The sequence below is a fragment of the Malus sylvestris genome, chromosome 2, assembly GCF_916048215.2.
Source record: "Malus sylvestris chromosome 2, drMalSylv7.2, whole genome shotgun sequence".
Classification (NCBI taxonomy): Eukaryota; Viridiplantae; Streptophyta; class Magnoliopsida; order Rosales; family Rosaceae; genus Malus; species Malus sylvestris.
Genome location: NC_062261.1, coordinates 13,820,426 through 13,892,514, shown reverse-complemented (window position 1 = coordinate 13,892,514; position 72,089 = coordinate 13,820,426). Strand labels below are relative to the sequence as shown.

General features: G+C 39.1%; 4 protein-coding genes across 6 annotated transcripts; 2 read left to right on the top strand and 2 right to left on the bottom strand.

The window, feature by feature from the left end:
* The first annotated feature begins 29,666 nt into the window (after positions 1–29,666).
* On the top strand, positions 29,667–30,965 carry LOC126613882 (uncharacterized). 2 transcript variants are annotated; one of them, XM_050281500.1, is made up of 3 exons: positions 29,667–30,320; positions 30,388–30,431; positions 30,566–30,965. In XM_050281500.1, the coding sequence occupies exons 1-3, from the start codon at positions 29,817–29,819 to the stop codon at positions 30,630–30,632; spliced, it is 615 nt and encodes a 204-aa protein (XP_050137457.1). In that variant the 5' UTR covers positions 29,667–29,816; the 3' UTR covers positions 30,633–30,965. The 2 variants fall into 2 exon arrangements, with proteins under 2 accessions (XP_050137457.1, XP_050137458.1); XM_050281501.1 differs by lacking the exon at positions 30,388–30,431 and having other exon boundaries at positions 29,695–30,320.
* A 1,630-nt stretch (positions 30,966–32,595) lies between these two features.
* LOC126613879 (B3 domain-containing protein Os01g0234100-like) lies at positions 32,596–35,598 on the bottom strand. Its single transcript, XM_050281498.1, has 7 exons — positions 35,328–35,598; positions 35,129–35,218; positions 34,646–34,680; positions 34,368–34,530; positions 34,045–34,251; positions 33,675–33,765; positions 32,596–33,537 (listed from the first exon to the last, which is right to left on the bottom strand). The coding sequence occupies exons 1-7, from the start codon at positions 35,424–35,426 to the stop codon at positions 32,801–32,803; spliced, it is 1,422 nt and encodes a 473-aa protein (XP_050137455.1). The 5' UTR covers positions 35,427–35,598; the 3' UTR covers positions 32,596–32,800.
* A 2,767-nt stretch (positions 35,599–38,365) lies between these two features.
* Positions 38,366–42,776, top strand: LOC126609970 (uncharacterized membrane protein At3g27390-like). Of its 2 annotated transcripts, none has more exons than XM_050277902.1 (9): positions 38,366–38,996; positions 39,148–39,256; positions 39,363–39,579; positions 39,663–39,796; positions 40,227–40,515; positions 40,606–40,712; positions 40,823–40,997; positions 41,504–41,955; positions 42,400–42,776. In XM_050277902.1, the coding sequence occupies exons 1-9, from the start codon at positions 38,870–38,872 to the stop codon at positions 42,566–42,568; spliced, it is 1,779 nt and encodes a 592-aa protein (XP_050133859.1). In that variant the 5' UTR covers positions 38,366–38,869; the 3' UTR covers positions 42,569–42,776. The 2 variants fall into 2 exon arrangements, with proteins under 2 accessions (XP_050133859.1, XP_050133866.1); XM_050277909.1 differs by having other exon boundaries at positions 38,371–38,996; positions 39,363–39,558; positions 42,400–42,732.
* Positions 42,777–50,331: 7,555 nt separating this feature from the next.
* Positions 50,332–52,236, bottom strand: LOC126609981 (cyclin-dependent kinase inhibitor 7-like). The gene is made up of 4 exons (XM_050277921.1): positions 51,399–52,236; positions 51,203–51,258; positions 50,791–50,958; positions 50,332–50,670 (listed from the first exon to the last, which is right to left on the bottom strand). Exons 1-4 carry the CDS (start codon positions 51,696–51,698, stop codon positions 50,601–50,603), a joined length of 594 nt encoding a protein of 197 aa, XP_050133878.1. The 5' UTR covers positions 51,699–52,236; the 3' UTR covers positions 50,332–50,600.
* Between the last annotated feature and the right edge of the window lie 19,853 nt (positions 52,237–72,089).

Below are 72,089 nucleotides of genomic sequence, written 5' to 3'. Positions count from 1 at the left end.
TTCGATGTGAATAAGGTCTTCTTGCATGGGGACTTGACATAAGAGATTTATATGGATCTTCCACCAAGATGTAATGCTCCAGTTAAATACAAAAGAAAAGTGTGTAGGTTGAAGAAATCCTTATATGGTTTGAAGCAGTCCCCTCGGGCATGGTTTGGAAGATTCACAAAAACTATGAGAGCATTTGGCTACAAACAAAGTAACTCCGATCATACTCTATTCCTGAAAAGACGAAATGGGAAACTTACTACACTTACTGTGTGTTGATGCACAAAACTGGAAGGGTCTTGGAACAATGTAAATCTAACCGTGAATCTTTAAGAAAGTAAAGAACACAAGATGTATCATGGTTCACCCCAATGTTTGGGCTATGTCCACACTGATGTTGATTGTATTTCTCTGTAACTATATGTATGGATTACAAGTGTGAGGGGGAGTCACCCAGAGAAAGAGAGAGTTTGAGAGAGCTTTAAAGCTGGATATGAGAGCCTCTGTTTGGGGATGTGAGGCTTGAGGATTGTGAGGGTGAAGAGTCCCTTTTATAGACTAAGAGCTCCTCACTTGTTACATATTTGCCCCTTTATTTATTACATAATTACATTTGAGTCCCCTGAGTATTTATACGAGGTCTAAATACGGAGGCCCTAAGTATGGTACAAACAGTAGTCCCCCAAGTCTTCAGTCAAGAAAGTCTTTTGGCTGGAGACTTGAAATTTAGTCCATGTGTGGGCCGAAGTAACCTAGAACTGATACTCTATATGAGCTGGTGCCCAATCTGAAATGATGCTCAACTAGAAGTAGCACATATTTCGAGGCTGCTCTGCTTATGGCTTATGTTACCTTGGCTGGCTCGGCTTGTGGCGTTGAAGGTAAGGGAGTTAATTTTATAGGATAAGGGCTCGCTCCTCAATACATAAATGATGGGCTAGAGTTGATACTCACGGCGAGGTAGTTGCTCAGCAGGTGGCGATGCTCTCTAATGATGGTGATGGAGTCCCTTTTATAGAATAAGAGCTCGCTCCTCAATACATAAATGATGGGCTAGAGTTGATGCTCGCGGCGAGGCGGTTGCTCAACAGATGGTGAGGGAGCCCCTTTTATAGAATAAGGGCTCACTTCTCAATACATAAATGATGGGTTAGGAGTGATGCTCGCTGCAAGGCGATTGCTCAGCTAGAGGCGATGCTTTCTGATGATGGTGAGGGAATCCCTTTTATAGAATAAAGGCTCGCTCCTCAATACATAAATGATGGGTTATGAGTCTCTCTAATGAAGGTGATGAAGTCCCTTTTATATAATAAGGGTTCGCTTCTCAATACATGAATAATGGATGCTCTCTAATGAAAGTGAGGGAGTCATTTTTTATAGAATAAGGGTTCGCTCCTCAGTACATAAATAATGAGCTAAGTCCCCCAAGTATTTTTCATGAGGCCCAGTTGCAGAAGCCCAATATATGGTACATAGTGTAGTCCCCTAAGTCTTCAGTCAATAAAGTCTATTGGTTGGAGACTTCAAATTTAATCCATGTATGGGCCGAAGTGGTGGTTGTTCGGAGGTGGTCTTTGTATACCATGTACTGAAGATTTGTAGGTGAAGCTTTGAAAGTGAAGCTTTGAAGCTGGAGCTTTTGTAAATGAAGCTTTCGAAGCTGAAGCTCTGTAAATGAAGCTTTCGAAGCTGGAGCTCTGTAAATGAAGCTTTCAAAGCTGATTAACATGAGTGATGCTCATGGATGTTAACATGAGTGATGCTCATGAATGTTGACATGAGTGATGTTCATGAATGTTTATGTATGATTGACATGAGTGATGCTCATGAATGTTTATGCATGATTGACATGAGTGATACTCATGTATAATTTTGGAGTACTGGACGTACTTTTGATCACCTGGTTGGTGATAATAGCGGCAGACTGCCGAATAATTTTGGAGTAGTGGACGTACTTTTGATCACCTGGTTGGTGATAATAGCGGCATATTGCTGAATAATTTTGGAGTATTGGACGTACTTTTGATCACCTGGTTGGTGATAATAACGGTAAGCTGCCAAATAATTTTTGGAGTACTAGACGTACTTTTGATCACCTAGTTGGTGATAATAGTGGCAGGCTGCCGAAGAATTTTGGAGTCCTAGACGTACTTTTGATCACCTGGTTAGTGATAATAGCAGCAGGCTGCTGAATAATTTTGGAGTACTGGACGTACTTTTGATCACCTAGTTGGTGATAATAACGGCAGGCTGCAGAATAATTTTTGGAAATCTGGACGTACTTTTAATCACCTGGTTGGTGATAATAGCGGCAGGCTGCCGAATAAGTTTGGAGTACAGGACGTACTTTTGATCACCTGGTTGGTGATAATAGAGGGTGAACTTTAAGTGGAGGGATGGAGTTTGGAGTTTGGAGTTTGAAGCCATAGGGCCTGGCTTTTTTGGGCATATGGGCCTTCGCCCTCCATATAACAATCTAGCCCATTATTTTGGGCTTGCCCTTTTTTTTTTTTTGGCATGTTGCCTTCTTTCTTTATTTATGATTACCCTCTGGTGGGGTTATACAGATGTCTTTGAAAGATAAGAAAAATAAATCCGACCCTCTACTCAATGGGTCACGCTCACAATTCCCTTTTCTACATGCCATCACCATCGCAATTATGTCTGTTTCTTTTTATCTTCTTTTGCTTTCTGCTTTTACTTTCTGCTTTTCTCTAGACATCATTTTTCTTTTTCTTGTGTGGGAGTGGTTGAGCTGTCTGATGGTTTGCAATGATTTCTAAAACCGATCGAGTAGTGGGTTGTATCATGAAAGTTTCATCATTCTCTGGTAGCTAGGGAAGTAATAATGATAAAGTAAAATAATAAAGAAAAAAACAAGGTCTTATCTTTTTTAGATTCTTTTGTAGAGGTTTTTTTTCATGGAGGAGGGTCAGAGGCTGGTCTGAACATCCCAGAGCTTGGTGGTCCGATCAACGCTGCCAGTGATGAGGCAGGAGAAATCCCAGGAAAAGTCACAGCACCATAGGGCCGCTTCAGACCTGGTGACCTTCATACTGATCGAGGAATATGTCTTCAATCTGAAAATGGTAGGTGCGAAAACATTGATCGCATGACTCCTTGGAGGGGAAGCGGTTCTAGAGGTTCGTGAGGAAGATCCGAGCTTGCGTTTGGCTTTTTGGATCTTCGAGACATTCCAGCACTGATCTCAAGGCGGCGTATGCAGCATCGCCCGACTGCCGACATTGCAAGTACCAGAAACCCCATCAACGAGTCCATTGATCATATCCCCAGTAACACAGCCAACCATCATAACCTCCTCAGCAACATCCACATCAATGGCCTCTAACGCCGCCAACGCATTATTTATACCAAGCAATGTCTTTGCTTTGCTTCTCAAGTCCAAATCAGATCCTCCAATTCAAATGATTTCAGCGATGGTCTTCGCGGTGGATTCGGAGAGATTGAGGTTGATGAGATCAGAGAGGAAAGGCATGGTCACGAACAAACAGGAGGATGATTCTCCAACAGAGAGAAGAATGTCAAAACAGAGGGAGAGGGAGAAAGAACGATTGTTGATCAAGCTTGTCGTGCGATCCTTCAGGTCCGGCCAAAGGTTATTGACGTAATCTTTGAACGATTCTTCATCTTCGTCAGAGGTGAAGATCGAGGTGGCGCGTGACAACAGATCTATGAAGGATTCACGGCTTATCGAGGACAATACATGGCTTGTGCTTCACTTTTCTCGGAGTATTCTAAGTGCTGGATAGGGTTTTTCGTCTTCCCTGACGGCATGATGATTTGTTTCAGCGACGGCAGCTGCTCTCTAGGGAGGAGGTTGTACAGAACCTCCCACCTCTGTTTCTGCGCGTCTCGTGCTTGACATATAGCTGCAAGAGTGGGATATCGAGGCCATGGGTTTTGGACTCCTGTTTGAGCTGGAAGAGACCCAGAAGGACGCCGACAGAGGTATCGTCGATGGAGATGAGACGGTAGCCTTTGCCTTTGATGGTGGGGTTAACGGTTTGTTTGGAAAACTGTAGCATGTGACGAAAATGGAGATGCATTTGCCTTTGCCTTTGCCAGTAGCATGGGATAGCATGTGCAACTGCACATGCTACGATTTGTTTAGAAAACTGTCGATGAAAATGGAGGTAGAATTCTGGGTTTTTGTAAACGTTTGTTTGGGTTTTTCTAGGAAGTGATTGGAAAACTATGATATATCTGAAATGAGATTTGAGTGTTTTGATTTGTTTGGTAGATGAAAATGGAGATCCGTAGGTGTTTTGGATTTTTTGCGGATCCACGGTGGACAGTGGTTGTGATGAAAAAATGGAAAAGAACCGACATAGCTTTTTGTGTTGTTTCCCACAGATGGCGCCAAATGTTGATGCACAAAACCGGAAGGGTCTTGGAACAACGTAAATCCGACCGTGAATCTGTAAGAAAGTAAAGAACACAAGATGTATCGTGGTTCACCCCAATGTTTGGGCTACGTCCATACTCATGTTGATTGTATTTCTCTGTAACTGTATGTATGGATTACAAGTGTGAGGGGGAGTCCCCCAGAGAAAGAGAGAGTTTGAGAGAGCTTTGAAGCTGGATATGAGAGCCTCTGTTTGGGGATGTAAGGCTTGAGGATTGTGAGGGTGAGGGTGATGAGTCCCTTTTATAGACTAAGGGCTTCTCACTTATTACATATTTGCCCCTTCATTTATTACATAATTAAATTTGAGTCCCCCGAGTATTTATACGAGGTCTAAATACATAGGCCCTAAGTATGGTACAAACATTATGTATGCAGATGATATGGTGGTAACAGGTAATGACGCAGAAGAACGTGCGGCCTTGCAAAGATATTTGTCTACAAAATTTGAGATGAAGGACCTTGGATCCTTGAAATATTTTTTGGGGATTGAGCTATCGAGAAGTAGTTCAGGAATTTTCTTATCACATAGGAAGTATATTATTGATTTGTTGCACGAAACCGGCATGTCAGCTTGTCAACCAATAGCTACACCATTAAAGGAAGGATTGAAACTTAGTGTTGATCCTAATCAAGTACCAGTTGACAAAGGGAGATACCAAAGGTTAGTAGGTCATTTAATCTACCTGGCACACACAAGATCGAACATTGCTTATGCCTTCAGTATAGTAAGTCAATACATACATGATCCCAGAGAACAACATATGAATTCAGTGATAAGAATTTTGAGATATTTGAAAGGAAGTCCTGGCAAAGGAATTTTGTTTAAAAGGAATAATAATCTTAGAGTTGAAGGTTATACTGATGCAGATTGGGCGGGTTCGATTGAATATAGACGCTCAACATCAGGTTACTTTACATTCGTTGGGGGTAACTTGGTTACATGGAGAAGTAAGAAACAGAATGTGGTTGCCCGTTCCAGTGCAGAAGTTGAATATAAAGGTATGGCTTTAGGGATTTGTGAAATTCTGTGGCTTAGGCTCCTGCTTCGAGATTTGGGTATACTACATGATCAGTCCATGAAATTATTTTGTGATAATAAAGCTTCTCGTGACATTGCACATAATCCGATACAACTTGATAGAACAAAGCATGTTGAAGTTGATCGGTTCTTCATCAAAGAAAAATTAGAAGAAAAAATAATTGAGCTACCGATAATAAGAACAAAGGATCAGTTGGCAAATATCCTCACGAAAGCTGTTTCAAGTAATAAGTTTTCATGTTTCTTATACAAGTTGGGCATGAGTAACATATATGCACCAACTTGAGGGGGAGTGTTGACTTTGTATTTTAGGTAGGATTTCTAATTGATATCAATTTAGTGTAATCTCCTGTAATCTCGTGTAATTAGTTTTCTTCCTATTACATTAGGGTTGTACACCTTGTATAAATACCTCTCATTGAGAAGAATAAAATCATTATTCAAAGCATTCTCTTCTCTACAATCTAGTGGTATTCTTTTTCACTTATAAATGAGAGGTCTTAAGTTCAATTATCGCCAAAGGTGAATTTGAACCACATTATTGCTAGCCCATTGTGAGGTTATAAGTCCACCATCTCTCCTTTAATGTAAAAAATATCGTTTGTTCAAAAAAAAAAAAAACTGAAGTACCAATTAGTTATTAATTTAGTGGTGTTTTTCTTCTTAATATTAAAAATCTTCGAATCATTCTATATAGGATAATTTTATTTGAACCCATTTAACCGATCTCTACCCCCAGCTTACTCTTTACACCCATATTATTTTTTATCAAACTAATAATATCTCTTAATCCCAAATTTACTACCAATACTACCTTCACAGACTCAATTTAATATGCAAATTTATCTTTACACCCATGTTTTCACATTAGAAGCTACCCGGATCGGTCTCATGAAGATCCATGTTAATTAAATCCATTAATCTAATTAAGCACAGTTGCCATGAGACTATGAGAGTCAAACCAAATTAATCGAACCTTAGTTAGTTTAACAAATGCATGCATAATTTGCAAGCCGACTTGCAGTACTAGGAATAACAGCTAGCAAGCATGCACGGAAGTTAGAAACTGAGAAACGGAAACTCTTTCAGAATATATAAAATAAAATTAATAATAAGATCACAAGACTAATTATAAACACTCAATAGTGGACAAACAAATAAAATAATAATAAGATCACAAGACTAATTATAAACACTCACCAATGCACAAACAAAATGAAACGAAGTGCAATAATTATCATGTTCCCACATGTTCGCAATGCATCTACATAGCAAGACTACTAATTAGATATGAGTAACATCTGAATGTGTTAATTAAAGAATTAAAAGAACTTTAATTACTTATTAAAAGGGATAGTTAAAAGTGAAGAAAAACACTTGATTTAGAACTAGGTGTTGATCTTGATCAGCTGATGCTTCTTGTTTTGGCAGCAGTAGTAGCAGAAGTAAAAGTAAGTTTCCGGCAGGTGATGAGTAGTGTTGGAGATGGTGATGGTGGTGATGGGTTTGGTGGATGGTGGTGGTGGTAGTGATGAAGACAATGATAAAGGTCTATGAGAGGGTCTTAGGATTTTTGCCTTACATGATGTTTAGGGTTTGATTATTAGGTGGGTTTATTGATAAATTTTATTTTTCTTGTGAATTTCTTCTTGTACTTAATGGTAATTATGCAATAGGATAGTGTTGAAGTATAATTATTGGAAGATATTGGAGTGATGGGAAGATATGCATGGGACACTATGGAGTGACTGATGGACCTTGTTGTCATGGGTATGGTCCCCGTAATGGCTCCCTCAAATTAAGGATTAGTTGACTTGTTGATATGGTTTTTAGTTGTTTGATGTAATCCCTTGATTTAAGGATGTTGATAGCTTTAGGGTTTACCTAATTGTTAGAGTTGTTTAGGGAAAGGTTGTTTGGAACCAGTTCCCTTTTCCTTCTCTTTATACTCTCCTTGTACTTTCATTCATCTATCCATGAAACATACAATTCAAACAAACTTAAAAGTCAACATGGTATCATAGCAGGTTTTGTAACCTGCTCTGGCCATTTTTCTTTCCGCTGCATCTTTCCTTCAACCTTAAGCCATGGCTGAAGAAGATTCAGTAAATATTAAGGGTGACATCTCACATACCTCTCCTTCAAATTTCTCAAACATTGGGGTTAACACAAATGAGCAATTGTGTTCAGCCTTGCTGAATGAGTACAACTACTTATCATGGTCTCATGCAGTTTCACTTGCCCTAGGAGGAAAAAGAAAACTTGGCTTTGTAAATGGAAGCATTGAAACTCCTGAAATCACCTCACCAACTAATAAGGCTTGGCTATGCAAGGATCAGCTAGTTATGTCCTTACTTCTCAATACTATAGATAAGCATGTCACATAAATTTTTAGTTACTCGGAGTCCTCACGAGATTTGTAGAACTCAGTGAAGGACATGTATGGAAACCAAAACAACTATGCAAGAGTGTTTCAACTGAAGTAAGACATTGCAAGCGTTTAACAAGAAGGAAATTCCTTTGTGCAACATCTTGGTAGCCTCAAAACTATGTGGAATGAACATGATGTCTATCTTCCACACACCACAAATGCAAGTATCCTACTAAAGAGAGGTGAGGAAGACAAGATATACCAACTTTTAGGAAGCTTAAGTTCAGAGTATGAGGATCTTAGAAGCCACATACTTATGAGCCAAGAACTGCTAACCTTCCAAAGTGTGTGTGCTACTGTCCAACGTGAAGAAGCTAGAAAGAAAGCTATGAATGGTGAGATTAGTTCAAGGCTAACTAAAGCTTGAGCCTATGCTGTAAACCAAAAAGTATACAAGGGTAAGAATACTCATCTCAAGTGTACCTATTGTGATGGTGTTGGTCATGTAGAGAAAAAATGCAGGATTCTTCATCCCAAGTTGAAGCCCAAATTCACCAAAGAAAGGAAGATGATTCCCTCAAAACACTTCAAGAGTCAACATGCATCAAACTTCACCTACAGGGTCTCTCTTGGATCCATGGACTTCACTGTAAGTCATGTGACCCTCATAAATGAATTTGCAGCGTATTTGCGAACCAAAGGTTATGGGAATGCTGCATCAACCTCTCAAAATGAAGATAGAGGACACACTGCCATGCAAGGGCAGTTTGCAGGATTCCTTGCAAATGACAAATCTGCAACGCATGAAGAGGCCTCAGATATACTCAAAGCTTTCTCCACTGCATTACAAACAAGCACTGAATATGATTGTTGGATTGTCGACTTTGGTGCCACTGACCACTTGACAAATAAACTTTCAAATTTACATGATTTTCAAGCATTCAAAAAACCCTCACTAGTGTCGGTTGCAAATGGAAAAAAGGTGTCAGTTTTGGGTAAGGGAAGAGCTAGTATATTCACAAATAGTAATGAGTCATTAGCCCTTTATGTTCCCTCGTTTCCTTTCCAATTACTTTTAGCAAGAAAGATTAAAAATTCCCTAAACTGCCATGCCATTTTCTCACCAAACAAAATTATTTTTCAGGATATCATCACCAAGAAAATGATTGGTGAATGGTTCCTTCTTAATGGTCTATACTACCTGTGCAAAAAATTTGTCATGCTTACATCCCTTCAAGCCGGACCAAAGTATTTTGAACATCAACAACTATGGCACCAAAGGCTTGCTCACCCATTTGAACTTGTTTTGTCAAAGCAATTTCCCATATTTTGTCAGTCACCACTTAAATGTGAAACATGTCATTTTTCAAAGTCAGTTAGACTACCTTTTGGCACTTTTGTTTTTAAGACATGTAAACCATTTGAGATAGTACACACTGATGTTTGGGGACCTACAATTGAATCAATGGATGGTTATAAAAATTTTGTCATATTTGTTAATGATTTCACTCGTACCACCTTTCTATACCTTATGAAATCAAAAGGTGAGGTTTTCTGCATATTCAAAGATTTCCATAACCTTGTACAAATTTAATACAACTCAATCATTAAGGTACTTAGGTCAGACAATGGCACTAAGTTTATGTCCAATAACATGGTTAAGTACTTAAGTTCACAAAGGATCATTTACCAAACCAGTTGTGTAGGGACACCTCAACAAAATGGGGTATCAGAAAGAAAGAATAGACTTGAAAAAACTCGAGAATTAATGTTGTATATGAATGTTCCCAAGAGATATTGGTTACATGTTGTTCTCATTGCTGCCTATATAATCAACAGACTTCCAAGTAAAGTATTAGGGTTCAAAACTCCATATGAAACCCTACACAATAAGGCAGTCAACTTGGCACATTTTAAAACCTTTGGTTACAACTGCTTTGTTCATGTGCAAACACCTAATAGTGACAAGTTGAAAGCTAGAGCAGTAAAGTGTATTTTGTTGGATACTCACTAACTCAGAAGGGATACAAATGTGTTGATCCTATCATGAAGAAGTGTATTGTGTCCAGGGATGTTCGTTTTGATGAAACGATACCCTACTATAAAAGAAAAGGGACTCATGATGATGAAAGTGAGACCTTGAGTGATTTGTTCCCCTACCAAGAGTCACTGATCACGATACACTAAAAGATCACCTCTCAAATTGTCAAAACATTGAAAAAGTTCAAGCTGACTTGATTCCAAGTGCGGGCAAATTACACTCTCAATCAATTAGTGAGCATACAAGTGAAGGGCAAGCAAGCTCAACCCCTTCACAGTCAACCATACCTCAAGAGGCCAGGAAATATCTCGTTCGAACAAGAAAGCCATCAGCCAAGTTAGTGGACTATGTTACTTATGCCTCAAGGCATCCCCTCACTAACACTCTGAATTACAACTGTTTCTCAAATTCTCACACTGCATTTCTCACTGAAGTTGCAAATAATGTTGAACCTAGCATATTTTAGGAAATAAATCAATCACCACAGTGGAAGAAGGCAATGACGAAGGAATTATAAGCCTTGAGTGGCAACTAAACCTGGAGTCTTGTTCATTTACCACATGGCAAGAAGGCTGTTGGCAGCAGGTGGATATTCAAAGTGAAATTCAAGGCTGATGGCTTGATCGAAAGGCACAAAGCCAGACTCGTTGCACGTGGATTCACTCAGACCTATGGAGTTGATTACAAAGAAACCTTTGCTCTAGTAGCCAAAATGAACATTGTCAGAGTTCTTTTGTCTGTGTCAATTAATCGTGGATGATCATTGTATCAAATGGATGTAAAATACATTTCTCCATAGAGAATTGCAAAAGGAAATGTACATGCAACCACCACCAGGTTATGGTCAAGCTCAAAATGGTATGGTATGCAAGCTTCACAAGGCTATTTACGATCTAAAACAATATCCAAGAGCTTGGTATGCCAAGCTTAGCTCAGTTTTGAAAAAGGCTGGTTTTCTCAGAAGTAATGAAGATTCCTCTCTATTTGTTCGAACTGGAACAAAAGGAAGGTTGATGATTCTTATCTATGTGGATGATCTTATAATCACAGGTGAAAGTGCAACTGAGATGGCAGCCTTGAAGCAATCTCTACATGAGACCTTTGCCATCAAAGACCTTGGGAGGCTAAAGTATTTTCTTGGCATAAAAATGGCTACTTCTTCCAAGGAGTTGTTCCTAAATCAAAGAAAAGTTAATGATTTTTATCTATGTGGATGATTTTATAATCACATGTGACAGTGCAACTGAAATTGCAGCCTTGAAGCAATTTTTACACGAGACCCTTGCCATCAAAGACATTGGGAGGCTAAAGTATTTTCTTGGCATAAAAATGGCTACTTCTTCCAAAGAGTTGTTCCTAAATCAAAGAAAAGTTAATGATTTTTATCTATGTGGATGATTTTATAATCACATGTGACAGTGCAACTGAAATTGCAGCCTTGAAGCAATCTCTACACGAGACCTTTGCCATCAAAGACCTTGGGAGGCTAAAGTATTTTCTTGGCATAAAAATGGCTACTTCTTCCAAAGAGTTGTTCCTAAATCAAAGGAAATATGTAGTTGATCTTCTTAAGGAGACAAATCTACTTGATTGCAAACCTGCAGCCTCTCCAATTGACAGCAAACTCAAGCTTACCATGAATGAGGAAGCTCTTCATAATGTGAGTTATTATCAAAGAATGGTTGGTAAGCTAATTTAACTCACCATTACTTGTCTAGATATCACCTACAAAGTGGGGATAGTTAGTCAATTTATGCATTCTCCCACCATTGATCATCTCAACATTGTTAAATGGATTCTTCGTTATCTTAAAGGGTCCATTGGGAAATGAATTCTAATGGAAAATAACCAATCTACAAGCATAAGTGGTTACACTGATGCTGATTGAGCAGGCAATGCCATTGATAGAAGGTCCATGACAGGTTATTGCACGTTTGTGAGAGGAAATATTGTAACTTGGAAAACCAAGAAGCAACATGTCATTGCTCGATCAAGTGCAGAAGTTGAGTATCGCGTAATGGCAGCCATTGCATGTGAGATTATTTAGCTCAAATGACTTCTATCTGATATAAGGTTTCATTGTTCCAACTTTATGTGTGACAATTAGGCAGCCATGCACATTGCTACTAATTCTGTCTTTCATGAAAGAATGAAGCATAGAGAGGTGGATTGTCATTTTGTTCAATCTCAGGTCATTCACACTGTGTTCACTCGTAGTTATGATCAATTGGCTGACCTATTCACTAAAGCACTGCCATCTGCTCAGTTTCATTGTCTTTTGGGCAAGCTTGGCTTGATAAATCCCCTCGATCCAACTTGAAGAGGGGGTGTTGAAGTATAATTATTGGAAGATATTGGAGTGATGGGAAGATATGCATGGGACACTATGAAGTGACTGATGAACCTTACTGTCATAGGTATGGTCCTGTAATGGCTCCCTCAAATTAAGGATTAGTTGACTTGTTGATATGGTTTTTAGTTGTTTGATGTAATCCCTTGATTTAAGGATGTTGATAGCTTTAGAGTTTACCTAGTTGTTAGAGTTGTTTAGGGAAAGGTTGCTTGGAACCGGTTCCCTTTTCCTTCTCTTTATTTTCTCCTTGTACTTTCATTCATCTATCCATGAAACATACAATTCAAACAAACTTAAAAGTTAACAGATAGTAAAGACATTTCATATTTAAAGCATAAATTAGATGTAGAAAGAGGTTATATGGGTTCAAATAAAATTTCCCTTCTATATAGCTAGGCAACGTTACATTTAGAAACAATAATGGTTGTATTATTAATCTAGGCAACATTCCACCTGCCGCCTCGATAAATATGATTAAGGATTTAATTTGAAATTTGCTGAACAAGTTGCTAAATATCTTATAAAATACTAGCGAGTCTCTGAGGAATATGAATGTCTTTCTTCATTGCTTGGATCATGACTATTTTTTTCTATTTTTTTAACAAGAAGCGATATTATCTACATTAAGAGAGTGGATGAGTGAGTTAAGTCTCACACTAGCTATAATAATGTAGTTCAAATTTACCTTTAGCGATAATTGAATATGACATCTCTCACTTACAAATGAAGAAAAATTTCACTAAACCGTAATATTAAATGGCAGATCATGAATATTTAAATTCCTTAAGAGACCTAATTAAGTTTGGTTTGTGTCATATAAGCCCATATGATCCAAGCGGTTGCTAGTTAAATTAGGCTCAGGTATAGACCCAGTAATGGGGCCTTGCACAACCAGTCTTTTTGGGTTTTTGGTCCACATACAAATATGTGCTTATAGGTACCGACAACGTGTCATTTCCCCATTTATTTCAGAAGAAAAGTGTGTTGTTTATTGTCATGACACCACAAGGAAAGGTTAAACCATGTGACTGACAGCCATGTCCTTTGCTTGCAAGTTGAGTTTCAAAGCTTATAATTCTCTCTATTGTTTTAGAGATGTGATATTCATACATCTTTTTTTACTTCCAACACATTTTTTTAATTTTCAACCGTCGGATCGGATGAATTGAAAAATATCAAATGACAAAAATTAACGAAGGGTTAACGAAAAATCACATTTTTACACTAAAAAATCAATCATGGTAATATTCAATTTACTCTTTATTTTATCATTATCGTTAAAACTCAAAGCTTTCAAGTCATTTTCATTAGTTTTCCTTAAAATAATTGCATAGACACAAAATTTCATTCGCATTCATTGGGAAGATTCATGAAAAATAAGACTTTTTTTTTTATCGCTAAGAGTTTAGGAAAGTAGGTTACTCTCATTATCAGCGTCTAGGAATATTTACAATCTTGAGCCGGAATGACTTATACGTGACACCTAACTTCTAGCTGCAATTGATATGGATTTATGTAGGATTTACAGATTGCGCACTAACGAGGAATGTTGGCATCAAGACTTGAATTTTGGTGAGGCGACACACAAGATAAAGGCCTTACCAACTGAGCCATCTCTCGTTGGCATAAAACTTGTGTTTTGTTATAAGAGAAAAGGACCATAATTATGGTTAGGCATCCTTGTATTTTGTTGTGTAAATTTTCTTCAAGAGTGATTTTTAAGTGAATATTTAACTTTTAAGGAAAACTAATGAAAAATATTTGAAAACTCTGAGTTTTAACGATAATGACAAAATAAATGGTAAAGTGAATAGTAATAGGATTGACTTTTTAGTGTAAAAATGTGATTTTTCGTTAAATTAAATAGTAGCGGAAGTTTTTCGTTAAAGTTCCCTAACTTTTATTGTAATAAAACCATCAATAATCCAATTTTAATGCTAATTCATCTTTCATGCATTATTTATTTATTTATCATATAATGTTTTTTTAGACGATTAATAATATTTGGAGAAACTAGGTTCTCATTTCTCTTTTTGCTTCTCCATAGATTAAAACCTTATTTCTTTTCAATTTTTTTATCAAGGTCCTTAGGTTTTAATAAACGTCATTAATTATTTCAATAACAAAATATTTTTTTTTTTATAAATATATTCATTTATTGTTAGAAATGTTACATAGGGTATATTTATAAGGAAAACTGATGAAAAGGGCTTCAAAACTTTGATGAAAAGGGCTTCAAAACTTTGAGTTTTAACCAAAAATCACCTACTAACTTTATTTAATGATAAGGACAAGAGAAAAAAAAATACATAACAAAAGTTTTGTGCAGCCCATACTTACTTTGCCAAGTACGCCCGCGAGAACTTCATCAATTACAGAGAGGTCGAGACCAACGATGCCCAAGCTCTCAATGAGCTCTTCCTCAGGGCCTACAATCAGTCCCTCTGGGTCCCTAATAAGGTAAATAATGGTGTATGATCCAGATGAATATGGAAGGAAAGGGTACAAAGAATAAACAGAGTTTGATTTTTCTTTTTGGTCTTTTGTCGTGGTGAATGCTTCCATTGGTGTAAGCTAGAAAGATCTCACTCCCAAATTCCCAACCCACTTTGGCAGTTATTGTGGAGCCAAAAATATTCACAAGGCGACACGTGAGTTTTTTGGACAAAAAGGACAAAAATACCCTCGAGGCATACCGGGTCTCCTACACGCGAGCAGTGGAGAATCATCCATCAACCAAGTCAGAAGTACCCAAAATGGGTAACAATTCAAAACCTATTTCATATATGTTTTTACCTCATTTTTTCCTTATTCAATTAGCCATTTATTTCAAACATTCCATAACATCCTCAACCAATTAATATAATCAATATATTAAAGGCTAATTACATCACCAAATCACCCCAAAATCACACCAAGGGCCGGCCATTCCCATCCAAAAAGAGCCTATCATATTCTCTACCTTTTCCACCATTTTCCCTTTTTAATTACACTAATTAGCTAGCCAATTAAACCCATAACCATCAAAACATTCCTTTATGTTTAAATTAGCCAATTAATCATAATAAATTGGCTAATTAAACCTAAAAACCCTAGCCACCTCCTAACTCTATAAATAGGCACCTATTCTCACCAAAAAATCATTTTCCAACACTTTGGCAAAAATCCCAAAATTCTCTAAACACTCTTTCTCTCTAAATTCTAACTTTGGCATCAGAGGTTCTTCGGCCAAAGCCCCCCCCATTCATCGTGGGCGCGTGAGGCTCTTGGCCTTAACCTAAGGTGTTAATTGTTTTGTAGGTGCAAAATCGTCCAAGATCGAGGAGGAAGAAATTTGCATCCACAAATTGGTGCTTTCATTGAGAGTTGAAATCCATACTCGTAGAAGACTCTCGCACAAAAAGGTTTTTTTCTTTATTTTCTAGTCCATTTGAATATTTTTCATACGTTCTTATTATTAGAATTTTTTACTTGCAAAGGTTCTTTGATAAAACGTATAAGCAAAATATAATGGCTAGAAATTTAGAAAATTCCACAAGTGAAAATTCTAATGTTCAAGAAATGGGATTGCGAAGATCCGTGAGGCTAAATGCGACAATAAAGGGAGCGGCATCATCATCACGAGCTTCCACCATGGGAACCACCGTGGTGGCTACCTCGGTAGCCACCCGCGGCGAGGTCCATGGTGCCTTCACCACGGCCACCATGGGAACCACCGCAGTGGCTACTTCGGTAGCCACTCGTGGCGAGGTCCATAGAGCCTTCACCACGGCCCGGAGATCCGTGAGGCAAAATGCGACAATAAGGGGAGCGGCATCACCACCACGAGTTTCCACCATGGGAACCACCGCGGTGGCTACCTCGGTAACCACCCACGGCGAGGTCCATGGTGCCTTCACCACGGCCACCATGGGAACCACCGCGGTGGCTACTTCGGTAGCCACTCGTGGCGAGGTCCATGGAGCCTTTACCACGGCCCGAGCCGTGCCATCCAAGGCTCACGGTACCAAGACCACGATCCAAGCCGTGCCATCCAAGTTTACGTGGACCCAAGCCCAAGCCTCGCATTCACATGCACCGCGCATTGAGCAGCCTGCTTTCGTTGAGCAGCCCACTCCCGTGGCCCAGCCTGTTCTCGTGACCCAGCCTGCTCCCGACGAGCAGCCCACTCTTGTGGTCCAGCCTGCTCCCGACGAGCAGCCCACTCTAGTGGTCCAGCCTGCTTCCGTCGAGCAGCCCAATCCCGTGGCCCAGCCTGCTCCCGCCAAGCAACTTGCTCTCACGGCCCAGCCTGCTCCCGCCAAGCAACTTGCTCTCGCAGCCCAGCCTGCTCCTGCCAAGCAGCTTGCTCTCGTGACCCAACCTGCTCCCGACGAGCAGCTCACTCCCGTGGTCCAGCCTGTTTCCATCAAGCAGCCCACTCCCGTGGCCCAGCCTGCTCCTGCCAAGCAGCCTGTTCTCGTGACCCAACCTGCTCCCGACGAGCAGCCACTCTCGTGGTCCAGCCTGCTTCCGTCAAGCAGCCGACTCCCATGGCCCAACCTGCTTCCGTCAAGCAGCCGACTCCCATGGCCCAACCTGCTTCCGTCGAGCAGCCCATTCCCGTGGCCCAGCCTGCTCTTGCCAAGCAGCCTGCTTTCATGACCCAGCCTGCTCCCGACGAGCAGCCCACTCTCACTGCCTATCCTGCTCCAGTGGCTTTCCAAGCAGCCCAAGTCGGCCCAAGACTATCTCAACCATCCGGACTTACCATCGAACCGGGGACATTCTCACCACATTTTTTCACGGGTTTGACATTTCCCAACTCAAATCTCGCGCCCGAAGTCTACCACCCTTTCACTGCCCAAGGAGGCGCATTCCTTCCAAGCTCTTCCAATCCAAATGGCGAACAACATTTGTCTCGACAAGTCATAGAGTTGATGAGCGCCCTTGCACAACAGACAACCTTGGTGAATCAACTTTTGCAACACATTGGGATCCAACGTGCCCCGGACGAGGTATCCCGAAGTAGGACAAGGGTAGACGGACATTTCCAGCAGCGTCCCGGCAAGCAGCCACGAGCCGAACGTTTGGGCAGTGTACATTCCCGTCTTAGAGCGCGAAGGAGCATGCACTTTCTACTAGGCCCACGGAGGAGCATACATTCACGGTTGGGGTTATACTCCGATAGTCAACATGAACAACCTTCCGGGCAAAGTGTCTATTCGCAGCTAAGCCCACAAGGAGCGTCCTCCACCTCACATCAGAGTAGGCACCACGACGGACGGAGAGAAGCAGTCACTCAATCCAGCTCAAGTTCAACCAGCAGCATACGAAGAACTCGCTCGTCTACTAGGAACGCATCACATGCACTGCATCCGCGGCATAGACGAGCCAAACATATGAAAGAGCAGCCTAGACCAGCAAGTCATGACTGGGGACAGCCGAGAGCTCCGCTACCCCAACAAAGGCAAATTCAAGAAGAAGTAGAGAGACTTTTGACCAAGCGATTGCATGATTTCCAACGCAACGAGGTCACCGACGAGGCACTACGACGGAACATAACCAACATAAGCAGGTTACCCTTCACGGAGGAGATTGAGCAGGCAGAGCCTCCACGCGAGTTCAGCATGCCACATTTCACATCTTTCAAAGGGGATGAAGACCCGGAGAGACACTTAAAATGTTACCAAAGTGCAATGATCCTTTATCGAAACAACGATGATCTCATGTGCAAGATATTCGCCACCACTCTACAAGGCGAGGCGCAAGATTGGTTCTACACCCTGCCGCCACAATCCATCCGGAATTTCTACGAACTTTCTTTGGTTTTCACCAAAGAATATTCATCCTATCGCTCGATCAAAAAGAAGTCTGACCATTTGTTCGACGTCAAGAAGAACCCAAAGGAGTCGCTTCGTGACTATATGAGGAGGTTCAAAGTAGAGAAGGCAAAAATAGTCGGATGCAACGACTCGATAGCTAGAGCAGCCTTCCAAAAAGGACTTCCAGCAGACCACCCGCTATTCGGAAAATTGATCATGAAAGAAGATCTAACTCTGGCAGACTCATTTGCTTTAGCAGAGAAGCATGCACTTTGGGATAAGGCTCGCCAATGCACATTCAAGGACTTGAAGAAGTACCCGACATCACCTCCCTAGAAGCAGCGGAGGACTTATTCACATGTTTGACAATATCTAAAGTAGCAATAAGCTCTACCATCATGCGAGAAGAGCTGGGGGCCCGACTACCTGTATTCTACAGTTTACCTGCAGTTATCATCATGACGCACTATTCCGCCGAATCCAAACCGGCGACGATAAAGGCGTAGACCCTGGTAGATGCAAAGTTTTCTGACGAACGCAACAACTCGGCCCAACGATGCCCCGAAGGCAGTCGAGCACACTTTAGCTGCACATATTCCCTTAATGGAGATTTCTAGCATTCGCATGTCAACGACGCATCCAACTACAAAGGCTTACGAGCATCCGTGGTTCGTGGCAACCGACTACTTCACCAAATAGGTGGAAGCAGAGCCCATGACGACCACGATTCAGACGGACATAGAGCGCTTCATATGGAGGAACATCATTTACCAATTTGGCATCCCTTAATCCATCGTCACCAACAACGGCCTGCAATTCGTGGGCAAAGATTTGGTGAAGTTCTTCAAAAAATATGGCATCAAGCAGCATATGTCCATGCCGAGATATCCTCAAGGCAATAGACAGGCCGAAACATCCAAAAAGATGGATCTCATCTGGGAAGGTCCGTACAAGCTCAGCAGAATAGGCGGTAAGAGTAATTATACCCCCGCTACCATGAAACGATAAAAAGATCGAAAAGTAGTGGAACGCCTACAATCTGAAGAAGTACCATGTGTGACCTCCGACTACATCAAAGCCCGAAGACTTAAGAAGCTCGACGGGCACCACCTCACAAGTCGATGACTATCCAGTTGTTATGCAGTTCCTACCTTACAGCTAAGTTCTCGTTCGTTTCACTCGTTTTTCAATGAGGAATTCAGAAGTAATCACAACTTGGCTCGGCTGCATGCTTACAACAAGTGATCACTCCAGCACTTCAAAAAAATATTGTGCCCTTCTTAGGGACCCATCGCAGGAATTGCGCCCCCCGAGGGACCAACCATGCTCTCCAGTGTGAGAGGGTAAACTAATTGCTCTCCAGTGCGAGAGGGTAAACCAATTCCCCGACACCCATATGGGTCAGCTCTCCAAGACGGGAGGATAAACTTTACACTCCGAATATTCAGACGTGGATGAGCCTGGCTGCCCTAGTATAACTAGTTGCACGATGGCTTGCGTCGGGATTCCTAGAAGTAGCCGCAATGGTCTTTTTCAAGGCTTAGCTAACTGAAGGATTTTGGGTCTTTTGGCCTAATCCGTGGGGAACTGGGCCCTAGAGACGGAGAGGGCACATTACGCAGTACATCCGATGGACGGCTGCCCTGGAATCCTAAAGCTGCTACCGAGTGCACTAAGGTAGCCTACAGATTCCGGAAGACTGCCTACGACTTGCCCTTCGAGCAGTAAAGCCGCGCTAGACTTATACAACCGCACATTCTTGTGAAAGGTTAAACAAGCTAGCGCGCATATACGAAGTTTTATCCACTGCCGACATGCTACGTAGTCGATAAGCTTCACCTCTGCCAAGCGCGGAACAACCTACACCAAGTCCTAAAGTGTTGTGATACTTGCTACGCAACCTACGAAATTGAAGAAAGTCAAGGTTAACAGCCTAGTGGTTACGCGGACTTGTCTTTTTCTGTAAGTAAGGCATCCGGCTGCCAACCCTATGGCTAACAACTTTGCAAAGTTCTACACCAACACCTACAGCTACATAGGCTACGCGAGCTTGTCTGCTTATAAAAAAGTAGCATGCCTGTCATTGGTCTATCAAGTCTAAAGGTTAGGGCATGAATAAAAGAAGTGAAGATGAAGAAAAACGAAGGAAAACATGTTTATAAACAACTAGCAAAGGCCGAAGGAGTTCAAGCAAAACAAGAGCTACAAGGAAAAACAAAGAAAATCCTAAAGGCTACCTAAAATACTACACTACAGCAGCTTGGACATCCCACGACTACTCGGTCGCCACACCTTCAATAGCCGTAACACTCTTAGCAACGGCATCATCCGGCGCTTCACCCCCGGCTGCCCCAGTCTGGGCACTAACTTCTCCAACTACTTCACCAATGGAAGCCTTAAAAGTAAAAGCAAGCAAGTCTTTCGGAGAAATAGAGAAGGTCTTAAAACCTCAAGCCCATCATTCTCACCCTTCAGCTGCTCATTCTTCTTAAGCAGACTAACACAGACGCGCTGCAGCTCATCCACTCCCTTCTTAGCATAAGCGGCGAAACGAAGCTCAGAAATTGCAAGCTTAAGATCTTGAATCTGAGGCGAATCAATCTCAGCAGCAAAGGGAGCAGACTTTGGCGCCACTTTAGCAGCAGAGTCCACCTTACCACTCTTCATAATAGCAAGTCTCTACAAAGGTGAACCGGACTTAGCTCCCAAAGAACGTCCTGGTACAGACTTCGGCACTGGGGGCATGATAAAACCTTTACGCTGAGCAATCTTATCCACAATTGTACTAGCCATTCTCAACATGGAAGACGCCACATGCTCAGATCTAGCAGCCTTATTTTTCTTCCCATTAGAAGAAGTCATGTCAATCACATACCTCTCGGTAGCAAGCGGACCCTCATGAGCAGCAGAAGAAGTCTTCAGTTTTTTCTTAACTAGGCATCTCATGAGCAGGCGGGGAAGATCTCTTCTTTCCATCTTCATTCATAGTAAGCTCCACGACAGCGATCAGACGAGCCAATGCATCCGCCTTGATCCTTTTTACCTCATCTTTCTGGAGCAGCCCACCTTTCTTTCAGCAAAGAAGACTAGGCAGCCAACGACATTCATGGTACTCAACAGGGGAGCTCAACCCAGCATTCCAGCAGGCAGAAGGCCTGCATGCCCAACATTCCAGCAGCCCATGAGACCCGCAATCTCCTTATTTCTCTCAATCGCCAGCCTGGCCCGAGTCAGGTCCAAGAGCCCAAAGGACATGAGCCATGCGGCTCGCCTAACACTGTGCCCTAGCGCCACAATCCTCGACCCCAGCTGCACAAGCTGCCCTTGGCTCAAGCCAAGCCAAGCCAAGCTGCCCAAGCAGTGGTCCATGCCACGACATCTCCTCAGCTCATGTCGAGCCAGCTCCTGGCCCCTGCCAGCCGACGTGCCGCACCACCCCGACGGCTACCTCGCAATAGCACTATCCAAGAATAAGGCAAGAAAAATTAAATTTTTCTTACATTGGTGCGGCACGAAGAAGACGAAGAAAGCAACGAAAGACGGTCCTTTGCACGGGCAAGATGTAGAAGATTGCTAGAGGAGGGGGAACAAATATCCTCTAAGCTATCTCTCTCTTGTAGGGTAGAATAAATCGCTCTCCAAAGTTGATTTAATAACCCACTTAAGGTGGACTTAAATAGGCTTTGAGAGAAATTTATTTCCCTTTCCTAGAAGGATCTAATTTCCTATTAAAGAGAGAATCTACATCAAAATAGGAAGCAGTCCTAAGTTTCCTAAAGCAAGAAAATCTCTACACCTGCCGCCCTTTTCTGCGAGCAACCCAACAGGTGTGGGGGCATTTGTGGAGCCAAAAATATTCACAAGGCGACACGTGAGTTTTTTGGACAAAAAGGACAAAAATACCCTCGAGGCATACCGGGTCTCCTACACTCGAGCAATGGAGAATCATCCATCAACCAAGTCAGAAGTACCCAAAATGGGTAACAATTCAAAACCTATTTCATATATGTTTTTACCTCATTTTTTCCTTATTCAATTAGCCATTTATTTCAAACATTCCATAACATCCTCAACCAATTAATATAATCAATATATTAAAGGCTAATTACATCACCAAATCACCCCAAAATCACACCAAGGGCCGGCCATTCCCATCCAAAAAGAGCCTATCATATTCTCTACCTTTTCCACCATTTTCCCTTTTTAATTACACTAATTAGCTAGCCAATTAAACCCATAACCATCAAAACATTCCTTTATGTTTAAATTAGCCAATTAATCATAATAAATTGGCTAATTAAACCTAAATTAAACCTAAAAACCCTAGCCACCTCCTAACTCTATAAATAGGCACCTATTCTCACCAAAAAATCATTTTCCAACACTTTGGCAAAAATCCCAAAATTCTCTAAACACTCTTTCTCTCTAAATTCTAACTTTGGCATCGGAGGTTCTTCGGCCAAAGCCCCCCCCATTCATCGTGGGCGCGTGAGGCTCTTGGCCTTAACCTAAGGTGTTAATTGTTTTGTAGGTGCAAAATCGTCCAAGATCGAGAAGGAAGAAATTTGCATCCACAGTTATCATTGTGGACGTAGTGACCTTGTTGTCATGTTCTACTTTCAAGTTTCTTGCTTAAACATCATTTATTTTTATTTGTATTTTTGGGTGTTTTCGACACTTTTGTGTGAGTTTCTGGTGAACCCAATTGGGGTTTCTTGCTATTACAGTACTCAGTGGACGAATCTGTGACCGATAAGTTGAAGAAAATATGCTCCGCTTAGCGTGTCTGTCAAGTGTTCAACGTAATGCCCGAAAAATCACAAAGATATCCAGGCTGCAAAATGTGACTAAAGTTATAATAATGGAAAAACTTGAATAAACTAAGTCATCATATGTGCCAATATATGTGGAATACTTTGTAAAGTTTTCAGGAAAACCTAATGCCAACATTGATGAAGGGAAGAAATAGAGATTTGTTCAGAGTTCAAATTGATTTTGTATTTAAAATGTAAGAGAGAAAGGAACGCGTATGCATAGCCTTAGTGGTTGAAAGGATATGCAACACAACAGAACATCCACCATTGAAAAGGTGAGGCCCTTGAGGGCTTCGACGGTGCCCTCTTCTCCATTAGGCATGAATTTGCCACAACCATCCGTAGCAGTCCCTCCTATGGCTATTGCATGGTTCTTAAGGCACTCCTTGTAGTAAGCTTTCATAAACAGTGTCGTCAGTTTAATAAACAGTGTCATAAGTTTTCATAAACAATGTCTTAAGTTTCATAAATAGTGTAGTAAGTTTCATAAACATTGTACCGTGAGTCCGCGCGTTAGATTTTTTGTCCTTTTTATTAAAATTATGTCTTTTTCATTAAAATTTAAGTTCTTTTGTCCTTTTTATTAAAATTTAAGGGGTTTTCATTAAAATTTAAGTCTTTTTAATTAAATAAAGTTATAGTATGATTTTTTATTGAAATAAACTTAGCCCAATCCTTTTTCATGAAAGTTCCCATATTTATATTTATGGCTAAATTTTTAATCATATATTTTCATTTTTAGTTTGTACCCTTTTTAATTTGCAATCCTTTTTTTAATTTGTACCAATTTTATTTTTAGTTTTAATATGTACCCATATATTAATTTCTTTTTGTGCTCATATTTTTTAAACTTTTATTTGTATTTGTACCCATATTTTTTAATTTATTTTTACCCATTTTTAATTTTTCTAAATGTACCCATGCTAATTATATGTATTTATTTTATGTTTTAAAATATATCAATAGTTATTTTTTAAAATATGTTAATAATTATGTGGGCACATTATTTTTTTGCTATAATTTTGTGAAGAACAATATTATTCTATTATTGATTTTTAAGTATTTAATATATTTTAAAAATATTATTTGAATTTTTTTAAATTTCATAATTTGTGGGACATTAAATGCATAAATGTATGAGTTAAATCTCTTAAAAGATGTTAAGGACCCCAATCAAAATATTTAAACAAATAAGGTTTCAATCTAACGATTAGGCTGATTAGGGACCGGAACTAAAATGACCCATAATGTTTTATTTTTACTTTAAATACAGATTGACTACAATACTTATATATATTTAACACATTTTTGACCATCAGATACATTAATATGAATATATTTATCTACAATACCATTTAACGTCAAGATAATGATTGTATTAAATACATGTAAGTATTGTAGCTTGAATATCTTCGTCGTTGTTGGCGGAGACGATGGCGGCGGCTAGGGAAATCGAAGGGGATGCTTTGCTAGTACTGGCTACGCTGCGAAAGAACAGTGTGGATGACACTTCTCCATTTGGGCATATAAATGGCCTCGATGAAAGACCTCATTTAGTAAACGAGAGATGACAGGGTAGCACACAGAATGGCACGACTGAGTTTGAGTTCGGATAATCTTGTAATATGGTTAAAGGAACCCTTTGATGTAATCCTAGACTTTCAATCGAGTTTGGTGCGGGATGTTCTTTTTTCCTTCGACCGTGTTGAAATTTTTGACAAAGTTTTTATCGAAGCGCATTGTATACATCATATCCTCAATGATGTACGTATTCTTTCCGTTAGTAATGAATATCGTACGATCCGATTTATAAATCAAGAATCTTCTTACAAATAAGTTACATATCATGCAACAAATAATTACATATTTCTTTTCTGTATATCGGAATGGATTCTACGCATGTTAGACCCACCATGGGTGACGTGTACTATATCCAAAATGACAAGATCCCTTATATTAAAAGCCAAATCTGAAGAAAAGACAAGATGATAAAAATCCCTTCCCTTCATAAACCAAAGAAAATACGGTGACCATTATTTATTTAATAAAATATTTAAGTGAGATTATCTGACTTAATCGAGTTATCTATACTTCTTATTGAATGTTTGGGTTCACTTTTCTTAGGCCTTCCACATTAAGTCGAAAAAAAAAAGTGTGATACCAATATATTAAATTTATATAAGAATCCCACATTTTTATAATAGGTTGAAAAATTTGAATGTGATACTAATTTATTAAACTCAAGAGTTTAATATGTTAGACTCATGAGTTTAATATATCAAACTCATGGCTGTGATACCAATATATTGGACTCACACTAGTATAGTGTGTTATAAAAATTAAGCTTATGATGCTTGATACTTATATATAGGTATCACATTCACCTAAACCGGTATGAAAGACCTACGTGAATAATACTATAGCAATCACATTTTGGTAATCTTTGGGTTGCCAAACAAATACAATGATTAATCGAAACAAATAAATCCATCATAAGCAGGGGTGAAAAAAAGCTGGGCTCTTTGTTTGATAACTCAATCCAAACAAATACAATGATTACACGGTTGACATGCATCTGCTAAATAAAGAGTTGAGTGAGCGGTTAAACTCCAACTGTCAAATGGCAATGTATGGAAAAATATCGCCTCTCAAGTAAGCCAAACGATTGACGTCAAAGAAAAGGACCACCTATCCAGCAAAAAGCGAGGTCTTTCAGCCAAGTACTTCACAAAAAGAGTGGAAGGCGATAAAGACACTTAGACAACATTTTCGGGTCTTTTTTTTTTTTACTGTAAAAGTGGCTCGGAAGAAGAATCACGCCTCCAGTCGATTCTGCTTCATGTCTAACTACATAAGTCACAAGGCATGTCCTTCTTCAAGCCCAAGTCATCTAGTCAAATTATAAAGCATTCGAATTGACAACATGTGAGTGGCCCATAAACTCATTCTCTTGTAGCTGAAGAAATGAGGCACCTGCTGCCTGTTACGCTATTTTATCCCTCCAACTACAACGTAGAAGTCAACCAGCTACGACGCCCTCCAGCGGACCCCCCTTTAGATATCTATATATTAAGTGGCACACCTCGCTATACTATATTAATGAAGTGGGGGAGAACATACATACTTTTTAAAAAAGGTAAAGCCAACAGACATATAAAAACAGGTGCTATTGCGGCTACACCTCCCGATTTGTCAGGTATACTACGAAGAATGGCATGGATTTGTAGGAAATACCATTCCGACACAATATGAGAAGGGGTGGGCATCGGATTAACAGGTATATAATTGTCGGGAAGCCCCAAAACATTAGGAGCATAAAAAATCCAAATGGAATGATAAAAAAAAAAATACCCATTTGGAAGATCTGCCATAATCTCTTCTTTCACCCAACTGCATTGTCCGGCTGAAGACTGAAGTGAAGACCTGGCTTTAAGCCTCTCATCTTTGATCCTTTATTAATATCGACTTCATTCTGTAAGGCTGTTAGAAGCCGAGAGAAGGTGAAAGAACGGATAGTAAAGCCCCTTACTTAAATGGAGAAAAATGCATGCCCCTATCCGACGGATCAACCGTTACGTCCCCTGGATAAAACGTATACCCCTTGAACAAGGTTTGAAGTTTGAACCAACCTGGATCTAATGATGCTTGGTTTATGGGATGAGACTTTCATATTCTCGCTGAAACTCATGAAAAGCTTGGAGGTCGGCCCCCTGATAATAATGCGATGCTGGAATTTCAGGAGATGATTCACGCCCTTTTACGTAATTGGGCATGCTTTATTTTGGATATAAAGGCAGCAAATACACGTGGTGTAATAACCAATCTGGGAATAACTGTATTTGGGCCCGTCTTGATAGAGCAGTGGTAAACATGAGCTGGATCAAGCGATTCACCAAGACTTTCGTTAAGCATTTGCTCAGAACTTGCCCCAACCTTCTATAAGGCCACTCCCCTCTACTCATCTCCATGGTGGAGTAGCCAGTTGTCACGCAGCTGGAAGAAGCAAGAGGTAATGAAATTAGTGAACACATCCGTTGTCTGATTGATTGTCTGTCTACACGTAAAGGACCTTAAGATCACCACGAGCAACTTTCTCCCGAACAAAGTGATAATCAAATTCGACATCTTTCGTTCAGGCATGGAAGACTGGGTGAACAGCCCTACTCCTGGAGTAAAGGATGACATTGATATTGTCACAGTATAGAAGTGAATGGAGAGAGAAACGAAGACCCAGATCAGTACGATAGGTTAATTCTAATGCGGATATCGGCCTTATTTCAGCGGATCTGTGCAAATAATCGATTATAGTAAGGGTTTTCTAAGATTATAATATAAAGGTCTCATCGGTCCTTATTTTTATTTAATAGTTCGATTCCCGGCCCCGGTCATCTTTCTTCTAGCTTTTTGTTCTGTCTGGCGATTCCTTTAAATAAATATGTTCTACGTAATCGAATGAATCGATGCCGCCCATGCCAATGATAGAGTACGACATATGAGCTCAGACCCTTATGTGAACTTACCTGCCCTAGCCTTCACGCACGTGCCGATGTCCGCCCCGCTTTTCTATTTTCTTTCTGGCATATTTTACTAATTCCTTATTTTAAGTAAGGTAGCATTCAGCTTTTACAGGATACGTACTACCTTGGGGTCATATGAGCTTTTGGGGAGCTACAGTAATTACAAGCTTAGCTAGCGCCATACCTGTAGTAGGGGATACCATAGTTACTTGGCTTTGGGGCGGTTTCTCCGTGGACAATGCCACCTTAAATCATTTTTTTAAAACCAAGGTGGTAACAGTTATGTTCTCTCAAAATGCGAAATTTTGAACTTCCGTTTAAAAGGGCATTTTGAATAGCCAGAATATCGACTTCTGTGATGGGAAAGTCGCTTTGTTGTTTTTGATAAAAAGCATAAATCTTATTTTTTTAATGAGATGTTGAATCGAACAAGGGTTTCCTTTATGTTTTCCCAGTAGTTCGCTTTCCCCTTTCCGAAAAGGGTTGGGGTGCTAAAAAACCCTTACTCTTCATCGAAGTAAGATTATCTTCCTTCTTATTCTCATTTTCTTTCAGCTTGTCCTCCACTCCTCTTATATATTATTTTTTGTACTATTATTTCTATAAAAATATCAATATATGATGTTGACATAATTTAACCATAACCGTTCAAGTAGGAGAAAAAGAAAAAAAAAATTAGGAGGGTTGAGAATTTTCCTCCTCATCATAAATTCAAAGAAAGAAATGGTGCCACTCTGTCAGTGGCAAACAGCAAACTAGCTCGGCCACCAATGGCACAATCTCAGGAAGCACGTGCTCATGTGATCTCTTCCAGTATATACAAGTAACAATGAATAATAACATAAATACGGCGCTAGGGTTTTGCATGAGACGTACACTTAATAGGAGCATTCACAGATTGCCGCAGTAGTAAAAAGTAATCATACATATGCATTTGGTCCGCGTTATATTCTCACTTATTCTTTTTTTTTTCTTTAACAACTAATAATTTAACTCATTAACATTATAATTAATATAAAAAAAATAGAAACACCCCAATTTTTCATGTAAACAATATAATGTTCTTTGTCCTCCTTCCTCTAATTAGTTCACCAGTCTCTGTAATTACCAAAAATAATCAAATTAATTTCTCCATCACTTGGAGGGGTGCCCGAATTAGCAAATCCTCTTATTCCCATCCATTCTGTTAATTTGAATAATATTATTTATGAATACTTTTTAAGGAAAAATAATGAAAATAGTTTGAAAATTTTGAGTTTTAAATATAAAGATAAAATAAAGAATAAAGTAAATAATATCAGGATTAACTTTTTAATGTAAAAATATAATTTTTCTTTTTGTTAAAATAAATAATATCGAGAATTTTTCGTTAAACCTCTTCATTTTTATAGAATGCAACTATGCATGCCAACCCTGATCACGTGGTCCCTTTGACCTGTCGATATCGCCAGCTCATTCACTTCGTCTGCTCTTTGCCCTGACGCTGTACTAAGTTTGGCCGCTCATTCATTGTCCTCCCTCCTTCCATTCTGATTTCTGAGGCTCATCTTTCTTGGCCCCAGTTTTCATCACCTTTTTCTGTGATTCATTTTTTTAATTTTTTTTTTCTGGTTCTGAGGGTTTAGGGTTTTCACATTTTTGCTATCTCAGCAAAACCTGCATCCATGCTTTTGCATTATCAATGCTGCATACCCTTCTTGTGAAATCCCTGATCCTGCCAGCCTTTGCTTCCAAGATCATCACATCCAAGAAAAAAAAATATATGTTATTTGATTAATTAGAAAAATTATTTAACAATGACTCATAAAATTATCCTACACCAGACTGCAGCATATCCCTAATTACCCTCTTTTTTTTTTCTTTTTTTTTTGTCGAAACTGTTTAAAATCTTCTACTCTTAAAAAATTTGATCACTTTCTGAGAACCTGTACTATTTGTACCTATACTGTTGTTCATTTGTAAATTAGATTTTCATTGTTTAACCCAAAGGACAATTGCTTAGAATCTTCATGAGATACAATATTAACATACATTATATATACACGAACAGTTTCGATTATAAATTTATAAGATTACATCGTACAAAGTGATTGGGGTCGTATTAAATTATCAACTGAGTCTTCGTAAAACTAGGGTTTGATATATGATTGGTTAGCGAGTTTTTGTTTTTTTTTTTTTAACCCAAGTCCAAAGTACTGGAATAAAAAAGAGTAAAGTGTGCTTCTTGGCAACTTCACCCACATCCAAGGAAAGCAGTGAAAACATTGGAGACTGCGTCCTCCTTCAAGATCTAATAGGTCACCGTTCAATTTATCATGTCATGACAAAACCCATCACATCAGGCATGCATGCATAAAAATATGTACAAAAAAATTAAAAAAATCACCATATCAGATATAAATACACGCATATGCATGTTGGGTTTTGACTTGTATTTACAAGGGGTTGTTTTGAAATCTGATGGCAGCCTGCTTAGAGATGTACAACTCATCAGAGCATAAGTATAAGTTTGCTCCTCCTCTTCCTCCTCCGATGAGCCCAAGAATCTCCTTCTCCAATGACTTTGCAGATGCCATCCACCACGAAATCCGGAGGGAGGTGGCGGCTGCTCCGCCTGCTGTCTCCTCAGATTTTGAGTTCTCTGTTTCCAACTACTCCATGATTAGCGCTGATGAGCTCTTCTCCAAGGGCAGGCTGCTGCCCTTCAAGGACGGCTGCAGCAGCCAGACGCGGAGGAGCACCACCACTCTCAGAGAAGAGCTGCTCCATGGGGAGGATCACGATGATGATGTCTCGTCATCCAGGCCGCCGAAGGGTGCAAGGTGGAAGGGGCTCCTCGGTAGGAAGAGTAGGTCCCACATTGTGTGCAAGAAAGCTGAGAAGAGTGACGGAGATGGCAGAAGGTCTGGACTTGCGGTGGTTCATGAGGAAGCTCAGCATCATGTTAATATTAAGACATCGCAGGTGAGAGAGAATTAAACTTTTCATTACACCCATTTTGTCCTTTTTAATTTTGAGTTTTATATAACAGGTGTGGGTTAGCTCAGTTGGCCGAAAACATAATGGTTTAGCTAGGTCAGCTAGCTACCTCTTTGCCTCTGAATTCGAATCTGCTCTCCTTTAATTCTAGTAATTTAGAATATCACTTTGTCGTAGAAAAAAAATTTAAGCTTTATATGACATGGTGGTGGTGTTATTTTTTGTTGCAGGAGGTGTTGGACGAAGGAGGGTCAAGTTGGAGAGATGTGGAGATTGGAATATAGAGGGGTATGCTGATGAATTTGTAGAGGTGTGGGGAGTACTTTTTGTCTTTTTTTTTTTTTTTACCTCTTGAAGGCTTAGAGAGAAATTAAGGAGGATGATTATTGTTACTCTTGTATTTTTACAGCTGGTTTTTGGGTTAAATTTAGAGGGGTTGTGGTTTCTGTTAGTGATTGATCGTTTTTAATTAGGTCTCTCTAATTATTTTCTGGTGTATTTTGATTTCAAAGTTTGATCTGTTTAGTTTTTCAGGATTGGAATTTGGTATTTTTGGCTCTTCATTGTACAAAAATGTTTGCGGTTGAAGAACCTTTATGCAAATCAAATGTCAAGCTCTTGTTCCTCGTATTTTTGGGGGTACTCCCACACCTTAATTTCATAGGGAAAATGATTAGTTTTTCATAAAGCACACTTTTTGTATTTCATTTTTGACATATTCAATCCGAATGCAAATTGGGAATGAGAAATTCACTTTCCTAATTATATAAATGGGGCTTAATTACACCGGTGTTATTGAATTTGTACTCATGGTTGATCAATGTGTTAGGCAACAATGTCTAGTTATATATATCAAAAGGGGATTAATTATGACATTGTCCTTAATTTTGTACTCGTGTTTTACTTTATTTCTTCAATTCAGTTTTCAAATTTTATGGTCCTTGCCTTACCTTGGGTCCCACTTTAGCTCATTTGTGTCAAATTTTTCACTAGTTTCGACCATTTTATTACGTCCGAATTAAGAAATAAGACAATTGGATTGACCATAAATTTCAAAAATTAAATTCAATAACCAAAGTAACAGGGTACAAATTCAAGAACTAATTAACCCTGAGAAGGACCTATAACCAAGTTGCATTGTTGTCAATTTCAGTTTCAAAAAAATTAAAACGAAATAGGTATCAACCCGTCTTTAAATTAGACAACAAAGATCAAAGAAAAAAATGAATAGGAGATGGTATAAATGTGACGGATGGTGCAACACAGCAACATGCAGAGTGCTATAAATGTGACAGGGAAAGAGTCTTCTCTGAATCTCTTCCATTAAGTGATTCAGATTTTTAAAATTTAATTCAACGGTTAAAAATAGAAACTCCTTTTAAAAGTTATAATAATTTTAATCGTTTGATCAAATTTTAATGATCCGAATCACTTGATCCGTAAACTTTAGTAGAAGAAATCTGAAAATGATCTCTTTCAATGTGACAGCCCAGCCATGGATATTGAACCTTTATATATAAATTCTCGTATAGAAAGATACATATACTATCGTCAGTCAGAGGAGGAGGCAGAGGCTGGATCCTGGATCTGGAGAGTGTCACGTGCAAAGCACTAAAGGAGTGGCCAACACAATAAACTGGTCAAAACCCCAACAGGGTTACAAGATTCATGGTCAAAATCTCAAAGATCCCACTGCACCACTACTACTGGACACAGACTGGAGCTATTAAAGCATGCACCTAACTCTCATCAAGAGATCGAGTCCGTATGAAACAAATTTACTCTCATCGTGACATCTCAGATTATTAATATCCAGTTTCTCGTATGTAAGATTTTAAATAAGAAAACATACAAGAAATAATAGAATTAGCTGCTAACGTGCGCATGAGCTTTTATTCTTGCGCGTTTGTGAGACCCACAAAGCAGGAGCAGTCAGAATCAACCACGCAGATGGAGACTCATCGTAGTACTCCTCTAAACCCTAATTATGCAAGGTCTATTACTAATGCGGTTGTTTTTTTATCCCAAACCAAGTTAGAAATGCTTATTGTCATCTCTTTCTCCCCTTGAGAAGAAAAACCCAGGTGCAACGGAAGGCTATATAGCTGTGTCTATCATCCTCTTCATTTGATGAATGACATGAGGAGAGAGATAGACACAGACGATATATACTCTGTTGCATCGGCTTTCTCATAATTGACGTTTTGTAATTATAGAATTCTGAGATGAGGATATGTAATTCAAGGCCTCTAATACTGAATTACTGTAATCTTAATCTGTATTAATAGCTGAAAGCTCTCTTAGCCAAAAAAACATCACATAGCTAAAGTTACTAGTTGCTAGTCGTTTCCAGAACCACACAAAGCACAAACAGCCATCTTTTGGGTCACAGATAAACTACAAGCAAGTACATTGAGACATGAAAGCAAAAAGGGAAGAGGATTTTACACTTCACGGTAGCCTATTTACCAAGGAGCAGTAACCTCTTCCTGGAACTTGAGCGTGTTGATTTCAGCTTTTGATCTCAGGCTCTCAATGGCAGCGCCGAATTCATCGCACGCCTCCCTCATTTCCTCCAGCTTCACTTCGATATTTCTTATTCCTATTCCTGCCTGCGACCGCTCAATTCTAGCTTCTTTGTACATTTTTGCCTCCAATGCAGCTCCTGAGTCGTCGGCTAGGTTTGCAAGCCGACATATCCGATCACGTAAAAATCCAACATTCATGCCCAACAACTCAAAGGCCGTTAAATACTTGTCCCAAGACACAAAATCATCTCGATGTGTAGTGACCTTGCAAGCTTTAATGGAATCGGCAATATTTACAGTTTCAGATATAGCTCCTATAATCAAATTAGGATTCATGCCCTTGATAACATTTTCATGAAGAAACGCTTTCTGGCTGCGGCAGAGCTTGTAGTACTTCTTTCGAACATCTTCGGGGAACTCAGAATCTAGAAACAACCCATCTACTAGAATGTGAAAATTCTCATAACTTCGGATGTCCTCAAATTGAAGAGCTGCGGCAGGTGACTTGAGATCTTCTGAAACTTCTGAACCAGCGTCCTCACTATCGTTTTCAGATTGTTCGGCTCGCTGCAAACCAATCTTTTTCTTCTTTGGAACTACTAACTGAGGAGAATGTGCGCGTTTCCTGATGGAGTCATTACAAGGCGTAGTGCTCGTTTCTGCATTATCTTTATCTGAGTGTAACATCCATGAGAAATGGTAGAAACTTCAATGAAAGTACATCTAAATATAGCATGATTTCATAAATATATACATGTCTTATAAATACATGATACTAGGAAGAAATAAACAGAGAGATTAATGAACTTGCCTGAATCCTTTTGTTTTGTATTATTATCCAAATTTAGAAGGCCAAGAGCCCCATCAACTTCAGCCATACCATTTGACCTTATTATGTAAACCTACAAGATGAAAGAAACTACGGTTACACATAGCAAACTTCCACACTGGCCAAAGAACAAAAGCATACAAAATCTTAACCTGTATGAACCCATTTGGGACACTTTCTTGATTATAATCCAACAGAAATGGTAAGTTGATAAAATGGACAAAATTGATGAGGGAATGTTGCACCCACTTCATCAGAATTTCAAAACACCACAAGGCAGAAATTCAAATAAAGCACTAGTGTTGGTCCTATTCAAGGGATAGGTTTGGGTATAAAAGATTCAAAACATTACCTTAAATTTTGTAAGTTCGACTAATTGGAAGACCAGAACATCTCCCTCGAGTAAATTGTGAGAAGCAGCAAACTGTCTCCAACCAGCACTGAGTCCGGTCTTGCATGCAATGTATTTCAACTGATACTGTCTACCACTTTCATCTTCCAAAGTCATTGTAATATCTTTATCTGGTAAGTGTGATTTGCAGAACAGCGAAGGAAGCCCCTATTACACAGAATACATAAACAAAATATAGAGGGGAAAAGACAAGGGCTTTAACATGTATATACAACTTCTGTTATAGATAATGTTCTCGCTTTCATCTACCGTAGCAGACCTACCATCCAAAAACAACTGGCCACGTGTGATCTGACCAGTGATTTCACGAAGCTAGGGAATTGACGTTCTAGTTTTGATCGAACTTCCTGTGCTCGAATGACAGCAGATGACTTTGCTTGACCTCGTGAGGGTGATCCATCAACTGGAAACTCATACTGTGTATTGCTTTAAAAAAAATTCAGAAGGACAGCATTGTCATGAAGCAAATATGAAGCAAGTATAAAATTACAAACAAAAAGCAGATAAAATATGCCAAAACTGTACAAGATGTTTCACTGACCTAATGGCTGGGGACTTCCCTGCATGACTCAACATCTGCGGTTCAATAATGTGTTAAAACCTTTCATAATTTCCATAATCCCCATTCATAAGGAACAATGCCATTTCATCCATACAACAATTTTGTTCACAGAACAAAGGAGCTTACAAGTCGAACCAGTCAAACACAATCACAACAAGAAGAAACATATAAACTAAATGCATTGCACCATAACAACAGTGGCTTCTCACCCACTACTCCTATCAACTTTCTGATCAATCAAAGCCACTATATGCTTGTGTGGAAACTACATTGTATCGAAAACAGGTAAAGTACGGAAGAAAAAAAACAATTTTTCAATGTTCATGTGTAATTTAAAGCCGACCAATTATACCAAATCACAAGAACTGATCCACAAATTTCGTGTACAGAGGTATCAAAATTAAGAAACCAAAGGTTTAATTTAATTTAGGTTTAAAAGAAATAAAGAGGGGGGAGTCATACCTTTGTAATTTGGGTATTGGAAAGCTCCTTCATAGGCATGGAATGCTCCACTTCCTTCTCGTTCGGCTTGCCTGGCTTCTTCACCTTAGCCTATTCCACAATGCACCATAAACCCACATCAATTTCAATGAAAAAACAGAGAGAGAGAGAGAGAGAGAGAGAGAGAGAGAGAGAGGAAAGAGGGAGGGAAATGGCAGACCGTGGGGAGAGAAGAAGGTTTAGGGTTGGCGGCGGGCTTGGGGCGGAGCCTGGGTTTGGACGGCGGCGTTTGGGGCTTCCCGTCAACCTTCCGAGCCATGGTAAAACAATGCCCGGAGGTGTTTGTGTTTATGCCTGAATCATTTTCTGGTTCCAACAAACCCAAACCAGCCAGATACCATGAGGCTGCCTTCCTGCCTCCTCCCCTCCTCCTTTCCTTTTCCTTCCCCTTTTAAAAAAAATATTTTTTTTTATTTTTCTAAATAAATCTTTTGGTATTTTCATTTTCGTTGTGAAATGTTTGTGTAATTTAACGCTTTCTTCCGTTTATTATACCAAAAACATTAACCAAAAACTGAAAAATTGGAGCGGGCCGTAACCGACACGTGTTTTCTTTGATTTTCGTTGCGCGCGGTTGCTGTTTAGATAAGTCTCCTTTCTTTCCCTCTTTTTTGTTTTGGTAGCAAACTAAAGCGGGCGAGCGCATGATATGACCATCTGTTTGTGTTGAAAAATCTTGTGGGGTTTTTTGAATTTGGGCATGTTGTAATTTGTAAATATTGTGAATATCATTCAATCTTATTTGTGCTATACAACTTTTTTAGAATTAAATTAAGAAATTAGGCGAGTAAAACTACATATCAAAATTTGATCATTCATTTGTATTCTTTTCTTTCAGGTATATTTACCTTCACATGTTCATAACTACAGAAGAGAACGAAGCTCCTATAAAAAAAAGAAAAAAGGCCCTTCGTGTAACATCCCACATCGCACCAGGTGAGTGGATCTTGTAAGCCTTATATGTATATTTTCATCCATACCTAGCACAAGGCTTTTTGAGAACTCACTGGCTTCATGTTCCATCGGAACTCCAAAGTTAAGCGAGTTCGGGCGAGAGCATTCCCAGGATGGGTGATCCACTAGGAAGTTCTCGTGTGAATTCCCATAAACAAAACCGTGAGGGCGTGGTCGAAGCTCAAAGCGGACAATATCGTGCTACGGCGTAGTCGAGCCCGAGATGTGGTGGGGGCCGGGGCCAAGATGTAACAATTTGGTATCAGAGCAAATTTCTGGCCAAAAGTGTGCCGACGAGGACGTCGGGACCCTAAGGGGGGTGGATTGTAACATCACACATCGCCCAGGGGAGTGGATCATGTAAGCCTTATATGTATATTATCATCCCTACCTAGCACGAAGTCTTTTGGGAACTCACTAGCTTCAGGTTCCATCGGAACTCCGAAGTTAAGTAAGTTCGGGTGAGAGCATTCCCAGGATGGGTAACCCACTAGGAAGTTCTCGTGTGAATTCTCATAAACAAAACTGTGAGGGCGTGGTCGGGGCTCAAAGCGGACAATATCGTGCTACGGCAGAGTCGAGCTCAAGATGTGGTGGGGCCCGAGCTAGGATGTGACACTTCGTCCCCCAGCACTCCATAACTGCTGCATCAACTGTAAATTTGAACTTAGTTAAGTTGTACAGGGCAATGCACTCTCCTTTATCCACTTAAATTTGAATCCATCCTTTTATAATTTAAATAATTTTAGTGCAAATTATCTTATTGTTTTTTTGAAAAAAAAAATATTATACGAAGTGTTTCTCGTGGACACCAAGGCCATCATTGAGATTTCGGAGGTCCTTTACAAAATTTATAAAACGGCTCCTCCTTAAGATAGTTCCAAAACAAACTTTAGGACTTACTGATTGTAAATTTACAAATATCATTAAATAACAAGTAAAAATACTTACAAGCATAACTGTCACTAAATAATCAAAAGCACTTCAATCTTAAACAATCAAATAAAAAAAAAGCTTAAAAACACTAACTTCAAAGTTTTACTTGAATATATAGCATTATTATGTAATAAATTGAAGAAAAAAAAATCGTTTTTAGGGTCTAGTTATATCGGCACTTCAAATATTTCATTATGCACTTCAAATTTTTATATTTAGAAAAAAAATTTACACTTATAAGGAGTGCACAATGAGATTTTATGCTTATGAAAGCAATTTTTATTTAATTAAGTAGCATTATTATATATAAATTTAGATGGCAACAATTTTTGGTGCCCCTTCAAATTTGAGGGTCTGTGCCATTGCACATTTCGCTCATCTTCAAAGCACCCTCTGGTGGACACCAATATCATACTCAATCACATCACATGGTTCTTGCCTTTCTTATTATAGTTTAGTTGGCAGTATGTAACTTTGTAAGGATGATCTCACAAAAAAACGATTGATTTAAGTCGTTGGACCATATTCTACGTCGTCGAACATGTCATATAACAATGTTGTTTTAATTTTCTTAGAAAAAGATGCCCTTTTTAAAAAGTCACCAAATAAATTGTAGTACAGGTGCAATGACGTAAACATCACATTGACGTTGAACTACTCATTTATCTAAATAAATATTATATCAAAAACCTAAATATTGGTAAACAACAGCAGATTGATTTTGGCTTTGTGCTTGTTCATGCATATAATATGGAATAAACTACAACATAATTACGTCAAAGGTTTGAATAAATAAATAAAAATATTATGTCGAAAGGGTATCTCTTTTTTTTTTAATAAAAGATTTTTAACACGCTATATTAAACAATAATAATAATAGTTATAATTAACCAAAAAAATAAAACTCGATTATTTATCTCTTGCGTGACATAAAGCGTGATGTATTTTGGTAATCCACTGAGAAATTGGTCAGTTGGTGCACCATATCACCATGCAACCTCAAAAAACAGCCGTTGGATTTAAAATCATAGTCTAAAGAATGCAAACAAGTTGCATGGGACTATGGTGTCAGTTGTCCATTGTCACGTCAGATGCTTGCATAACAGAAAATCGGAACGGGATCCCCTTCTCAGCATGGGGATCGGAGCTTACTGAGCAGCTCATCTGGAACTTTGAAATTTGATTCAACGACTACAAATAGAAGACCTCTTTAAAAATTATAATAATTACAGCCATTGGATCCAATTTCAAAAGTCCAGATGGGTTGCTCAGCAGGCTCCGGTTGAGGATCCGGTTCCCAGAAAATCTACATACATCAGGGGCATATTTAATTTGAATGATTGCTCTTGTGCAACATGCTGTCATGAGAAAAGAAATCGAACTCGGAATCTCAAGTGCAACATGCTATCATGATTCGTAATACATGAAAGAGTTTGCTAGTAAACCAACAAATCCAAAAATTAGTTGGCCTCTATTGAATATTCATCCTTTAATTTGAATACGTAGATCCCTTTTGGTTCTAAACATCCTGACTTGATTGGATTCGGTTGCATCTTGGGTTTCCTTGTACTCTTTGTTCTCATTCTCTGTCATCTTCTTGCAGCACAAGTCTCTTTCCCTCCCTTCCTCTTTCCTCTTTCTCTCTCTACACATAAACTGTTAATATAATAACGATATTTCTGATGAATATCTGATAATAATTGAGACTTTTTTCTTCATGGATGGCTTCAAATTCAACAGCTTTCATCCGGGGCATAAATTCGTAAACAAATTTCTATAGGGTTGTTCGAGTTTCGGTTGACAGTCTCTCCGATGCCGATGTTCCTGAATCTCTGGGCGTTTTTTGGTGCGGATTCCCCACAATCTTTCAGACGCTGCCTCAAAATTTTCTATCTGGTTTTTGCATTCGGCTCTGCTCTCTGCCTTGGTGCTCTTAAAAGTACCACCTTTTGCTTTTTAAGATATATATACCTATATGCATATATATTACAAATATACAAATATATATATGAGATGTTTTCTGCTGAATTTACTGGAAATTTTGATGGTGGGTTTTTGGGATTTTGATTTTTTGATCATATACGTTGCAGGTCTTCTGGTGGGACCCATATCTGCACTAATACTGATTTTAGGGAACGTTGGGATAATTCTAGGTTTGTTTCCTGCACATGTTGCCTGGACGATCTACACTCTCATAAAGTTAGTATCTTTCAAACTACTCCTTTTCCAATTTTTTTTTTTCAAATCTAATTTTAAAGAGATTTAAAACCTTTTTTTTGCTTCATAAATGTTTGGGAATTTGCAGGATTCACAGATTTGATGTACCACTTAAAATTGCAATTTTGTTTGCCTTGCCTGGCCTGCTGGGTATATGGCTGGGTTTGAGCATAGCTGGGAGTGTTCTGTTGGGTGTGGGATATGGCTTCTTGACTCCCTGGGTTTCCACTTTTGAGGCCTTTAGGCATGACAACCAGTACAAGAAATTCAAACATTGTATTCTTGTAAAATCCTTAATAGTTTTGGTATTTTTTTTTCTAATTTTTTTGTTTGAGTTAGAGTCGAATTTAGCTCTACTCATTCTGTTTCACTCATGCAACATTGTTAGGATGGAACTTGGGGGACTGTTAAAGGAAGCTGTACTGTAGTTAGAGACTTTGCAGACCTGTGTTACCACTCTTACCCGCTTTACTTGAAGGAGTTGAGAGAATCACCCGCTGCAGAGGAAGTTCGCACTCTAAGGTAATCATGTTGTGATTAGTGACTCGAATTGTTTTGCTTCTGTCATCAAATTATATACCAAACTCTAAATATAAACATTTCAATCAAACTCTAAGGTAACTGTGTTGTAATTAGTGACTCGAATTGTTTTGCTTCTGTCAACCAAATATGTATCCAAAGCCAAGTATAAACATTTGAATCGAACTCTAAGATAACGTGTTGTAATTAGTGACTTGGATTGTTTTGCTTCTGTTGTTAAATTATGTATCAAAAGCCAAGTATAAACATTTGAATCGAATTCTAAGATAATCGTGTTGTAATTAGTGACTCGAATTGTTTTGCTTCTGTCATCAAATTATGTAGCAGTAGCCAAATTTAAACATTTGAAATAGCATTCCCTAAAGCAGCGGTTTTAATCCGAGCTCAATTCTTTTTCGGGGACATATTGTAGGTTGATTCACATTCCAGCATGTATTATAGTTGGCGTGTTGGGGCTTATCGTGGAGATCCCTGTTTACACTGCAATTGCTGTTGTAAAGAGTCCCTATATGCTGCTTAAGGGCTGGTATCGGCTAATTCATGATCTGATTACTCGAGAAGGTCCATTTCTTGAAATAGCTTGCGTCCCCATTGCTGGTTTGACGATCATTCTGTGGCCAATTGTGGTTGTTGCAAGCATCATATTGGCAGTTTTCTCGAGCATTTTAATTGGATTGTATGCATCAGTTGTCGTATATCAGGTTTGCTTACACCAGACTATAATAATAGTAATCTCCTTGGCCTTTCATGATGAGTAAAATTATACATCTTTTAACCATTTGTGGATGCAGGAAAGATCTTTCAGGAAGGGTGTGGCATATGTGATTGCAATGGTGGCAGAATTTGATGAGTACACGAATGACTGGCTGTATCTTCGAGAGGGAACAATCTTTCCAAAGTTAATGACTTTCCTGCTTGTGAAATATTGTTCTTTGAGCTCATCATGTATTTACTGCACCTAGATTTTGTTAAATCTTTAATAGTAGCGGTCTCATTATGCGCAGCCAGGCCCAAATATCGAAAAAGAGCTGTCTCTCAATCACCGGAATTCTCTGTTCGAGGAAATCAGCTGGATGAAGGTAAACCAAGTGCTGCTCGTATGGAAGCACCTGCAATGCTTATGCCAAGTGTAGCCCATTCAAGATCAGTTAGAGCCGTTATACAAGAAGTGAAAATGGTTCAGGTATGCGTTTAGATTATCAGCTGTACTTTTTCTATGAGCCTGAACGCATCGACTCAGTATCTTTTAAAGAGTATTGATTCTAATGAGATCAGTATCTGACTAAAGGTTCTTTGCAAATGAATTTTTTTGCTTTAACGAAAATTATATCCCCAAACTAGCTATATGCAAGCTTAGGATGCATTCTTTGTGCCATGCACCAGAACCTTTTCGGAGATATGTAGTAATGTTGTAGGTAATGACAAGGCAATGAGTGCTGAGTGCTTCTGCTAGCACCGGAAACTTACTCTTTAAATAGCCCCTCCAAAAGATGTAGTAAATTTCCAAGGGGTTGGCGGGGGAAGGGGAAAGGGAGAGTGGGCGGAGGAGGTGGAGGAAGGGGTAAGGGAAGGAGGGTTTCTATCAGTTTTAGCTTCTAAAAGTATATGCATTTCGGCATTTGCCGTTGTTTAGCCCTCTCACTTGTTTTGTTCTGTGACACGAGTTTCTTGTACTTCAAAATGCAACAGATATGGGAAAACATGATGAGATCGTGCGAACTGAGGGGCAAGGCATTGTTGGATGATAATGTAATAACCACAACTGACCTCGATGAATGGTTGAAAGCAAAGAACAGCAACGAAGCATCAATTATCGGTGTTGGTTTGCCTAGTTATTCATTCTTGCAGACTCTGCTATGCTCCATCAGATCAAATTCAGATGGTTTACTGCTGCTGGATAACGTTGAAGTTAACTACTTAAATAGACCGCATGACAAATTGGTGGACTGGTTCTTCAATCCGATAATGGTCCTGAAGGAACAGATTAAGGTCTTACAATTGGCGGAGGGTGAGGTTAGATATTTGGAGAAAGTGGTTCTTTTTGGAAGCAATAATCCACAACGCTTAGAGGCTTGGGATAGCGGAAGTTTACTACCTCAAGACGCTGTAAGAGCTGCTCAAATCGAAGGCATTAGTAGAAGGTATGAAATATCTTCTATTCTATTTTCAACCAACTAAAATAACCAAACTATTCACATTCCATGGAGGAAAAAATGAACAAATTCATATGTCGCCAATCTTAACAAAGAGAGAGAGCAAAACTTATGCTCGTGTAGGGTAATACTTTATCTCCTACAGTCCAGTATGTTATGTTGTCATGTTATCAATCAAAGACCGAATCAACTTAGTCGATGATTTAAGGTGACAGGATAAAACCTGTTCTTAGTAAGTGGCATTGACAAACTCCGGAACTCTGGAATAAGCATCATTGCTTACGCTGCATCTGAATATCATAAAAAATTGAATCGATCAGTTTTGTTTTTCGGAAGCATATCATCTTTGTCTGGCCAATAGAAGCAACTGAACTTAGCATTAATATTTTCCCGTGTGTTCATGTTCTCACCTTGTTGTGGTTGTGTTTGTAGGATGATTGGAATGATGAGAAGTGTCTCAAAATTTCCCACTTACAGAAGGAAATTCCGGCACGTTGTCAAGACTCTACTCGCATATTCCTTACCCAAGGAGGCTTCAATCGAAGCCGGTTCTGTTAAATCTACCATCTCCAGTGAAGATGTTGTGCTGGATGAACCTTAAGTTATTTTCTTCCTTTTATTTACATTTCCCCCCTCCCCCCTTTTTCACGTTAGACTGTAATTATAATTTCTCAAGGGCATGTATTTTAGTTCATTTGTCAGATCATTTAGTTTATGAGTTCTTCCTTCATATTTTATTGGGGAAAAAAGGTTAAAGAGATTTTACCTTGGTTCATCTTTTTTACAGAAAAAAATGGGTAAATTCATAAGTTCAGCGCTCGCTCAAACTCATCAAGTGGGTGAAAAATTCATAGATGGAGCACGGTAAAAATTCATGAGGCCTTTTTTTTGGTAAATTGGATTCGTGGGGCTTTGGTTATGTCTGAGTTTTGAGTGCGCAATGCATATATGCAGATGGAAGAAGAGCAATCTTGATCTTCTTGAGGCAACATTTTCATAAAAATGGAAATCGTTGGCCAGAACGTTTTACTTATTGGGAAGCTCTCATTCATTCCATCGAGGGACTGGTTATATCAAATTGATTGGGTAGGGTTGATCCTTTTGTTAACAAAAGTCAGACATGCTATTTTGTAAGTGTCCCGTGACGATTTAATCCCAGTTTACGTTTTTTATTGGCGGATAAACAATCTGACTGTGGAAGAGTTTAGCTTCATAATTCTGCAATACCTAGTGAATGGGATGCCTCGACGCATTGGACAAGACAACTAGATTTGCGTGGTTGAGTTTTGACATTCTCAATTTAGCATCTTAAATATTGATGCATCTCATACAGGTGGTGTATTGTAGATAACCCCAAGCTATATGTTTCACAAAAATGTATTATGTTAAACTATTGTATGCATGCAATTTCTTGCTTAAAAGTTATAAGTTAAGCTACATCGATCCCTCCCATCTCAAAGAAAGATGTTAAAATTGTGAAAGAATATAATTAATGAAACGATCCATGCCATGCAGTGGCGAAGCCAGGAATTCTCGGGAGGAGGGGTGAACTTATATGCGTGCAAGGTTAAAGAAAAATGGCAACAACCAAATCTTTTTATATAGGAATGTCTTATATAATTAATCAATACAAATAAATTACAGTTGTTGTCGGCGAAGTTTCATGTCATGAAAACGTCGTATAATAGGATCATTATCAGTAAAAGCAAATACATCTCTCTCAATGTAAACAACCATGTTATCACTCAACCATTGATCTCCCATTTTGTTACGCAATGATGTTTTCACAATCTTCATAGCAGAAAAAACTCTCTTCACCGAAGCAGTTGCAACCGGTAACACTAAAGTTAATGTAAGAAACTTATACATTAACATGTAGCTTTCACACCTCCTGTTCATTTTGTGAGATTTAGGTTAACAAAGTTCATTTTAGAGGTAGTACGTACGAATTGCTTCGCGATAATTGGAGAATGATTTAAGCACTGTTTCTTATAGTATCCTTCCATTACGTAACTGTATAACAAAAGAAAAAAAAATATCTTAACTCTTAATCCTAGAGTAGACTATAGGGTAATATCTAATCAAATCATGAATTAATTAATCAATACTAACAATCATATGAATAATCAAGAATTCAATTTTTATTCTAAACCACAATTAAAAATTGAGTAAGTTGATTAAGGTTTATAGCGGTTACTGCAATCAATTTTTATTACTAGACCATGTGTGATTCAAGTTCCTATAATATATATAATGTATGAATCCTCTTTTATGTACTTCAAAAAAAAATCAATAATCATAGTATTTATATGAATAATCTATAATCGATAACCATAAATTTAAAAAAAAAATTAAAAATTAACCTCACTTGGAGCGGCTGGCGTGGCGTCTGGAGCTTGGTGGGCAACGGAACAGGACTTTCTTGTGTTCAATCCTGGGATTTGAGTCAATTTTGAAAATTGAAATCTGGGAATAAAGGTGGGGGGATGGGATTTGTAATTTCTGGGCAAGAGTGGGGGTAATAATTGAAACGGGTGGGAGGATTGGGATGGGTACCAGTGGCTCTTTAAAAAAAAATTTATTTGATTAATGCAAAACGACGTCGTTTACCAAACCAAAATTAAAAATTAAAAAAAGAACCTGCAAGCTCACAGTTCCTAGATTTGAACCATGAACCACCGTGGTTCCCAGATTCCGGCCGAACCAAAGGGGTTCAAGCCTCGCTCCTGCCTTTGTTTTCCGGCGAGCGGAGGGGCGGCCGCCCCCCTTCGCTTCTATGTAGCTTCGCCATTGATGCCATGGCCCATGTGTACAAGTTGTGGCCTGTACTATAGCTAGGAGATGACGATGAATAATAATAAGAGGAGATGTTTATTACATACTGGTATGGATACTGAAGTGACTTATAAAAAATAAAAAAAAGATAAAAAAAAAGAGATGTTTAAGTATGAATGTAAATTAAGATTTGTTTGTATAGAGGAATGACTCCTTAATTCAAGTATTTTTCGGACACTAAAGAGTAAAGACCCATTTAATAATCATTTTTTGTTTTGGTTTTTATGTTATTGATAGAGGTGAAACGCATAGGAGAAGGAGGGTGAAAAAGGGTAGACGAAGGATGGTGGAGAGGGGCAGAAGAAGAAATGTACAAGAAAATGCACACAAAATAAAAATAAAAATAAAAATCTATTTTAAGATGTTTTCACTTTCAAAAATTTATTTTAATTTGTCCTTACTCCTATCACTTCTTCGCCCCTGATTTACCTCATATAATTTATTTATATCTCATGCATTCAGAAAATAAAAACCAAAAACCAAAAACTAAGGGTTTTTTTTGCACAAACAACACCTGAAATTGTAAGCATGTGCGATATCACATGAACTTTCAACTTTTATTTTTTACCACATAGACTTTCTTAACTGTTAGAATTTACCACCTCATCTATTTTGCTGTTAAAACATGTCACATGTAGGGATATTTTTGTCATTTAACTTTATGGGACTGTCTAGGATCAAATTGGCTCCAAAATAATACTGAGTCAATATGGCGCCAAAATTGGGGGTTTGTATAACCACAGTTCAACAATTCCCTCCACAAGAGTTTGAATAAATTAAGGCGAACCACACATGTAATATCCCACATCGCCCAGGGGAGTGATCCTTAAATGTATATTCCCATCCCTACCTAGCACGAGGCCTTTTGGGAGCTCACTGGCTTCGGGTTCCGTAGGAACTCCGAAGTTAAGCGAGTAGGAGGCCAGAGCACTTCCAGGATGGGTGACCTACTGAGAAGTTGCTCGTGAGTTCCCAGAAACAAAACCGTGAGGGCGTAGTCGGGGCCCAAAGCGGACAATATCGTGCTACGGTGCTGGAGCGAGCCCGGGAAGTGGTCCGCCCCGGACGGGGATGTGACAAAATGGTATCAAAGCCAATCCCTGGCTGGAAGTGTGCCGACGAGGACGTCGGGCCCCTAAGGGGGGTGGATTGTAATATCCCACATCGCCCAGGGGAGTGATCCTTAAATGTATATTCTCATCCCTACCTAGCACGAGGCCTTTTGGGAGCTCACTGGCTTCGGGTTCTGTAGGAACTCCGAAGTTAAGCGAGTAAGAGGCCAGAGCACTCCTAGGATGGGTGACCTACTGGGAAGTTGCTAGTGAGTTCCCAAAAACAAAACCGTGAGGGCGTAGTCGGGGCCCAAAACGGACAATATCGTACTACGGTGGTGGAGCGGGCCAGGGAAGTGGTTCGCCCCGGGCGGGGATGTGACAACACAGGCACTTGCTGACCTACAAAAAAATCTTGAAAACTCATTGTAAATGAAAAACTAGATTTTTGAATAATGTTCCCTTCAATTCTTCAACCACCCTTGCCAAAATCAAATCGAAATCAACTTCTTCATTTCTCTTCATGACATGACTCCAACGCCACTATAAAAAAAAGAAAAGAAAAAAAAAAGACATTTTGCCTTCGTACAAATTGATTCCAGGTGATCTTAGGGAAGTGAATTGACAAAAATAACCCTCCACGTGAATGCGATGGTAGATTCCAACAGTTAAAAGTGGTAAAAATTAAAAATTAAAAATTCAGGCAATAATTGCACGCATGCTTGCAAGTTTAGCAGGTATTTGTTTGAAATTCCCCAAAATTAAATTGTTAGGGTAAATTACACAAAACCACCTCAACTATGAGTCGCATAACAATCTCATACCTCATGTTTTAAACATTGCAATGTCATACCTCATCTTATGAATTTGTTGCAATGTCATACCTCCGTCAACTTTTTAGTTAATTTTTCTGTTAAGTGCTGACGTGGCACGAGCGGGGCTACTCTTTTGCCAATTGGAATAAAAAATTAATTAATTAACAATAAATTATTTGTTATTTATTTAACAATTAATATTTAATTATAAACAAATAATTTTGTGGGGCCCTCATCCTAATCTCTCTCTTTCTCCCTTAAACTCTCCCTTCTCTCCCAATGCTCACCATCTTTTCTTTTCCGTGTTTACAGAGAAGCCAGGCCCCAGAGAACGGCCACCACTAAACCATCACCACAACCATGTCACTCTCTCTTCTTTTCTCCCCCAACACTCAACTCGCCGTTTCTTTAACCTCTCATCTTCTATGTACAACAACATAGATGAACTCCACCAACACTTTGCAGTTTTCCTATGAAAATCAGCCAATTCCTCGTCAGATTGGACGAGACTAGGACCATTGATCACTTCCTCTTCATCCTGAGGTTCATATTCGAGCATGGGAGGCTTGAATCTGCCTTGATTTCGCAAGAAACCAAAAACCCAGTTTTGGGTCGACAAGCTCAGGCCTTGTTTTGTGATCTTCATTTTGAGAAAAATTTCGTGTGTTTTGGTAGAGATTGAGGTTGAACGGAGCATAATTTTTCCAGCTAGTGGGTGGCTGTTTTCTAGGGCGCTTTGGAAGAGGGGGCCCACAAAATTATTTGTTTATAATTAATATTAGTTGTTAAATAAATAACAAGTAAATTTTATTAATTAATTAAATTTTATTAATTAATTAAATTTTAATTCCAATTAGCAAAAGAGTAGGCCCCAATCATACCACGTTGGCATTTAACAGAAAAGTTGATCGATGTATGACATTGCAACAAATTCATAAAATGAGGTATGATATTGTAATATTTAAAACATGAAGTATGAGATTGTTATGAGATTGATGACTATTTCTTTTGATTAAAAAAAACAAAGATATTTCATTTTTTACAAAGTTCCTAAAAGCTTAAGCCCACTAATGGAAAACTAGGCCCATAGTCCAATTCATTTTGTTTTGCATAGCCCATGATCAATCACAATCAACTGCCAGCGACTCATCGAAAGCTCTTTGTCGCATTCTACTCGCGAGAAGAATCCCAACGAACGAGGCACTTACTCGAAAAGAATATACAAATTAAGGAAACAAGTCAGTTTTGTTCAATAACTCTCGGTTTTTGGTTTTTAATAATTCTACACTGGTTGCAAGTAGAATTGGCTCCTTTTGGAATGTTTTCCAAAAAAATTTACTTGGTAAAAAAAAGTCGTTTTTGTAGTCTATTACTCTTCACGTATAAATGAGAAGTGTTATGATAAAACGTAGCTGTTAGCAAGTTTGATACCATATTTTTTATGGTGGGCTCGTTGTGCCTTTAGATCAAAATTTTCAACCCCTTAATGTAAAGTATGTTTGTATCACAAAAAAAAAAAAAAATCTTTCTTCGAAAGGAGTGTGTTGAAGCATACACAAGCATATACCCTAGGTCCTTTCGTTGGTGTCGACCATGCGAAAGCACTTGCTTTGTAACATTTTAATTCATTCTAACATAAATAAGATGACAAATTGATTCGCAACTGGTATCAACATTTCAACTTTAAAGTTTTGGGTTTCGATGTCTTCTTTGGACGGATATTATCTTTAATATTGTCAATCAACAAATTTTGAGGTTTTCTCATATTTGTCGGTAGATTTCATTTGCTTATACAATAAGGTTATCGAATCCGTACTACGTTTTCACTTTTCCATCTGTACGTTTCACGCTTTTAATTTTAAATAAGAACCCTATAAGTCTATAACTTCCCAATATTTAGCAATTATTAACAGTTAAAATAATTTCTTGTATTCTTGTGTAAACTTAGAGCAAACCTACGGAGCTAGCCAGATAGGCCTTTGTGTACTACACTACTTACCCTATTAACACTTCTTCTGACACCCACCTATTTTGTCTCTCTTTTCTTTTCTTGTTCACTCTATCATGCAGCAAGTTTCCAAAATATCATAAATGATCGAAACAAAAACAGAAAACCAAACCCTTTTTTCAGTAGAGTGAATGCTTCGCTTATAATACATGTCGAGCTGTTTAGGCAGATAAGTTGGGACGATATCAGCGTAATTAAGCCGATTTCGAAACTTTGACATGATATCAGATCGCATACTCCTTGACAACTTGTATTAGATAGTTCAACTTCTAATTGCACTGCGCCCTTTGTAGTAAAATCGAACAAGACAATATCAGCACGAATAGTAACGGACTGCTGACCAGGCTATGAAATCTTAACAAAAAATATAGAGTCAAGATTGTTACTGGATTTTCGGGCACTTGAAGAGAGAAAAAAAATTTTGAACTCTTGATTTGTGTAAAGTGAGCTAATAGAATAAGTTAATGAAAATCGCTAAATTTAATTAAGTGTTTCGGATCTCAGGTTCATTAGACCGTCAACTTTGGACATAGAGATCTGGTGAGAATCTTAGTTCCAAAATATGTACCATCCATCCCTCAGAAAGTACAGATGAATCCATCAGTCAAATTAAAAGCCTCTGATCTCTTCTCTCTACAAACCTTCCATATGTTGCCTTCTCTCTGTCTCTTTTAACTGTTTTGTAGTGTACACAGAAACCAGTAGAGAGTTGCAGAAGAGATTCAGTGAGTTTATTTAATTTTGCAGTCGGCTTTTTTTAACTTTAACCCAAATTAGTTTCCGATCTCCGTACAACAGTGGAGATAGATAAGATAGTAATAGTAAATATGCTTTCTTTCCAATTCCATGCTTTTATTTGGGATTTGTAAAAAGTGGATTCGGCCACGCACTGGGACATTGGTTGGTGATGGTGGATCATGGTGGATCAAGGGGATAAGATCATCACTTTTCGGCCTTCATACACGTGTCCACATATTTCAGGGTACATTAATTCACACGATAATTTACCCCAATTTCATGCTTTTTTTTTTAACTTCTTTTTTTATACATCATATAATGTGACGGTAATTTAAAGAAAAAATCTAAACATCAATCGTTACATAAAGTAATATATAAATATGATGTGAGACTTTAAGTAGATGGTCGCTATGATATCACTTATTTCCAAAATATTCAAAAATCATCTGCATGTATTGTTGGAACGCTACATTTCTGGAAAGGTAGTATTATCATCCTAGAACACAAATACGTGATATAATAAAATGTTGGTCTTTTTGGAGAGATCAGTTTTTTAGGTCAAATTTGTAAATCATATGATGTGTCACCAATAAAAAATAAGCACGTTAATCAATACTTAAGTAATAATCCAAGCATCAACAACCACGTCATATGATTTAAAAAGTTGATCTCCTTAATATTAATCAATAAAATATTGTTCTAGTACTGAGTTAGTATTATCGTATGCTGAAACATGATTAAAAGACATAACCAGTAGTATCTATTACTGTATTGATGTACAATACAAAGAGTGATTATACTTACCACGAGACAGTGTTTCAATACGATGCAGTAATTTCTCGGGTATGAGAGATGGAAGAGCATTGCAAAAGAATGAATAATACGAGATAGGTAGAGAGAATGAGACACCAGAAAATGAAGGGAGAACAGAATTCTAGAAGCTTTTGTTATTCCAACTCGTTTGTTCTCTTTCATACTCAGATCGTACGCAGAACAAACTGCTGCTGCTTCTTCTTCTAAATTAACTTGGAGAGCTAAAGCTTAGCTGTACATAATTAAAAGAAGATAAACAAAGCGAAGAACTGAAATTAATTAGCAGAACCTAATTAAAAAAAAATTAACAATGATAACAGATTATGCATGAGGATTATCGATCTTTATCGATTCCTTTCGATCACTTGTGCTTCATGGCTTCAATCGAATCCACTCGTATCGTCCTTCGAGGGGCTCGTCCTTCACAACATCATAATTATACCTGAAAAATTACCAACGATTTAGAAATTTCATGCTCGGATCGTGAGAAGGTTAAACCTAAATTCGTACAAAATCATAAATTTTATTTGTTTTTCAAAAAATGAGTTGAAATTTTACTTACTTCTCAATAAATTTTTGTTGGCTTTCCTTCTCCGTGGCAGCGAAGAATTCTTCGAGCTCCGACACATTCACTACCGGTGGTGATCGTCGTTGAGACTCCACCTCCTTTGGTTCCGCCGTCGATTCTGCTTCCGCTCGAACTTCGCTCGTCGGCGCCGTCATCTCTCTCCTGCAGCAAAAGCAAAAGAACGCACGCAAAGAGAGAGAGAGAAATGAATTGAGACACAAATAATTTGAGACAAGGAATTTAAATACATTTCACCTACGTGAAATTCGAATTTAAAACAAAATTAAACTTTTGAATTTTGAAATTTAAGATAGGATGCAAAAATTACAGTACTAAATGTTCCACAATTGTATAATATATATATATATATATATATGTGTGTGTGTGTGTGTATTTATGTATATACCTTTCATCTCTGCTGGAATTATACGTCGACGATTCGACCTGTTCACTCTCATCCGCCTGCAAAAAATATGAATTAAAAATTCCAGTTAATAAAAGCGCGACGAAACTGAAAAATTCAAAGAGTTGCAAGAGAATTGGAATTTATTGCCGAATTTATTTCACTAATTAATTTTGAAATTAATTCGAAAATTGTTCACCTCCGGATCTACGAACTCGAATTTTCTATCTTCCACAAGCACGCTCGAGCCGTTACTCGAGCAGCAGGAGCTCTCCGCGTGATCCGACGTCGAAAAATCGTCGTTCGACGTCCTCACGCTCTCCGCCTCCGCCTCGAATTTCGGCGCGCTCCTCACAACGACGACGCGTCGTCTCGGCTTCTTGCGCTGATCGACGTCATACGACGACGACGACGGCAATTCGACCGATTCTCCGTCCGCGCTGCCGGCCTTCCTCTTCCTCACCGCATTAGCTGACGTGGCAGCTCTAGCCAGTTCCATCGCCGAATTCTGCAAGCTCTTCGTGTTCTTGATTCACTTGCTCTTCGCCGTCTCTCTCTCTGGAGCTCGTCTAGAGAGAGAGAGAAAGAGAGTGCGATGACGACGATAATGATGGTTATGATGACGAGTCGGTTGGACGGCTGGGATTGATTTCGCTTATAAGTGCGGGGTGGCAAAAGGTGGTCCAGACTCCGTTAACAGTGACGGGGAATCTGAAAACGGGCGTTTTGACGGCGCCGTTACGTGGATCTGGGCCGCACCGAACATTCCTCGAATTGGACGCCGCCACGTGGATGGGGCGCACGTAGAAGATAACAGGAGGCGGTGAAATGTTTGCCTGCTGGACGGTTCAGGTTTGGAGGCTGTATGGTTGTGGAAGTTAGAACGGGATTCAGTGAATCACGCGCAGTTATAACAGAGCTGAATGACTTATATACCCTTGTGCTTATTTGGCAGCATCTGTACTGCCATCCGCTCGTTTGTTTTACTTGTTCTCCGTAATTACAAATGAGATAATGATTGTTTTTGCATGTTAATCTGCACGTTTAGGCCGATTAATGACTGTAAAGAAAAAATGATTAATTAGTTTTGGAAACTTATGGCCAAATTGCCAATGGGTGCTTGCATAGGAGAAAGTTTTACCGAACTTGTAAATTAAACAAGCATAAAGGATCAACCGCGTTATCCTCCACATTCTTCGTGAGAGTTCGACTCTTGACTTTCTAACCTTTAGTAAAAATAAATAAGAAATTTTATTTTTTAATCCATTAGGTAGAATAGTATGAAATTTGATAAGAAAGGTTAACAGTTTTTGATTTTGAAGCAACCTAAAATAAGGGCGCTATATATGCCTAATTATCAACATATTTCAGCCATAAATAGGGCAAATACAAGATTCACACATATGAAGAATATGACTTCTAGTGCTTGCAAACAAATATATGAAGATAAAAATAATAATAAGAGATGTTGCAAGACATTGCTGAAAGATATGAAGGATTCATAGAAACCACTACATCCAGTATTGCAAGATCATGCGACAGATGAAAGGTCTTAAACCTCATGGGATAAGAAAACTGACATGCTTTTATCTAGACATTGCAGAGAAGGACGCGGCTCCAGATCACCTCATAATCCTAAAGTACCATGCATTGAACAATAGATCCAACAAATTCAATCAGCTCATCTCCGAGACTCTAGTGAAGAACTACCAAATCGATTTCACAGTAAACAAACTCGCATATAACAAGGATATCAAAGTCGTGTAAAGTGAGACTGCAAAACTAGCCTAAAGCAAGACAACTCATACCGAGTTTTTTAAGTTAGGGGTGTGACATTCACGCACCCCATTTTACTTCTCACACACCTTTTTAATTTTCGATCATCGGATCAGATGAATTGAAGAAGATCAACGGACATAAATTATCAAGGGATGTGTGAGAAGTAAAATGGGATGTGTGGATAACATACCCCCTTTTAAGTTATAACAAGCGACAAAGACATAGACTCGAAAGAACTGCAGCACTCACAACCTTAAAACGATTCAAAAAACGCTAACACGTGGCTCGAATAAAACAACAAACAAAAAATAACACACAATTTTACTTAGCATGACCTACTCATCAATTCCTCGTGTACTCCTCTCAAACACATACCAGATAAGCGTCATCGTCATATATAACCAAACCTGGTTCCATAATGCTCTAGTTGACGAGTTCAATACGTTAGACGACTTTAGATAGAAACGAGCCATGACTCGAAAGCCTCGATAGCTTGTGGGATACGAAGTGGGAAATTTGTTTGTCCATAGGAAACACAAGAAATCAAGACAAACAAACACCAATTCAATGAAGATTTATCGAGACAAAAGAGATGCCAGGAATTTGACCATGAAAATCCGTCAAACAGAAAAGATCCGCTTGTTTCCTCTGCGATCAACGTTGCTTTGTAAAGATCCGCTTTTTTTTCTCTCTACGTCTCGCTAGGGTTTTGATTTGTTATCTACTTTACTTTAATCGCATTCTTTTTCACAATTAGTTGTATTGATTTGTTAAATATCTGTTGTTTAATCATCAAACAACTTTGCTAATCACTCGAAACTTTATGGATGACACAATCTGACATTAATTAAAGTCATCATTGTAGTAGTGCTTATACATTTTTAGGCACTACTCAGGTGGCGGGCAGAGGCCTAGCCTAGGCATCTAGATGGGACCTAGACGATTATTATATCACGTATAAATTAATGTCTACTTGTACTTTAAAATATATATAATTGTTGAGATACATAAGTTGTAAAATAGAATGACATAAATATAATGAGAATTGTTGCTGGCCCTCCACAATTCTCATTTTGCACTCTAAGCTTTCTATATTTAAAAAGAAAAATACCACTTGTGAGAAGTGCAAAATAAGATTTTTGGAGTGCAAATAGTTTCCATTATAATATTAGAACATTATTGAAAACATGAGGAACAAATATATAATGAGTCTTCGTCTAAGTATCCAACAAGTCTGTTACAATTTATTGAAAAAATAAAATGCAAAATGAAAGTTAATAATTGAGTAAACTGTCGATTTACCCCCTGAACTATCACCCAACTTTCGATTTGCCCCCTGAACTTTTTAATTGGAAAATTAAGGACTTAAACTAATTTTTTTGGCCGATTTGCCCCCTGCTGTTAATTTTTCATTCATTCCATCTAAATTTCTGTTAAATGGAAGCATATGCACAACATGTGTGGGTAGTTCGGTCACTTCATTCTTTAAAATAATTGAAAACCTTAGATTTCTAAAATATAAACCTATGCAAATATGTGTGATTCTATAGCTTTTCTGTCTGAAAGTCTAGTGAAATGACGCTTTTGTCCACAAATGAGAGTTACATGGTTTGCACATGATAAGAGTTAACGTTAATTTGGATGAAATTTATGAAAAACTAACGGTAGGGGGGAAATCGGCCAAAAAAATTAGTTTAAGTCCTTAATTTTCCAATTAAAAAGTTCAGGGGGCAAATCGAAAGTTGGGTGATAGTTCAGGGGGCAAATCGACAGTTTACTCTTAATAATTTTATATCTAAGTGAGAGTGCAAAATAAGATTTTTGGAGTGCAAATAGTTTCCATTATAATATTAGAACATTATTGAAAACATGAGGAACAAACTTATAATGAGTCTTAGTCTAAGTATCCAACAAGTTTGTTATAATTTATTGAAAAAATAAAATGCAAAATGACAGTTAATAATTTTATATCTAAGTGAGAGTGCGACCTAGGAGGGTCTATGTCACATCTCGGCCGGGGCCCACACCATATCCCGGGCTCGACTCCACCGTAGCACGATATTGTCCGCTTTGGACCCCGACCACGCCCTCACGGTTTTGTTTATGGGAACTCACACGAGAACTTCCTAGTGGGTCACCCATCATAGGATTGCTCTCGCGCAAACTCACTTAACTTCGGAGTTCCGATGGAACCCGAAGCCAGTGAGCTCCCAAAAAACCTCGTGCTAGGTAGAGATGGGAAGATACATATAAGGCTTAGAAGATCCACACTCCTGGGCGATGTGGGATCGTACAATCCACCCTCCTTAGGGGCTCGATGTCCTCGTCGGTACACATCCGGCCAGGGATTGGCTTTGATACCAAATTGTCACATCCCGGCCCGGGTCCCACCACATCCCGGGCTCGACTTCACTGTAGCACGATATTGTTCGCTTTGGGCCCCGACCATGCCCTCATGGTTTTGTTTCTGGGAACTCACATGAGAACTTCCTAGTGGGTCACCCATCATGAGATTGCTCTCGCGTGAACTCGCTTTTTCTGAGTTCCGATGGAACCCGAAGCCCGTGAGCTCCCAAAATGCCTCGTGCTAGGTAAAGGTGGGAATATACATATAAGGCTTAGAGGATCCACACTCTTGGGTGATGTGGGATCTTACAGTCTAGGTGGGCGCCTAAATAGATCTAGGCATTTTTATTTTTATTTTTGAAACACCCAGAGACTCATCGTGACGGTGACCAACCATCTAGCACCTAAAAATTGACTTTTAGAAAACTGGTATAATTTTAAGGACTGATCATTATCTACTTTGAGCTTAGAGAAATCACATTTTTAGGTACAATTTCCCTGTCCTTGGTATAGTCACCCAACCTAGAGTTCTACAAAGGGCATAAGCAATAATTTCTTTTGCATGCCATCAGATTTATACGCCTACAATATTAGGTTTTAGAGTACACTAGTACGTTTAACTATTTGCGTGACGAACAAAAGCTGGTCGCTCAAAGTGTCATTCTATCGCACAAATATCTGCTTGACGGAAACTTCATCGTGTAAAGCTCGTGAAAATAGATTTTGCGCGATGAACAATAGCATTGGTCGTAAAAACGTAGTGTGGCGGTTTAGCCTTCGTTGCACAAAATTTATAGGAACAAATGTGTTCGTTGCACATACCAGGATACAAACTTGGGACGACTAGTATTCGTCTCTCAAAACTTTGCACGACGAAACCTTTTTACTTGCTATAATATTGCGAGACAAAGGTTTTCGTCATGCAAAAATTTAAAAAAATTCAATTTAATTTAATTTTTTGTTTTGTTTTTTATTTTATTTTATTTTGTAATAAAATTAAATTGCAATAAAAAATGTAATGAAGAGAAAAATAATTTATTTAAATAAATATAAATGTATGTACAAGGAAAATGTTTAAAAAGTAAGGGATTACAAAACTAAGAAAATAATGCGGCGTAATCTACGGGGTTGTCATTCGGAGGTGGTTGGAAGGTCTCATGGTTGGGGACGGGCTCAGAGGTTGAAGGGGCAGAGTTGTGGGCATGCTCAGGTTGGCTCGGATGTCGACGGCAGACGAAGATCCAGGAGACGAATGCTGGACTGACTGAGGGCCTATACAATCTATGACATCTAGCTCTTATATGAGGTGAGCTGAGTCTTAAGGTCAGCCACCTCTGTTGTCAAAGGTGTCACCTGACTCTTTGATTGCAATGATGAAGCGGCTCTAGGTTCTCGCCGCCAGGCATTCCCCATCCCTCTACAATACGTCCCCGGCCTCCGTTCGAGAGTATGATCCAAGGTCTCTGTAAGGATTTGAAACCCTGCATCTTTTGGGGGATCCACATACTCGAGTGGAGTCTCGAGAGGAAGTTGGGAGACAGACTCCTAAAGAACCAACTGCCTCTTCTCCATCATCGTCGCCTGTGTAATATAACATGAAAATATTAATAATAACATTCAAATAATAACCATGATACTTGAATGCGTAAGATAGTAATTACAATTAAAGAATACTTATATGAAGTGACTCAGCCAACTCATACCCGTGTCGAACATAAACGTCGCTGAAGACATCAATCTCCGGGAATTTTGAACCCCTTTGAATAGAACAAGATATGAAAATTGTTAGTACGAAAAAAAAATATTATTGACATATTAAAAATTGAATATGAAAAACTTTATTATTATCTGCCACCGCGCCTCCATCCTATATGAGAAAGGCCTCGAATTAGAATGGTGGAGAAAAGTCTTCTTCTCCCGATTACTCTTGTTGGCTTTTGCCTTCTTCTGTTATACAAAAAAAAAAAAACATATTAGTTCTAATTTAAATGAAATATAAAAAAATCAATAAACATTAGTAAGAAACCTATAATACTTTTAAATTTAATATAAAAAACGTACCACATAGCCAGGTTCCTAAAAATGACTGCAGAGCCACACTCAATTATCTTCCCGATCCTCAAACCCTTTCAGGTAACCCTCCTCAAAAGTGACCTGCGGATCATGAAATGTCTCAAAATATTGGTGTAGGTTGCTCTTCCACTACTTGTACCGTTCAGCGAAAAGCCTGTTGATGTACCCCCAACATAACGTCGTTGATGTCGTCGAAATTGTAGTTCGTCTGCAATGTAACAAATTAATTACATTCATTAAGTAATATAAATATATAAAATTTTAAGGAAAAACAATTAAAAGGTAGGATACTGACAACTGTGTGCGCACCTTCGTCCTCACCTTCGTCTGGCATCGCCTTCCAAGACTTCCATTGCATAGGGCAATAGATCCAAATGACGTGACCAATGTCGTGGGTCAATGCACTATGCTGCTCCGGCATTGGTGCAGCCCGATGCCGGTCGTCGTATCCGATCGTGATACGTTCATTGGGTCACCGTCTTCAACTGGTGACAAGGTCCCTGAGTATTTTTCTTTGCTGCAAAAAAATAAAAAAACATTCAAACAAACACAACAAATAAAACTGAAATTCCAGCAGAACCTCCCCTAAAATTATAACAATTCCCAAACCTTAGACATTGTAATGAATAATATATGATATCCAACAACAATCACAACAATTGAATAAGCCAAATTTGGACCAAATGCACAATTGCATTATGTAACAATTTTGATTGAAAGAAAGCCTGGTCACTTAACATTTGTACTAAGACACTAGTAATAGTAATTTCCAATAAGCTGGAAAAACTACCAAAATATAAATTCATATGCAGGATCACGTCATGGAAACCACTAAGCTAAATGTTTGTGCGGATCATAATAGCTCAGCAAAATTCTAGAAACAAGAATACAAAAATGACAAAGAATTATTATGGAAAATTCAAAACAACTTTAGTAAAACAAAGGAAAATGGATACTCCAAGAAGCACAAAGGTAATGTAAGATATGCTATTAAATTTAAAAGCAGCATCTGGCTCTGGCGTGCCCATGTTTGGCTAGTCCCTTTTCTAGTCAGCAAAAAACTTACATATGACTTATAAATGTCTATTAACTATTTTATGGCAGTTTGATGATTAATAAGAACCAAACTAAGTGTAGCTCTTTTAAATTTACTGTTAAATTGACAACTCATGGCATGGAGAGACAAACTTGATGAAATAACCATTCCAAATTGATTAAGAATAGAATGAACTGAATGGGTTTCTGAAAACTTGACCAAAGTGAGTTACGTATCATATATCTTCTACATCATTGATTCTAATAGTGGGTCACCCCTATTTGGACTAAATTCACAAGGAAATAAAGGGAATTATTTAACTTTAACTGGTTATAACCCTAAGGCATCAGTAGTGGATGCCGATGCCGTGTCGGGTGGCACTAGCAGGTAGCGCCACTGAAGAGGCTGATGACGTTGGCACCTGGGAGACATGGGGACCAATCGGATCAACCGGATCCAATGAATTAGTCGGCTTGGGGTCCATTTCTGCTGGAGCAGTGGCGGTTGCAGTAGGAGGCAAGGGAATCGAACGGGGTGCAGTCGTCACCTCCTTACGACTTTTAATAAGTTGCAACATCTGCACAATTAGAAGAAAAAAAATTCAATGCATATATAGAGAAACCACAAATTAACAAAATATGAAGAAGAAAAACAGTTAGATTTCTGCAAACACAAAAATTGACACACTAATAGAAAGAAGAAAAGCACATAGTCCAACTAAATGGGAACTTTCAGAGAGTGGGTCGTACACCAGCCAGTCATACACAAGATGGCATTTATTTCTTCGATTGTTGATTAAACCAAAATTTGTGAGGACTCTACCATAAATATTTCATAAGCTTTCTTGAAGCTTGCATATCTTGTGCAATACAATAATATGAAGAAGTAAGAACACAACATAACATGAGACTAACTGTTAATGGAAGAATCTAAAACAACTTCTTATTAGCATGGATCTTGTCCATCTTGAAAACAAAATAAATTCCACAAAATCTAGTACCAAAATTATAAGCTCAAGTCTAATGCTAAATTAATTTTTCAAAATGCTTTGAAAGTCAAGCTTATACTTCAAGCCATAATTTTTTGCATAAAAATGGTTAAGAAAATAGTGAAAATACAAACTTTTAACCTTAATTCTTACAAATTGGGACTGATGTACATAAAAGGATAAATCTTTCACACAAATGTTCCTGGAACATGTAAGCTGAGTTGAATCTAACGACATATACCAGAACTATGGTGCTTGGTTGAAAAATTATCAAGTATGACTACAGAATATTTAGGACCTACCCTATAATTACAGATCAAGAATGATCTTTTAGGGACACATAGGACATGAAATTAAGAAGTAAAAACACACTTTCAGATAAAGAAGCTGCAAAAATTAGTGAGAAAGAGAGAGTTCCTTAGAAAAAAGAACCAATCAAGAAAAATGCAATTGTACTACATAGTTCACCAATTCCAACCAACACAATTCACCAATTGAATATGTGAAAAGTGTAGTCATGAAAAATGCAACTAATAGAGATTAACCCAATATGATTTATTCATAATTAAGTCATAATTCCAATCCGAATTTGAATCTAAAAATTACAAAAGTCTCAGCATAATCTTACCCTAATTTGATTAAGTCATGAAAAATGCAACTAATAGAGATTAACCCAATCTGATTTATTCATAATTAAGTCCCAATTCCAATCCCAATTTGAATCTAAAAACTACAAAAGTCTTAACAATTAGAAAAAAAATTCAATGCAACAAAATATGGCAACTTTTAAGAACCAAATTTGTTGCTCGAGAACAATAATATGCGGTCAGGGAGGAAGGAAAACAAAGATTTGACACAGAAAGTAGGACCACTGTTACATGTGCAAACAAAACTTAAAGCTTGTTAAGACAATTTAGTTTAGAACGATTCCGTAACAAAATCTCATCACAAAAGTTAGGTCAATGATGCTAGTAGTACTCGAAATAGTATGAGGTCATTAAGCACAATAATATGAGGTCATTAAGCACCCCCTAAATTACTTGAAATAGTATGCACTGTTACAAAATATTTTGCCAAAAGACCTGAAATTGTAAACACCCAAATGATTATATGTATACAAATATGTCTGTAACTAAGAACACGCACCAAAAAACTGCCATGCCATACATACATTCAATTATACATAGAGGTTTAATCATATACAATTATTTTGTGTATCTTTCTAAACATTATAACCCTAATTGTAGAACCCTAAAGTAGATTAGAACCCTAGTTCTAGAACCCGAATTCAAAGCAATTGTCAAATCAAAGCAATTATTCAAAACATTAGAACCCTAATTCCTAATTTGACTAGAGTTAAGTAAATTGAAATTTACCTAAGAGAGAGAGCGCTGTAGAATGAGGAAGAGAGAAGGGGTGCCGGAAGAGGAAGAGAGGGTGCGAGGGGGAGCTGAGGGAGATGGGTGTCGGAGGGAGAGTTTATAAAGAGAAGAGGTGAGGGGAAAGTGGAAAAGTGTTTGCGATTTCAGTTTAATCTCGACTCTCGAGGTTATTGCGCGACGAACAGAAGATATTCGTCATGCAATAAATTCAAAATTTCACGAAATTATTTTCGTGCACGCCCAATTTTCAACTTATTGCGCGATGAAGAGTAATTAATTGTCGCGTAAGTGCCATTCGCGCGACGAATAATATTTTGTTCGTCGCACAATAAGCTGAAAATTTAATTTACCAGGTAAATTTTTTAAAATTTATATTTATTCAAATAAAACCAATTTATTTATAACATAAGATAATTAAATTACAAAAAAAATCATTTACTATGTTTTACTTGGCAAGTCGCAAATAAATTGCATTATTCATCATTTGAACTATAATAACTTTCGCTATTGTCGCTATCATCACTTTTGGTCTCCTAATCCTCATCCTCGATAACTACATCACTGTTGTCGTTCGGGTCCACTGCAACATCGTATCACGGAAGATCATCAAGATCAATTGTAATTGATTGAAGTGGTATTTCGATTGAAGACATTCATTGTATCTGAAATGGTTCTTGGATAAGATTTATATCTCGAAGTGTTTCTGGATCATTTTCCATTGAAGATACTGAACATTGGTCAATGATGTTGTCGTCAGCTGGGTCTTGTTTTGGTATAGCATACACGTTCCTCTCTGATCCATCTTCTGAACAACTTTCCAACCTCTCCCGGCTTTAGGGTCATCTAGATACACAATCTGTTTTGCCATGTTTGCCAAAATGTAAGGGTCATCATTGTACCAAGTTCTGTTAATGTTCACAGATAGTAAGCCATGGTCGGTTTTAACACTTCCCTACCTATTTGGGTTTGTATCAAACCATCGACACTTAAACACAATCACTTGGTATCGGTCTTTATAAAGCAATTGCATGACAGTTGTTAGTTTGCCATAGAAATCAATGTCCGTACTTTTGCCTCCACATGGGACACAGACATCGCTGTTTTGCGTACACAAGTTGTCATCTCATGCAATCCCAAAAAACTTGACACCGTTAACATGGCAACCGGAGAACAATTTAGCGCAAATCGGGGCTGAACGCCAAGTTATATAACTCTTCATTGTAAGTGGGGGAATTTGATGCTTTTAATTTATTCACCTAATATTATACAAAAACATACACATGTTAATTTGAGAAAATTAAATACTACAATATATATCACAAATACAAAACACTTATAACTTACATATTCGAGAAACCACTGTGGAAACAATTCTCGGTGTCTCTTGACATACAAATGTGATGGATGTTCTTGTTTCATCATCTCTTCATGCTCATCTAAGTATACCATTATCTCATCACAATTGTTCAGTACGAACCAATGCGCTACCTCCATGTCATTTTTGGAAAACGACTCACCTCGTACAGGATCTCTAAAGGGTCATGAGCTTTAGGCAAAAACATAAAGTTTCTCCTTTCTCACACCCCCGTCATTATTGCGCTGAGTCGTCTCCACATCTTTTAAATAGATTCCATAGAAAGTACGCAACTCGTATTGAACCTAAGCCTCTTTCAGGCTTTGCCCTATTGCGTACACTTTTTTTTAGCTCCCCGAGAAGCCTGCCAAAATAAAACGATACGATACAAATTAGTAAGTGTGGGCTAATGATGCATAAGCAAATGATGAGGATTATACACCTTTCTATTGGATACATCCAGCGATACTTGATAGGACCAACAAGCTATGCCTTTCCGGGTAAGTGAACCATCATGTGGATCATACTTGTGAAGAAAGCTGGATGGAATATCATCTCGAACTTGCATAGGACTTGGACAAAGTCATGGAGCAACTAATTAACGTTTGTCTTTCGCAACATTATTGCCATCAGTTGGGAAAAAAAATCTGGACAACAACATGATTGGCTTCACTACATCTTTCGGCAATAGGTGTCGAATACCCACAAGAAGTAGGTGTTGCATAAACACATGGTAGTCATGGCTTTTTAGTCCAGCAATTTTACCCTCGAACTTTACAAGCGATACAAACTTTAAAAACTTTTTTTTGTCATTCGGTTTCATGGAAAAAATGCAAGATCCCTTCTGGCATTATCACTGTCCCTATTCATCCATAAACCCATCTGTATGCCCATTTTTTCCAAATCAAGATGAGCTTTGATCGTGTCCTTTGTCTTGCCCTCGATATCTAGAATGGTGCCCACCAATGTGTCAAGGACATTTTTCTCAACATGCATAAAGTCGAGATTGTATCTCAATTTTAGTTTCGACCAATACGGGAGCTCAAAAACATAGGCTTGTGCGTCTAGTTCATATGTGTAGAAGGTCTGGTCCTACTCACTGTTTTCCTGAACGGAGCAAAATCCAAACGGTTAAGATGTTCCAAAATCTAATCATCGGACCATTCTCTAGGTCTAAGGCGATGCTCTATGTTCTCGTTGAACTCTTTATCCTTTTCCCGCCACTCGTGGTCCCATGACAACCTTCTTCGATGACCAAGGTAACAAACTTTTTCGGAGTGCCAACTAGATGTTACATATCCTTGAATACTAGGCATGCTATATAACCATTAGTGCTCCACCCAGAAACCATTGCATATGCGGGCAAATCATTCACAGTCCACATAATTGCTACCCGTAAAGTGAACATCTTCCCAGTGGACTTATCATACGTGCGCACACCGTTTGTCCATAAATCCTTTAGCTCATCAACCAACGGCCTTAAGTAAACATCGATTAACTTTCTAGGATCCTCAACTATCAAAAGAGTCATCGTCATGTATTCTTTTTTCATGCATTTCCAAGGTGGCAAATTATATGGGAATACGAAAATCGGCCAAGTGTTGTGGTGTTGGTTTAGAACCCTAAACGGATTGAATCCATCAGTGGTAAGTCCCAATCTAACATTTTAGGGATCAGCAGCAAACTCTTGGAATGTTTGATCGAACTCTTTCCATGCCTCCCCATTTGTAGGATGCTTCATCACATCGTCGTCTACCCGTTTTTTCTTATGCCATCTCATGTCTGTGACAGTATGCGTCGACATATGCAATTGCTGCAACGTAGGTTTCAGGGGCAGATAACGCATGACTTTTTGTGGGATATTAGTCGTTCTATTCTGAGATGTCATTTTGAACCTTGACTCATTACATACAGGGCATTTATCCAATGCTTTATTCTCTTTGTAGAATAAAATACAATTGTTTTTGCAATCATGAATTTTTTTCATAACCCAATCCAAAACCATTCAACACCTTTTGCACATGTCTACGGTCCAACGGCAAACAATTGTTCTTCGGAAGCTTTCTCTTGAAAACCCTCAAAAAGTAATTGAAACATTGGTTTGATATACGATACTTTATTTTTCCGTGCATTAGTTCCACAATGACCATGAGAACGGAAAAGGTCTCGCACCCTGGGTATAACTCTTGGTTGGCATTTTTTAATAGTTTTTCATATTGTTCGAACTCTGCACTGTCCATTGGTGTAAGCACGTCATCTTCCCCTTCTTGATCGGTGTTTGTCGATGCAAATGGAAAAGCATCATTTATAATATCCATGACTTGTTCATTAGGATCCATAATAGGTTCAACATTGTACACTCTTGTGGCGTTTGAAGACGAAGCATTGTCTAATTGTTCCCCATGATGGTTCCAAGTATTATATGTCTCAATCGTTCCATTTCTTATTAAATGAAATCGAACATTTTCAATTGTCTCCCTTATCGTGTGGTTACACCTCCTACAAGGACACCGAATTCGAGTTGCACCTGATAAAATCCTCAATTCCATCCAAGTATTCGTCCGCGCATCTATTTAGGTTATGTATCCATGTCCTGTCCATAATTCTTTGAACCGCAATAACAATACAACAATCACAATAACTTCATACAAATGATAATGTCACCTTATGCATTTGGTAAGGGCCCTTCCCGAGAATGCATAGTCATGTCACGTAATTTACAGCTACATCAGATTATATTTCGATGTCGATGAATTTCGGCAGCATCTCGGTACAGTTCTTCAGGTGTACGACGTAGATATAAAATACCTATGTGCCACTAGAAGAACGTACAGAGATGACACCGAAATCTCCACAACTGAAACCTAATCCTTCAACCATAAATTACACGCCATAACTGTGCATTCCCAAATAGTCCAAATAATGGGACAATTCAAAAATTAATTAGACCGCAGTCATGCTTTTGCATCCATGTGCGAAATCAAACTAATCATCGAACGGGAAACTAAATTTTACTAAAAATAAAAAACAAGTACGAAGTTAATTTCAATTAACTCTGTACATCACAACACATATTTGTACATGACGTACAAATTTAACAACATAATATAAATATAATTTCACAACACAATATAAACATAACAAACTAAGTTCAACATAATTTAATTAATTTGATATTTTTTTAAAATAAAACAAAGAAAATACCTTCTCAATCGTTCTCCACCAATCCCTAATCATACACAATATCCCTATAGACAACGAAATTAATGGCGTTAGTATGAATTTACATTAATACTTTTACCCTAACAAAAAAAAGGCTTACCAAACACACCGAGATAGCTCGATCAACCTAGAGAAGAAGATAAAGGGAGTATTAGATGATAAAATTGAGAGAAAATGGAAATGACGGATGCCGGATTGAGAAAAACCGAAAGGGGATGAGTGCAGAGGCTAAATCTGCAATTTTTGTGTAGTTTGCCTCTGGACAACTTGAATCCAAATTATAAAGTTCACTTTTGGACGAATGATTTTGCACGACGAACATGGTCTTCGTCGCGCAAATGTCCTTTGCGCAACTAACATAGTCTTCGTCTCGCAAATAACATTTGTGCGACAAAAAAGAAGTATTCGTCGCGCAAGTGTACCATTTTTTTATTTTATTTCCTTTACTTTATAATTTATTTATTTCAACAAATTGCACGACATAGGAGGAAATTGTCAACGGTTGTAGATATATGTTTTGGTCTCTCCTCTCACAATCTATCGTTCATACTGAGAAGTTCGTCCTATTGAGAACTGAATACAAGATTGCAGAGAGGAGAAGACTCTAACTCGGAATGATGAATTCTTCAAGTAAGCTTTACTGATTGTTTCCATAGAACAATTCTATACACGGCTTATGGTATTAATTGTAGTTACTTGTATTTAATTGGTTTAGATCCTTTAATGGAAGATTCTTACATGTCATGTATCGTTGCGCAATGCTTTTTTTTTTTGTATGTATTGTAAAATTTTATTTTATTATAAATAAAAAACTCAAACCTAATTAAAATTAAATTATTAACAAAACTAATTTACTATCCCAAATAAAAATTATAATTTGTTTGTACCATACTTAACCAATCCCGAAACTATTGAGCACCGGTCAACGTTATACCGTCAAGGACCCAGAAGAGTTTCCCTCCAACCAGGAGGCCAATCATAGCGCGACACGTGTCGACATCAGAAGCCAATCATAGCTCGACACGTGTCAACATCATAAGCTAATCACAACACGACACGTGTCAATGTCAGAATGAAACTAGAAACTCTTTTCTATAAATAGAGATCATTCTCTCACAATATTTCCTAATGTCATTTGTACTAAATCATTCACTTGTACTCACTAAAGGAGAGCTTGAACCTATGTAATTGTGTAAACCCTTCACAATTAATGAGAACTCCTCTACTCCGTGGACGTAGCCAATCTGGGTGAACCACGTACATCTTGTGTTTGCTTCCCTATCTCTATCCATTTACATACTTATCTATACTAGTGATCGGAGCAATCTAGCAAAGGTCACAAAATTAACACTTTATGTTGTACCAAAGTCATCACTGATTTTGTGCATCAACAGTTGGCGCCGTCTGTGGGAATAACACTTATTCCCACTCTCTTCAGCTTTGTCAAGCTGGTTTCCACCATTCGTACACTCTCTTTTGACTAGGAAGGAAGCCACAGCACACAGAATGACACCCCTCTTGCACCTAGTGCGAAGCAACGAAAGAATGAAGGAAAGAGGGTTGCTCTTCAAGCTAAAGTCGATGAGCTAGAAGCTCAAAACAACAAGATAGCAATAAAGAATGAGGTCCTCCAAGAGCAGTATGAGAACCTCTTTGAGACGCTCCACGAAACTATGCGTACTCAAACACGTGAGCTTGTTGCCCCTATGGACATCAACCATCATTTGGGTGCCCCCCCAACACAAAGGGTCACCTTCATTCGACATGGGTATCCCTGATGAGGAACGAGCTAATCATCAAAATATTGATCAACATGAGACTTCTCTCGACCCAGCTGCTTCGACCCGAAGCAGGAGAAGTGGAGGAAGACACCTCATTGCAGAAGGGTTGGAAGGATCGAAAACCGTTTATCGTGACTGCCGAGACTTCTTAAAGCAACGTCGAGAGAATCCCTTCCACATATGCTCGAAGATCAATGACCCAAGGGTTTCTGAAAGACTCGGTCCCCTCTCACAACCCAGGCCAGCTGCCAATTTAGGGAAGGAACGACATGTCCTAGAGGAACATGAAGGTACAGGGGACTCTGAGGTATTCCGACATACTCGCCCTAAAAGTCAGTACGGCGAGTCCAAGGAAAAATCACACGCCTTTGCTCAAACTTTCCTACTTCCAAGAGGCGATGGGGACTTACGAATGAAAATACCAGTGGTACCTTACTCCACTCAGGACCCCCTTATCCTACAGCTCATTGAGGAAGTAAACAAGTTGAAAGCCGAACGTCAGGACGAGATACTTGACTGGAACCAACCCAGGCCTGGCCCTCTCACAAGGAGGATCCTCGCCACCCCCTTCAAGCAAAGACAAAACAAAAGCTTGGTTTACAACTCTATACTGGAAGGCAAGACCCAATTGAACATCTTAACCTCTTTGAGTCCATCATGGCATATCAGATGCACATCGACGAAGAACGATGTCTTCTCTTCCCCTCCACCCTCTTTAGCGGAGCTCTAAACTGGTATTGCCATCTTCCACCTGAGACAGTAGACTCATTTGAAGAACTAAGGAAACTGTTTATCTCTCAACACATCTTCCAGACCGATCGCTTGCATTCTGCAGATGACTTGTACACTATTGGCCAGAAGCCGGATGAGTCACTACGAGAGTATGCTGGTCGTTTCAGCCATGAGTATTCTCGCTGCGCTGAGGTAGATGACAAGACCGCCCTCAAGGCCTTCACGGCAGGCCTACGTGATTGTTTCTTCAAGTACATGATGAATGCGAACACTTGGAAGACTTACTCTGAGGTGATGGCACAGGCTGACGACCATGCCTCCGCCGAGGCAAGGACATATCAAGGGAAACCCCCCACAACCACCCCTTATCAGCAAGTAGGGAGTGGAAGTCAGATCCAACTAAATGAGAATACCTCAACCTTCCAAACGGCAGCGGTGCCTCCCCTGCCTTACTTAATACTTTGCCAAGTCAACAGACATATCAATCTCAAGGTAAAAGGAAAGATTTCCATCCTCACCAGTCTCATTTTAGTAAAAGGAGTAAGGGACACTACCACAATAACCAAGGGTATCGCCTTGATAATCCCCAACCCTAAGCAGTCAACAAAGTGGGTCAAGCACGTGTCAGGACAACCCCTACCCCAAGGTATGAGGCATACACACCTTTGAATGCCACATGCGTGGCTATTTACCCCAGCATAACACACCTGATACCGAAACCAAAGCCGAGGCACCCGGATTACAAGCCCATGAAGAACACGGGCACGTTTTGTTGCTACCACGAGCATAACGGCCATGACGGCGAGAAGTGTATCACCCTTCGTGATCATATTGAAGCTTTGGCACATGAAGGAAAAATTGATCAATTCCTCATTCACCCTCCAAGGGGTAACTGTAACCAACGCCAGGTAAATGTGATATATTCCATAAGTGGTGGCACACCCATATCTAAATCTTCCAACAGGGCCATGAAAAATAGTGAACGAGCTTTAAGGTCTGGTCACCAAGTGTTTCACGTAGAAGACATCAGGGGAGGTAAGTATCAAAAGCCTAACTGGGATCCAATATGTTTCTACCCTGAGGAAGAAAGAGGTATCATCTACCCTCACAACGACTCACTGATCGTGGAAGCTCATATAGCCAACTTTGAAGTACAACGAATCCTGGTAGACACGGGGGCTTCGGTCAATATCATGTTTGCTGAAGCTTTCAAGGCACTTAATGTAGCTGAACACTTGCTCGACCGCTCGATTTCCCCTATGATAAGCTTCTCCGGTGATATCGTGCAACCTTTGGGGAGCATACACTTACCTTTCACCATTGGTACATGCCCTTACACAGCAACCATTACCACTAACTTCCTGGTGGTTGAGTGCCCAATGACATACAATGTCATCTTCGGACGAATAGGCATCAATGATCTCAAGGCCATGATATCCACATATATGTTGTTGATGAAATTTCCAACCCCCTATGGCAATGGTTACATCAGAGGAGATCAACTTAGTGCACAATCATGTTATAACACTTCGGTCAAGCAACAACACCTTCCTATGCCCAAGGAAACCCTTTCTATACATGACTAAGTCATAAAGACCAGCCCAGACGAAGCCAACTTGGATCTTCACGGCGGCAACAGTCAACCCGATGATCCTCGAGATGACTCTTTCACCCAGCAAGCACAACCCGTTGAAGAGTTTGAGAAGGTCTCTATCTCAAAAGATTATCCGGATCGCATGGTGAAGATTGGTACCACCTTGTCACCACCCGTTCGGTTAGCATTGATCTATTTTTTGCAAGATAACATTGAGGTCTTCGCCTGGTCATACGAATACATATCAGGCATCTCTCCCGATATAATCTGTCATCGCTTAAGTATTGACCCTAAGACCAAGCCAGTGAGACAGAAGCAAAGATCTTATGACGCTGAACGGTACGAGGCAATGAAGGCAGAAGTTGAAAGACTCAAAGGCATAAGCTTTGTCCGCGAAGTCAATTATCCAACGTGGGTAGCAAATGTTGTCCTTGTTAAGAAGAATCCGACCAAGGAAAGTCTCCTGCTCCAAAAGGTCTTGTGGAGAATGTGTGTCGATTACACCGACCTAAACAAAAGATGCCTGAAGGATAGCTTTCCTCTTCCTCTCATAGACAGACTTATAGACTCTACGACAAGGTGTGAACTCCTAAGCTTCATGGATGCTTACTCAGGATACAACCAAATCCTCATGAACCCTCCGGACCAAGAACACACAGCCTTCACTACTGACAGGAGACTATATTACTATAAAGTCATGCCCTTCGGCCTAAAGAATGCAGGAGCGACTTATCAGAGATTGGTCAATTCAATGTTCGCCGAACAGATTGGGAAGAGCATGGAAGTTTACGTTGATGATATGCTAGTCAAGAGCAAACATGCTGACCAACACATCACCAACTTATCTGAAACTTTCACCATTCTGAAGAGGTATCGAATGAGGTTGAACCCCAACAAATGTGCCTTCGGCGTAGGCTCTGGCAAATTCTTAGGCTTCATGATAAGCCAACGAGGCATTGAGGCTAATCCCGAGAAGATCAAAGAAATCCTTGACATGAAGGAACTGGTAACTTCAAAAGACATCCAGAGCCTTACTGGCAAGGTGGCAGCTTTAACTAGGTTCATCTCTAAGGCCACCGACATATGTGCTCCTTTCTTCAAAGCACTGAAGGGAAATAAGAAGTACATTACATAGACTGATGAATGTGCTGAGGCATTCAAGAACCTCAAAGACTCCATGAGTAAAGCCTTTTTGCTCTCCAAACCTGAGGTTGGTGACACTCTCATTATCTATCTGTCAGTATCGGCTTCAGCAGTAAGTTCCGTTCTCATTCGAAAGGATGGTAATGTCGAACGGCCTGTCTACTATGCTAGCAAGGCCTTACAAGATGCGGAGACACGATACTCTAACATTGAGAAATTAGCTCTAGCATTGGTCATGTTTGCTCGAAAACTTCGCCCTTACTTCTAAGCGCACTCCATCATCGTGCTTACCAATCATCATCTTCGACAGATACTCCAAAGTCTTAACACTTCCAGGCGAATGATCAAATGGGCGATAACATTGGGTGAGTTTGACATTTCATACCAACCAAAACCAGCTGAGAATGGACAAGCAGTGGCAGACTTCATCGCTGACTTCACATATCCTGTTGACATTGTTTCTACGCCTAAAGAAGTGGTTTCATTACCCTCAGAAGCTCAGAAAATAGAACCAACAGCCCCAACATGGAGTCTATATGTTGGTGGCTCATCCAACCAACAGGGATGTGGAGCAGGACTAGTCCTTACGACCCCTGACAAAGTGGCGATGGAGTCTGCTATTCGTTTCAAATTCAAGGCGTCGAACAATGAGGCCGAATATGAAGTCCTCCTAGCAGGCTTACGTTTGGCCAAACACCTTGGGGTTAAACGAATTGATATCTTCAGTGACTCCCAATTGATGGTTAACCAGGTCACCAACAACTTTGACGCTAAGGATAGCTCCATGGCAGCATATCTGGCACAAACACAATTGTTGCTCAAGTACTTCCACTACCAGATCACCCAAATTCCTCGAGCGGCAAAAAGTCATGCAGATGCTTTGGCTCACCTCGCCTCAGCGGTGGAAGACAAGATTGGGAGAAAAATTCAAGTCGAATTGTTGGCAGCACCAAGCACCATGGCTGCGGAAGTGTGCAACTTACAACAAGGAGATAGTTGGATTACCCCGATTTATAGATTCCTTGCTCATGGCACCCTTCCAAATGACAAACTCCAAGCTAAGCAGATTTGATACAAGGCAACCTGTTACTTGATCATTAATGACCAACTCTACAAGCGGGGTTTTAACCTACCATACCTAAGATGCCTTACGCCTGCAGAGGCGAAAAATGTCATTCGAAAAATACATGAAGGAGTCTACGGAGATCATGCTGGATCTCGATCCCTAGCACACAAGGCTTTTCGCCAAGGATATTACTGGCCAACACTCCACCAAGATGCCATCAAAATATCCCGCTCATGTGATAAGTGTCAACGCTACGTAACTATTCCTCACTCCCCTCTCGAGCCGCTCACTCATATGATCAGCCCTTCGCCCAATGGGGACTTGATTTGATCGGCCCAATGACTGCAGAGTAGGGCAAGGTTCGCTATACAATCGTTGCAGTTGACTACTTCAC

Coding starts and splice junctions, on each gene's coding strand:
- LOC126613882 (XM_050281500.1), top strand. CDS start 29,817: ATGGCAGCCTGCTTAGAGATGTACAACTCATCAGAGCATAAGTATAAG. Junction 30,321..30,387: donor TTAATATTAAGACATCGCAG/GTGAGAGAGAAT, acceptor TTTATATAACAG/GTGTGGGTTAGCTCAGTTGG. Junction 30,432..30,565: donor AAACATAATGGTTTAGCTAG/GTCAGCTAGCTA, acceptor TTTTTGTTGCAG/GAGGTGTTGGACGAAGGAGG.
- LOC126609981 (XM_050277921.1), bottom strand. CDS start 51,698: ATGGAACTGGCTAGAGCTGCCACGTCAGCTAATGCGGTGAGGAAGAGG. Junction 51,259..51,398: donor TCGAGTTCGTAGATCCGGAG/GTGAACAATTTT, acceptor TATTTTTTGCAG/GCGGATGAGAGTGAACAGGT. Junction 50,671..50,790: donor CAACAAAAATTTATTGAGAA/GTAAGTAAAATT, acceptor GTAATTTTTCAG/GTATAATTATGATGTTGTGA.
- LOC126609970 (XM_050277902.1), top strand. CDS start 38,870: ATGCCGATGTTCCTGAATCTCTGGGCGTTTTTTGGTGCGGATTCCCCA. Junction 40,713..40,822: donor GAGGGAACAATCTTTCCAAA/GTTAATGACTTT, acceptor ATGCGCAGCCAG/GCCCAAATATCGAAAAAGAG. Junction 40,998..41,503: donor AAGAAGTGAAAATGGTTCAG/GTATGCGTTTAG, acceptor AAAATGCAACAG/ATATGGGAAAACATGATGAG.
- LOC126613879 (XM_050281498.1), bottom strand. CDS start 35,426: ATGGCTCGGAAGGTTGACGGGAAGCCCCAAACGCCGCCGTCCAAACCC. Junction 34,681..35,128: donor CCAATACCCAAATTACAAAG/GTATGACTCCCC, acceptor ATTGAACCGCAG/ATGTTGAGTCATGCAGGGAA. Junction 33,766..34,044: donor TCGAACTTACAAAATTTAAG/GTAATGTTTTGA, acceptor TTCATCTTGTAG/GTTTACATAATAAGGTCAAA.